We start from the raw sequence: 63,886 nt of genomic DNA, 5'->3' as shown, positions 1-63,886 counted from the left end.
AAAAGAAAAGTAAAGGGAGAAAAACATCACAAATGGCTTTGTGTTGTAAACACAACCTTGTCTGGAAAGGGATGTAATGGGAGCCATTAGACATTCTTAGTTTTAGTTTGTTATTCAGCCATTAGCTGCAACAAGGAAGACAAAGGAAGTTGTGCAGCAAGAGATAAAAAACATAATGACTGAGATGCAGTGCTGCCTTTCAGTTTTTGTGACACCACTTGAATGTTTTTACCTTGATAAAATAATAATAATTGTTCAGCAAGATTGGAACAAATAGTAACTCCGGCCTAGTGATGAATGGTGTAAACTATACCTCAAGGCACTAGTGGACTCTCCATTCACCTGAGCATGGAGACCCTTGCTGCTGCCTCAGGAAGGAGATTTAGGTTGGAGACAGAAGAGTGCCATCATGTGGCATGTAACCAGCCCCAGTCAGGCTGGATCTTGACCGTTAAACTGCAGCATAAAGCTTTTCCCAGTGGCTGGTGGTTGTGGCAACTATTTATTGTTGCATTGTCTCTAGTCCTCAGCAAAATTTCTGCAACCATAAAAAAAAAAAAAAAAAAAAAAAGACTGGAATCTTAAAACTGAAAGCCAGAGCTTCATGTTAAAGAACATTGCTGCTCGGTTTAATGCTGTACTCTCAGCCTAAAGAGAGCTGATGATTTTTTTGTTTCTCAGCTTTGTTTGCCTGTTGCATCATTCATGCTAATGAAATGCTTCAAGAGGATCCAACCTGTTAAAAGTGGTATCTCTGCCTCAGTCGAGTGAGACAAAATGAAATTGTCTGAGCTAAACTCACCGCAGGAAGTCATCCCCTCACCCTCATAATCTAAGGGAAGAGAAAAGAGATGGAGAACATGGTAACAGTCTTCCAATATACCACAAAGGGAATCAGCAGTTCTCCTTATCCAAGCTAGATAAAATGAGAATTAATGGGGATATAGTCTGGTAGCAGAGATTTAGATTAGACATGAGTACAAAGTAATACAGAGAGTGAAGCAATGAAATAGATTCCCTAAAAAAGTCACAGAATCTCCATCACAGGAATCTCCATTGATTGAGAATGATTTAAACCACTTCTTCCAGCCTCAGAAAAATGAAAAAGACAAGAAGACATTGTGATGTCCCTTCCAGGCTATCTTTTGTGTCAAACAATGCTACGATAATTGGTGAGTTTTCACTGTTAATTTCATTCTTCATTATAGTACCACCATTTTGTACCAAATAGGTTTTCACATTTTACATTTCATTACCAAGCAAAAAACTTGTTGTTATATGCCTAATTTCTATTGTTTTCCTTTGGATTCCAACCTTCATGCCAAATTATGTTTAACAACAGAAAATATTTTTGACTAGTTATGAAAACACTTCACAAAATAATTTAAGGAAGATGTCTGACATTCCATCTCTGGTATTCCAGATTGCCATTTTAAATGTTCTAGTTGGGGTAAAAGGGATCCTTGTTTAACATGTTGTCCACAGCATTTTTAAGCCAAGACTTTCTTTTTGCCTACTTGAGCAACAGTATTCCAAAAGTATTGTTCTCCCAAGAGCTAGAAGATGTTCAGGACCAACAGTACAATTTCCTCACAGAGGTGAAACCAGAGATAAAGAAACAGACTAAATTCTAAGCATACTTTGTGTTGCAGTCTCAATCTAGCATCAATGTTTGGCTCCCAAAAAGGAAACCTATATCAATAATTTATTTTGGCCAAGAGACCTACTCAGACAATAATTTCCACTACTCCTTTCACTAAAATCTCTCCCTGTTCAAAAACTTTCACAGCCTCAAACCACCAACTGAACTTTGATCTTACAAGACAGACCATTTGCATGCACTCATAAAAAAAATCCTCACCCCACCCAAAAACCCACACGTGCCATAACAAGACGAATACATGTTGTCCAAATATGCATCATTTTGCTGAACCTTGCACACCTACAAGGGATCATGGATCTGTTCACAGACTACCCCAGCTGGTACCAGAATTCTGGCAGAGGAGAACATGATGAGATTACCAGAAAAAAGAAAGCTTTTTCCCAGAGGCATATCTGAAATAGAGTGCTTTATTGTGTCTGGCAGTAGTCGCTAAGATGAAGTCAGAAATCTCATGGCATTTATGGGTGCTTTGAACAGTATGGAGTGAACTGCATTTGTCAGAATTGTATCTGTGAAACCTGCATTCATGGAATTTCAGATAGTGCATAGCTGAGCAAAGATCCAAAACACAAGGACAAGATAAAGTTCCAAGATTCACTTTGCAAGATTCAGATTCTGATCTTTTATCTCTTTGTCAAGCAAAACACTTAGAAAAACTTAGTCTTTCATAACTGCTTTTTTTTCAGAGTCTGTTAATCTTACTCTATAAATGTCCCTCTTTTTGGTAAGTACATAAAGAAAATTGCTTTTGCAAAGTATTACCCACTTTTTTGGCAGTTTTACTTATCTTCAGGAAAAATATAGTTTAAGGATAATATTGTCATCTCCTAATCTTTCCTGAATTGTTGTAGAATGCCACAATCCTGCTTGTTTTCAGTTGCACATGGTTTATTGCACATTCACTATGACAGTTGTTGTTAGACTACTGGCAACAATACAAGCAAACTCTGAAAAGCCTTTATTTTAACAACTGCAGGAACACCTGCTTTACAGTAATTGCCTTTTCTGGAAGCTATATAAAAGTGCATTTATCTGATTTCAGACAAACTGGTTAGACCCCTTTAAGCTATAAAATCCTGACCCAATGACAATGTGTTGGCAGTATTTGTTGGAAAGTACCAATTAGCATCTAATAAAATACTTAGGAGAGATGTTTGAATACTCTAATGATACTAAAGGAAACAATCATTATATGACAATGACACTGTTATATCTCTCTAGTAAACACAGTTCTAATATCTAATCTCCCAACCATATCTCAGATGTCTGCATAAGCAAGCCTGTTATAGCAAGGAATTTACTTGCACCTACACTGGAAAAATTGCTGAGGTAATTAAGTCATGTATCTTCCAGACAAACAGTTATTCGAAAGTTAAGTTGCAAATTACCTTTGAGTCAGGAATGCTGCTGGTCCACACCTTTGTAAGCCAAGTGAAATCTGAACATCAATCTGAAACTCATGCCATAGTTTGGAGCTAGAGTTCAATGAAGTGCAATGCCAAAAAAAAAAAAAAAAAAAAAAAAAAAAAAAAAAAAAAAAAAAAAAAGACCCCAGAAGACCTATAACCAGCCTGTCTTTTTTTTCTGTATTTATTGTCATGAAGAAAAAAACGAAGAAGAAAAAAGAAAGAAATGTAGGTCAGGGTAATCTGAGAAAGCCCTATGGCCTGTGCAGCAGCATTACCATTCAGATGCTGCTTTTCTCTACAGACCTCCACAGTACAATCACTGGCATTCTTAACCTTTTTACTGGAAGCAAGTGCACGTAATGCTGGAATTCTTCACTGCTGGAAGAACATCTATTTCATATGGACATATTCAAATGTCATCAAAACAAGATTCTGGAAAAAGACTTTGCTTTCAGAAAGTTACCAGAATGATGATTTAAGACTGACTGCTTCAAATGATCATGAAATAAACATGTTTGTTTATTCCACTGTTTGCAGAGACCACAAATGCTCCAGGAACTTGGTGCAATGTTAAGTAAACATCTGGTATTGTAAAATCATACTACTCAATAAAATMCACACAAATAATTAAAATACTATGTGCAGGGATAATGAGAAATGTTCCATTTGTACTTTTCAGAAAAAAATGGCAAAGGTAAAAGACAGGAGTTTAAAAACTTTATAAACACAATGTTAAGACCAGTTGGAAAACTGAAGAAATATAGCTCAAAGATACCCAGAGGGGAATGGGTGGAAAGGAGCAACCCGGGAGGAAAGAGAGGGGAGGTTATATCACTGCTTTTTAATACTTCAGTTGCTGTTTCTCATTCATCTGAATTTCAGGAATGTATATAGAAGCATTATAAGTTTAGGAAATTATCATAYTGAATAGAAGAAAACCCCCAGAAAAATATTTTTTTGTTTAGAGCAAATTTCTCTTCCTTAATGGGACAGCCATAAAGCCATTGCTGTAGGATTTCTGCGCTTCAGAATAACAACAAGAACAAATATTCGATGCTTCTGGAGTGTTAACCATCGCAGCCTTATTTGGATATCTATCTGGCTTTGTAATTCTGGCATGTCTGTGCATAAGCGCTTCTGAAAGCTTAAGCACTGTTTAACAGCAATATCTGTATAATTACCATGAAATTTGCAGCTGTCTAGTAACCTCTAAATAGGCTGACTAGAATCATGTTTATCTCAGGAAGGCTATAACCTTTTCTGATGCAAAAAAATGATCTAATATTAGGATCTTATGTGTTCCTACTGTCAGGAATAAATGCCTGTCATTACACTGTCATGTCAGTATATGCCTGAGGTCCACTCTGATGCAAATGTCCTGCTTATCTTTTGCTGATTTCAGGTGCACAGTGGGGATTCGGTCTTTGTTCAAATTTAATTTGCCAAGAAAACTTATGAAAAGCAGTGTTAACTATCCTTTTTAAAACTAAACGAATTCAACCATTCTCTGATGCAGACATGCCATTACAGATTATCTTCAGACGTCAGAGACAGACTTGCTCCTTCCATACATACTTGCTTCCCTTGCTCATTCTTGCTTATCTCTAGTTTCTCAGTAGTCCATCACTTAGAAGAAATTATATATCATTCAATAAATCTTGATTTAGCTTTATTCAGTGTATGGTAGGTAATGCAGATACCTGAGGAACAAGTGACAAATGCAAGTGTTGTGTTTTAACATGTACTCTTCCTGCTAGCAATAATAAGCTGGAAAAGATGAAGATATTTCAAAAGGCAACCATACGAAATCTAGCTCTTAAGGAACTCCTCCAGAGAACAGCTTAACAGTTTGCTATTTTCCTATCCATTTAGTTTTTTGAAGAAATTATGAAAGAAAAAAGACATTTACAGTCAGCTTTTTGTCAGGATGGTTCATTTGACAGTTCCATTTAAAATCTAAAATGCTGTCAACCAAACCCAACTGCATATCTTAAGGAAGGTTAACTTGCCCCAACCAGGTTGTTAGTGGTGTCTAAAAATTACTTTACTCTGATCCAGAAAGTTATATGATGAATTTTTAGTGAATGTTTGTATTTGTTTGGGGTCATAGAAAGGTTATGTACAAGATCTCTTGGCCACATAGTTTACAAGTTATTGGTAAACAAGTTTGTCTCAGACCACCCATTTAGACTTCTGAGGAAGGACAAAGCTTCGGAACATATCTTGCTTTTATATTTTCAGGGTGTAATTTACCACTGTGGACTGCATTTAGGTACCCTCTTAGTTACTCTTATCTTCTAAATCGAAGCCTAATTTGCAGGGAAAGTATCTGAAAAGTAATGATAGCTGACACATTTTGAAGATCCCAAGCCCTTTGTGCTAAGGCACTTCTTTGTTAGTTACCACTTAAAACTTGCTTAGTGTCAATAATATTCTTGACAGCATTCAGTGATAACCAGTTCACTCACAATGATGTCTTGTGACACATGGTTAGTGCCATTAAACAAACAGCTAGGCAGGATTTTCTGTTCTTTGAATCTGAAATCATATTTTTAATCAAATCTTCTTAGAAAAAGGACCAGAGCTTATTTTGAACTGCTCTTCATTGGCCAAGAGTGAGGAGGAAAGTGAGCAATTCCTTAATATGAAGTAATTCACGGTCAGAAGTCTTTGCCTATATTCCTCTGACTTGGCAATCCACCATCCTCTGTTTTAAAAGCATATATAAACAAAGAAGCTATTATGAAATAAGGAAAACTTTGGGATTTAGCTCCATGTTCTTCTTGGTATTCTTAGAGAGCAATGTCTAACAGGACTCTGTAAATGCAGATTTGCTTTTCCATAGAAAAGATACAGGACTATTTCTCTATGTAGACAGGGCATAGTTTCTTGTTACATATTTTCTCCTCATCCCTCAAAGAGCCATTTCTTCTGGTTTAGCTTCCCAGTGAGGATCTAAGCCATTGACTACTATGAGTCATAGTACAGGAGACCCAAACGTAGCTCTTTCCATGACTTGCCTCTCTCTAACACGAGGAATTCTTATACAATAATGCTGAGACCTGTCAGGAGATCTCCTGATAAAGAGGCCTACTTATACAGGAAAGACACCTGGACCTCCTTCCATGAAGTACCTGGTCTCTTACCCCAACCACCAGTCCCAAAAATGAGTCAGTCTTGTCATCAGATAATCAGGTTTAACATGAAATGAACCTTAAACACTTGTGGCCAATCCCGGCAATGCCACTGCCTATGTACTTCATTCAGTCTGCACTTTGCTTATGAATAAAAGCCTATTTGTTAACAAATATTATTGTTTAGCTTCCTCACTGTGTATTGCAAGATAAATATTAATGGAATGTGTTTGAAGGATGCAAGGAAAATATTACTGTACTCTTTTTTACAAACTAGTTTAATGTTTTGATGTACAGCTGAGATGTCTCTTTTTAGAAGTGTTATGTGGATAGCAGAGATAAGTAAGCCATTAGTAATACCCTGTGAACTTCAGAGAAAGACTACCATACAATTTATTAGTAAATAAATACCAAATCCTTGCCAAGTTTGTATGAAAAATATTTGGACTAACCTTTATACCAAAGCTACAAGGCAGTATGTCTATTCATCTTCCTCCTTTACAGTAAATCCAACTTTCCCCCTTCTTTTGGAGGTGATTTCTCAGTCCCTGTCGTTTGATCTTATACATTGTGTATTGCCTAGATACTTAAAAGGTGGCAAAAAGGCAGAATCTGTTTTTTTGTTTTTTGTTTTTTTGTTTTTTTTTCCCATCTACTCTGGAAGTATACAAGCTGTAAGACAAACAGGCTCTTCAACTGTTCAACTACCACAGGATAATAGCTGTGTAGTCTTTTGTCACTAAAGAAATAATGGCACTGATGAATAGTGATCAACAGTATGTTGTATTCAAAATGATAGAAAGGCAGAGGCTCAGCTCTCATGATAATCATACACTAGTCACTCAATCAGCTGTCACATGAAATTTAGTATATTCCATTGTCTTCAGCTTCTTGCATCTCATCTCCATCTCTGGCTGGCTCTGATCTCAGCAGATATAAATTGGTGTGACCTGTAAGGCAGCTTCTCTGCAATGAAAACTTCTGAGGATATCTAGTAACAACCACATGCTCTGTCCTGTTTCTGGGCTCTTTTTAGCTAGGCTGCCTTGCCTGGGCCTCTGTGTGTGTTCCAACTAAAATTCATGTCTCCTTTTCTTATACGGAGCTAAGCTAGGATTTTGGCAAAGAAAACAGGGACAGCAGCATGGGTCCTGGGCAAGCTATAGAAGAAATTTATGACAGAAACACTTTACTGGAAAGAACTGTCCTCAGGGAGTTTTTAAGACTTCAAACAGTCTCACGTTCCACACGAGGCCATAGCCGTCTGTCAAATGGGTAGAGCAGTCTGATAGAAAGACAGCAACACAGGTAATAGGCTGGTTATTAAGACACTCACTAAACTGGTGCAAAATCCATCATCAAGCTTGTGCCTGCAGGCTGCTCTGAACTTCAAATTCTGTCAGCTCATACAGCCAATAACAAGTCTGTTATGAGCCAAGACTCTGTGAGTTCAAGTTTTCTGTCAGCTCATGAGGAGCCTGAAAAAAAGGCATAGGAATGATACGCTGGAATCTAAGCTTGCTCTGAAAATTGTTTGGCTGACAAGGTTGTGTTGGGACGCCACTGAAAGCAAAATCAGACTCTGCAAAATGATGTAATTTCAATGACCTGACTAACTCTGCCAAAAAAAGAACTCACATTTTTTTTTCTTTTTTTCTGATCAACTCTATCCATGCCCTTTTCCCCTAACTAGTCAAAGGCACTTTGTACAGACATTTTCTCTGGCTCGGCATAACATCTCCTCTGTCACCTTTCGGAGAAGTTCTCTCTCTCTCCTTGCAGATACTCTGCAAAACAGTCAACAGAATCAACATGGGAAGGATATATTGATGAGTCGAACTCCACCCTTGGAATAACAACCAACCCTTTGCCTGCAGTCATCCGTACACATACTTCCCAACCTCACAAATACAGCTGGAAACAAATTAAGTAGGGAACAGTTTTTCTATCCAAGTATTCAGGAAGATGATTCACAAGTAATGGAACCGGAGTGTGAGCTGAGATGGCCATAATGGCAGCACAAGAAGCACGCCTGGCAACACAGATGCATTTCTTTTAAATTGCAATAAACCCACTAAAGTTTCTCAAGAAAGACCTTGAAGTCTTTCTGTATTCTCTCTCTTAAATATCCTTGAATATTATCTGGCAATCAAATAGGTCTTGCATTACCTTTCTGCTGTAAAAATGTCTTTTCATTCATTTTTTTTTTTCATTATTCATTGAGGCAATGGATACAGGTCGAACTGCCTAACTAGGGTAAATCTCTGTTTTCATGGGTAACTGTCATTCAAACCAATTCATAAGTTGACCAAGGTCTTTGCTGAAAGTATTTTCTGTTTTCCCAAGTAACTCCCATTGAGTAGCTGTTCCAGAAGCTTCCTGGCAAGAATCTATCTTCTAATTTCCAGATCAAATCTATTCCTAACAAATTTGTACACAATTATCTGGTGCCAACATTGTCCTGTAGTATAGGACAGGACTTCTATCTCTAGTGTTTATCACTACTACCACTCCTAGCAATACAGTTAGAAAGAGTAGTTTATTTCTTTCAGCTTATGGTTTGCTCTGCTAACAACACAAATTTTTTTATCTCTTATTATATGAGAAGAGATTAAAATAGATAAGAATACAGAGTCTTCATTTTCCATATCATAGCAGGATCCTTCCTTTGTTCTCACTTCAAATTGAAATGATCTCTTCAGTAACTGGAAATTATTTTGGTGTGACGTTCCCTTTACTTACTAAACACCGATCATTACTGTGCATTACCAGCCTTACATCCACTCTGTTTAGTCACCTACAGCACCTACCTCGAGAGGACCATATGGACAACTATTTACCAAGCTGCTGTGCTATTGACTACTAGCAATCCAAGATGGAGAGGTGCCACCAGTGACAGCAGACCCTTTTTCACTTTGAAGTGATCTTTTGGTTAGGTGTGAGACTGCTGCAGATMTGAGTGAACTCTGTACAGACTTCAGGATGATGAAAACTATTTTCCTAGAAGTTTCCCAGCCACTGATGATCATCCCACGCCTACAACACCATCCTTTTGCCAGCCTGTCTGAGCAGGCCAAACTTGCAAGTAGCTATATGTAAACCAGTTCAGATATACTATCTAAAGAAGTAACTATATAATTCTTCCTTTCTTCTCCTCTGGTCCAGTCACTATGGCATCATTGCAGTTGTCTCTCAGTCCAGCCAAGCACACGTGGCTATATAAACATAACACCAATATAYACAGAACAGCTTGTTTGTATTAAAAATAATATTTAGAAGTCGACAGCAGTTCACAAATGAAACTAGGTAGTTAAAAAGCAGGCGAATTTTCAGGGGCCATGAGGAAATCATTGTTTTTTCAGTTTAACCTCAAACCTCAGTAAACAATCCACAATGTCACACAGGAAAATCTCTGAGCATACACAGCCTACTGGTGTGTCATGTCCCGTTTGTTATTATCCCCTGCTATAGCTGTCCAGGATGCTGCATAGTTTTGTTAGACAAGAAGTAGCCTATGGATTCAGTGATTCATAAAGGCAGAAGCTTTAGCTAGAGCACACAAAGTATGTTAGTGTTCTTTTTCTCTGCTGTTGTTTTACATTACTTACACAAAATGTATGTATAAAAAATCTTTTGAAGAAATGGTAATCTTTATTACAGAAGGTTACAGAAAGTTCCTGAGATATTACATAAATCCAATAGAGAACTTCCCTTTGAACATTATTTTATTCATTAGTGGTGTTCTGCCAAAATGAGTTTCTTACAGCAGTAAAATTGCAACTTTACCAAGCAATATTACGGCAATCTACGCATGGGTGTGTCAGGTTGTTCAGGACTGGAAAAGAGGAAGCTTTCTCTAGCTACACTATCATCAGTTAAAAATTCCTGCTATTTTGAACTATATACTTCTTGTCTTTGTGCAACACAAGTTTCTTTTTTCTTTTACTATATTTTTATTTCTATTTCCTGAAAATGTTCCTTTTTATTATTATTTTTAAAGGAAGATTTCTGGAACCCATATAGTTTTACAATGTTTCTCACACCATTATATTCACTTGTAAGAAATCATCCACAARTCATTCAGGTCAACAGAAATTTTCCATCTGAGAGTCTTTATTACCAATATGCTAGATAAATTATAGAGAACAATTACAGAGGTACACCTATTATGATAAAATTCCAAAGTTTTTTGCCAGTGAAAATGATTTATTTCTGGACTTCCCAAAGCTCATCCTATTTCTTTAGCCATTGATTTTAGCACTGAATCTGTCACTTCTACATTAAGCATTTTGAAAGCCACGAGCAGCATGATTTCTGGTCTGAGAAAGGTAGCAGTGATCACAATGATCAGCAATGATTACACAAAAATAGAGCAAGGAGCCCATTCGTATGCTAGTTTTATTCCAAATTACTTATTTCAAGAATGTGACCGGCACAAGAACAGCTGGGCCAAACTATTATGGCAAAGTTGGAGAAAGGGATGGGAACTCATTTAACTGCAAGTTAAATGAGAAACCAAAGATTACACTGAATGAAAGGTGTGGGGAAGAAGCATGGTCAGTGCTGGGAGAAGGAAAAGATACATATTGAAGTCAGAGACATATTGCTGCCTAACAGAGGGAACCAGGGAAAAAACAAAGATGCTGGACAAGAGATAAAGCCAGTGACATGCTGTACAAACAAAAGCAATTGTTGCTTCTTATGCYTAATGTTGTGGGTGAACTAAAAATGTGAGTTTATTGGTCAATTCTTATGTCTTCCACAACACAGTCCCCTAGGGAAATGCTACCTTTTTGAAACATACCTCTGCCATTTCCTTCTCCTTTTTCATTTCATTCCTTTCTCATCAGACAGCTGCCTCTTTGCTGTTACTCCATGTGACTATGCCTTTAGGTGAGCATTTCAGCCCACCTTGCAGTAGGCACCCCTCTTGCTAGAGTCAGCCTGCAAAAGCAAGGGCAAAAGGGGACACTCACTGGGCTTCTCTGCTCCAGCTGTGCTGAAAGCAGGCAGTTTTCCTCCAGCTGCCTCTCCTCCTGGAGACACAATTGGTGGTGYGCAGGGAATCCCRGCTGCAGAGTACATCAGGTTATCACCGTCAGGCAGTGGCAAGGGGARGAGACCATAACTTCCACACCAGGCCCCCTTCTTCTGCACTCTGCAGGATTTCCAAGGCAAAAAGCTGCTGCACACATCCCCGAAGTGACACAGGCAGCTCAGTGAACCCGAAAACTAAAATTTGACTTATACTAGATTCTTAACATGCCTAATGTTGTGGGTGAMCTAAAAATGTGAGTTTATTGGTCAATTCATATGTCCTCCACAACACAGTCCCCTAGGGAAATGCTACCTTTTTGAAACATACCTCTGTCATTTCCTTCTCCTTTTTCATTTCATTCCTTTCTCATCAGACAGCTGCCTCTTTGCTGTTACTCCATGTGACTATGCCTTTAGGATCCACAATTATGGAAACTAATCACTACCAAACTGTTAGAAGCATGTTTAAAACTTTAGTCAGAGCCTGAAAGTTGTTGACAATGTTTTATTTCATAAATAAAACATATTAAAACAAATGCTAGAAGTTGCACAAACATGCTATGTGCAATTCCTAAGCCTATACAGCTAAATTGTTTTAAAAACTATGTACTGCTCATAAGATTAGATTACATACCACATAGACTATGATCCAGTTCATAATCAAGGAAAGGAAATGAGGCAAGATTTCTCGTACTGTGGAAAGAATTTGAGTAAGCAACAGTTTAAACTCACCTTTCCCATGGGTCTGCAGTTAAGCTTTTAAAAATTCCAAGGTAAAAAGCTTGAATAATTTTTTTTCCCTGCATTCACACAGTGATTTCTTCACWCACTGCCCTTCTCCCCTATAACAAAATGGATCTGAGTGTGTAATGGTGCTAAGGAGATAGTGACCATCTGTAATCTGGACACAAGGCTTAGAAGAATATAAAATGGTCACATGAAAAGAAGTAGATAATGCCTTTAGGRAAGACTGGAAAGCAAGGTTGCAAACTAATCTCCTTGGAATCCACTGCTGCATAAAAATGTGCTCCCAGACACAGAAGAGGCATCTTTTTGCCTAAAATGGAGGAGAAATTTATGTGGAGAAATTAAAACCAACTATCATTCCTGAAGCACATTTTGCATTCTTGGCTGATAGGAATATCCTTCAAATGTTCTTGAGATGATAGAAATGGTATTTACAGCTGTAGTTTTGGTATTTAGACACAAATCTGCCAGCTTTTTTCCTGAAAACAAATAGCAATGGGAAAAAAAGAACAGCTGAAGAGATGGAAATTACATTCATCGGCTTGAGGGACTAGTTCTGTGAAGCTAAAGGAGCATTCCTTTACAAAATGTTTTTTTTTCTCAGCCATTCCCTATCCATTGTATCCATTTCTTTCTCCGGGGAGCTGAATGTTACTGCTGTGATTCAACAGATATTTCTGGGGCACGTCCTACATATGATAATACTGAAGTGAAGGATTAAGAGGTACTTAGTTTGTGTAGTTTCGATGAAAAGCTTTTTGGCTGACCAAACTGAATACTTTATTCATAGCTGATTGATACAGCTCCCACCTATGTAGCTGAAYGTTACATCGCTCATAGAAAAGTGCCTGGCATATCTGAAATGCATGGTTTAAGTAAGAAAGCTCTTTCATCCTGTGTTCAGTATATGAACGGGGTTATGTTTGCCCACTAGAAAATTTCATAACAATAAATAAAAACCATTGGTGCCAAAAGGAGTCCTGAAAAGGCATGATTCGCCTTGCAAATTTTGAGGCATTTTCACTGTTGGGCAGTCRCTTGTCAGGTAGCCCAGGAGTCAATACTGGAGAGAGTACTGTTTAACATCATCGTTGATAACCTGGATAATGGGATAGAGTGCACCTCAACATTTTTTGCAGCCGATAYAGAACTGGGAGGAGTAGCTGATCCATTAGAGGGCTGTGCTGCCATTCAGAGGGACCTTGACAGGCTGGAGAAATAGGCAGAGAGGAACCTCATGAAGTTCAACAAAGGGAAATACAAAGTCCTGCACCTGGAGATGAATAGCCCCAATCACTAGTAGAAGCTGGGGACTGACTGGCTGGAGAACAGCTTTGCAGAAAAAGACCKGGGGATCTTGGTGGACGACAAGTTGATCATAAGCCAGCAATGTGTCCTTGTGGCAAAGAAGGCCACTTGTATCCTGGGTTACATTAGCACTGGTGAGACAACATCTGGAGTAGTGTGTCCAGTTCTGGGCCCCTCAATACAAGAAAGTCAGGGACATACTGGACTGAGTCCAGCAAACAGCCATGATGATGATAAAGGAAATGGAGCATCTCTCATACAAGGAGAGGCTGAGCAAGTTGGGACTGTTCAGCCTGGAGAAGAGAAAGCTCAGAGGGGATCTTATCAGTGTGTATAAATACTTTAAGGGCTAGATTAAAGAAGACAAAGCCAGTCTGTTGCCAGTGGTGCCCACTGAAATGAGAAAAGGCAATAGGCACTAAAACATAGGAAATTTCACTTAAATATTGGACTTTTATTTTTTTTTTATTTTTTTTTTACAGTAGGGATGGAACAGGTTGTCCAGAGAGGTTGTGGAGTCTCCATCCTTGGAAATACTCTACTCAAAACTCAACTGTATATGGCCCTAAGAAAATTCCTTGCTTTGAACAGAGGAGTTGGACTTCATGATTTCCAATGGCCCTTTCCAATCTCAATGACTTTGTGATTCTCTGATTTTCCAGTGTTAAGAGTCCCCAGTATTAGAGTCCACGATGTTTACAATGACCTAGTGTATGCATTAAGACTAATAATTAAGACACCAGGTTATAGGTAATTTCTGATTTTTCTTCCATCTTCCTCTGTAAGTAGACCTTGCACACATTCAGAGAGCCACCCGAATAACATGGTATCCTGCTTGAAACATGCTGAGAAGAACACAGGTTGCTGAAGGGCAGAATWAGGACAAGTGCTGTAAAGTTTTGCCTTTATGAAAATGAAAGGTCTCATTAACTTAGCGTGCTCCCGTCAAATTGAGAAGCCTRATCAACAACTTACTTCTCTTCCAGCCATATGACACTACAGTCATGTAAATGATTAAAGGGACCTCAGCTGTCTTTTTGGTATGCCTTGCAAGCACAACTGGAGTTGCTATAGTTGGTATGATTGTTTGCAAGCTGTTGATCTGGCTGAAGTCACAATATAGTCAAAATCCACTTGTCTGGCCGTGGATCTCTTCAGAGATCATCTTCTAAATTATCTGCTGCTGTTATTGTRACTGTAACAAAATCTGCCATAGAAATGGCAGTTGTTCCCTCTGTTAGGCAGCAATATGACTCAGCAATAAAAAGCAAGCCAGACAGCAAACAAAACCCAGCAAGTCTGCTTTTCCTCAGGGAGGGTCTGGGAAACAGGAGTCCTCTTCTCCCCAGCCACACTTCTCTCACGTAAAGTAAGACCTGGAGATCTGCCCCTCTTTGCAGTCAGCCTCGGGAAGCACTTGCTCTCCCTCCAAATTTCCAACTATTATAGACACTGCRGGCTGTGACTCACCTTTGTTCCTTAATGCTTCCCGGACACTGGGCAGTTTGGTTTATATGTTGCATCATCAAATCCATTTAATATACAGATGAAAGTAATTTCAGTCCTTAGCAAAAACTCCAGCCTTCTCCCCCTTCATGTCTGGCTGATTCCAAATCCAAAGTTGTCTCAAACTCTAACCCTGAGTGATACCACATCAAGTTCTACCCACAGCTTTCGATCATCTGAGGATACATATGTTCTTCAGTTTCTGCCTCCCAGGACTGGGAAGGATTAAACTTTCCTACTGTTTCCAAACTATGGGAAGGAAAATCATTCCAGACAGTATCCACTTCCCCCTTCTCTGGGAAAATGAGATGGTCCAGGGAAAAGCTGCCCCACTGAGAGGAGGCAGGCAGTTCTGAACCACTACTTTTCCCAAGACAGCAGCATCGGCTCCAGAAGCATGACAGATTTGCCTGCCAAGAGGCAAATCAACAGCATTTCCCTCCCTTGGCAGGAACTGTCCCACACTTCACTGAGCCTGTACAGTTAGGGTGGAAAAGTCCGTATTTATAAACACAATTGCACATTTTGCATATGAAAAAAACCTCATCTTCGTATGTACGAATATTGCAGGACCAGTGTGGGAGGTCATTGGAAAAAACAGTCTTTTTTCTATCTATTAATACTATTTTCTTGAGGGATGAATGTCCAAGAAATGAATCAAGGATTTTTTGTGCCATTTAAGTGTCTACACTCAACTTTGGAGCCTTCAGTGAGGTACTGACAAAAAAACCAGCAATCTCTGTAAAAAAAAAAAAAAAAAAAAAAAAAAAGTTTATGTTTTATACTCATGCTGGTCTCTGAGAGCCAGGGCACGGTGCTAGGGAAACATGGTAGCACTTGGTAAAAAAAAATTTAACAGGTTTTGCCTTCTTCTGGCTGCAGGATTTTCTGGAGCAAGGTAGACTGTATTTCCTTTATCYGTTTTCTTCAGTTATTACCTTGCTTTGTCACAGAGACAAGACTAGCCATAGGTAATGCCAAATTTCTATATTTACTTGCACATTTGCTTCTAATACTCCAAAACCCTGAAAAATCAGGATAAAAGAGGAAAACAGCCAAATCTTCCTGAGTTCAGATTTTCAGTGACTATAGGAGGATTCAGTTTCCCAGCTTCCACTGTGGTCAAGTTAAAAACTACATTTTACAAAATTTATGATTTTAATTCTAACACATAAAGTAGTCATGAGACCTGGAAGTCAACAATATCTGTTTACAGTCAGCAAACGAGCTTACATTTATTCTACTCCAGCTTGAAACTTAGGTCTTTCAAAATTCACTGAAAAATACAGAAAAAAAGAAAAGCTTATCAGTTGTGGAAAGTTACACTCATATTCTGTAGGAAATAGGGGAAGTCTGAGACCTTCAGAAACAGCATTATTTCTGTGCCGTAGTTTGTAGCTTTATTGGCATATGATTTCTGTTTGATGCAGCTACTTATTTCTGTCACCATGCAAACTGTAGAAGTTATCCATTTCAAAAAGTTCTCTAAAAATGTCTTAGGGAAGTGCAAAAATTTCAGGCTATACCTCTACTGGTAATGCAACCATATGTGCACAGTATTGCAAACCGAGTGTTCTCTTATGAATTGGCAAAAGTTTTTTTTTTAATTACTAGCAATGGATAAGGCATCATGCTTGCTCTCAAATTAAAACAAACATGCCTATGAAATCCTATGAATGTCTTAAAAATCTTACTTAAGACAAAACATAAACAACAATGTATTTCTCTTGCATAAACTTTGAGAGGTCCTTAATCCTTTCCTCCCATGTACAGCTGTAATTCTGCAATACAAAAGTATGGGCCAAATCTGTCTCATAGTCATCATTCTGTCAGCCTAATCCTTTGAAGTCATTAAGAGTCACTGAATCCAAGTTTCTTACAATAATTATTGTTGCACAGTAATCTATAAGTGATCTAGAAACAAATCCTGTTGATGACAACTGTGCCTATTTAGTCAAAGAATTTCAGATATGGTCATTGCCAAGTACCTAGCCAGGATTATAGATTTGAGTAATTCTTTGCACTAGTGTGGATGCTTAGCATTTCAACATGCTATTTGGCTTACGTACTCTATTTAGAATCATGAGGCACAGAAATAAATGGAAGTATTYTTAAAATCATATGTTTGCTGCAAGATTTATCTAGCTATATTGTAGAGTTCAGTAACTGTTCTCCCAATCTCCAGTACAGGCACTAGCTTACATAGCTAAGTGAGGGAATCAAATTGGTCAGAAATCCAGACACGTTTTAAATCAGCCAATGACTAGACTTACTTGCTGAGCTTAGTAGTGAGGGGAAAAAATCTTCCCATGGTTGTTCCTGTAAATAACAGAAAATGTTGCAGTTTTAAGGAGGCCTGTGAGAGCACAAGATCAGCTAACAGAGGGACATAAAAATCTTGGGAAGAAGGGGACAGAACACATTATTTCCCATTTTATAGCACAGTTTAAGTCATGGGATGTGACAGAAGCTCTATGATGCTGCACAGATAATTAGCATTGGAAAAGCTGGAGATTCTTCAACACAAAGAGAGTAGCAAGAAGTCAGTGCTAAGAGACAAATACAGGGCTAAGAACCAAGCATTTACATACATTTTTAGCTATTCCTATGCAGTCTCCAGACTTTCATCTGTAAATGACCTGCTATGCTTTTAAAAAGTAGATATTAATGACAGTTGAATGAATAGGGGAAATAAACATGACTATGGCAAGAACATTTGCATCCTTACTTTCTCAGAATAACTACAACTTCTGACTCTATTAGCAGAAAAGTTTATGTAAAGAGGAATGTTTTTTAAAGTCAGCTTCCCAAGAAGTTAATTTGGAACAACATGCCTAATTTTAATGCTCATAATTATTTATATTACCATAGCATCCAGGATCCTAACAAACCAAAGATTCAAATCTTGACACAAGTTACCTTCATCCCAAATCCTAATGTAAGTTAAATATTACTAAGCTACAGTTGGAATGTATGCATGTACACTGCTCATCTAAGACTTGGAAAAAAAATCCGGTTTCTGTCCATAGACTTCTAAAGCTTCTCCTTTAAAATAGATATGCTTCCTTCAGTCCACAAGTGGCRGAAGTTTAAAGTCTTTGACATGTTTCTTTAAAATACCTCCAATGTGCCTATAAATCAGACACATGGTCATTTGTCTGCTGCTATTCTAACCTGTACTGAGCAGCACTTTCAGTGGAGAAAACYAGCTCAACATTTAGTTATCACATGACATTTCTGCAGTAGTAGAATTTGGGAATTTCCACTGCCTTGTCCTACTTACTTGCCTTCAGCAATAATTTGTGTAAAACACAGTTTCAGTTAGAAGTTCTTTTTGTATACAGTCATTACGGAAAGGATCACTGACCATTTTTCACATGGCACCACTAATTTTGTGCTCCCATCTCAGGTTTGACTATTTAAAAATAAACAGAAGTATTTTTGACACTGCCAGGCATTTGGAAATGTTTGCAAATACAGATAAATATCTGGATAACATCCCTGTGGCCAGAGGGATTTTTTTACCTCTTCTTATTCAGAACACTTGAAGATTTTTGAGCAGTACAGAACATAGCTCATTTATTCCAATTTCACTTCAGATGTTATTAGTTTAATGAATTTACCCAAGTGGAAAACACAGTGGATGATCACAGAAGACAATTCCACTATATACAGACTTTTTGAGGGTCTGAATGTTCGTTAAATATATAGCAGTTTTCATGTGAATTAACAGTAGAAAGAGAAATTCAGAACATTCCAGGATACATCAGTGTTAGATAACCGTAACTTCATAGACATATGCAAAAGAAAAAACACACATACGCATCTGAAACTAGTTCACTTTGCAGCACAATTACAGAAATATTTTCTTTACAAATTACAGTTTCAGGGTCTTTCTACCACAAAACAAGATAGGCCATTTTTGCAGGGTTTTTTTCAAACCATTAATATTAAAATGTTCTCTGTTTTGAAAATGTGGATGAGGATTTAATTTACTTTTGGAAATTTTTATTCATTTGGCACAAAACAGAATGCTTAACCAAAGAAGGAGAATTTGAAAGAACAAATAGGAGCTGTGTGTTTTCTTACAGAAGAGCTGTCGTAATTTTTTTAAAAAAAAAAAAAAAAAAAAAAAAAAAAAAAACTATTTTTTTCATATTGTTTTCTTCCAAATATTGATTGACACATTTTACAGATACTCAGTTAATGTCAGTCTCAAATGTTGGCAAAAATGTCTTTAGCTGTAAGATCTCAGAGATGGGTTGCTGTCTTTCCTGGTAAAAGTCAAGCCCAGTTAGAAGTTCCACATCTCGAACACGTGCAGCATGAGCCTGAACTCTTTCTTCAACCCATTCGGAAGGCTGCTTATTTTCCTGCCAACAAAAACAGGAGCAATGCTCAAACACTGATTATCACCTAACACCACCACCAAACAACAGAGTGCCTTTTGTAGCATTAAAAGCCTTTAGTTTGTAAAAATTCTTTCATTTTTTTGATTGACATCTTTGAAGTCTTGCAGTTGGGAATCTCATTCGAATAGCCAAACGAATGTCCCCTCTCCCTATCTACCCCCCCATAGACTCAGCCTCCTGTCAGACCYGCTTCCTATCAGCTACATTTTATACCGTCTTGAGAGACTAGTGGAATCTGAACATGAAAGTTGTAGTATAAACCTAACACGAAACTCAATTTCCAAGTAAAAGAAAAAATGTATTTGAAGAAAGGACTGTAAGCAATCTGAGGTAATCAAGAAGCAAAATACTGCTGAAATGATAGGTATGAATTTTTAACTGCAAAGTACAGTTGAGTCATATTTTAAACACACAAGTCAAGGTAGTTATAGTTACTGTATAAATTAGTTGCTGTTCTTAGGCTAGCCAAACAACAGGCACATGTCAACCTGAACAAAGTCCTTAGGGCAGCTCAGTCTTACTGTTGGACAGCAAAAATAGTAGCTAGATAGACGCAGACTTAACACACATACACCCCCCAGAAGAAAATAAAAGAAAAAAAAATCTGTAAATATCAGCACTGATAAATCAAAATGCTACATTTTATTATCTTACTACAAAAAATTTTTGCATGTAGATGGTAATTTGCTTTTCTGTTATCAATACCTGCTTCAGATGCAATACAAGTATTTCACTAAATTTAACTTTCCACAGGACACAGTTAACAATATGAAGCATAAAGATATTTGAGGCTTGTTGTTAAGCTTTAGAGATAGCAGATATTAATTGCTAAAATATCAAGATTAATTCCTGATTATTTCTAATTATTTCTTTCGTACATTCAGTCAGCTCTCAGCTACCTACAAGTTCATTGAGCAGTTGCAGATTATCAATGCCACAAATGCAGATCCAGATCTCTTCTAAGTAGAGCCGGCTTGAACTTGTCTGTAGTCATGAGTTCAAATAAAGTCACAACAAACTCAACACAACTGTTACTGCTGTGAGGGCCAGTTCAAGTCTGTATAGCTACATCTGTGTATGGGAAACTTTGTAACAAAAGGAACCTTCTGCACCTGGAGCTTGGTGCAGAGACACCCACCTGGCTCGACAATACATGCTAGACTCAACTAATTTATTTCCTTTGTGTTCTGTAAAAGGTGAGATTTACACTGTTAGTGAAAAGTATACCTTTTACTTAATTAAAATATGTATTTCTGGTTGTAAATTGTGAATTTCAACTGCAGAACCATCCATCTAAATGCATACTGTCTTACTTCTGACACGGGTGGAATAAAGCATTAATTCCTCTAGCTAAAGGGAGTAAGATTCCAAGTTCTCTGATACTCCTAGAGCAATTTTATCCTACAGCCTTCTACACAGCTATCTCAACTTGTTATCTGTGCTGCTGTTTTCAGACCTTCTTACTCACCTCTTAGGTGACTACATTGCCAAGTCCTCTTATCAAAACTTCATTTCTTCTTCTCTCTTGCTTCCAATCAGCTCATTTGTTGTGCTGCCTCTGCTACACTTTCTGGCTCTCCTAGTCATGCCTTTAGCTCACAGCTGTTATGATTCATACGACACCATACACAAGTTCCTCATATATGCTTACTCTTAAYTTACTGTGAGTAAATTAAATAAATACCTAGAGACCTAAAGATTCTACCACTAGGAACCACAGTTCACAAAGCCCACTTGCTCACAGGATCATGAAATTATACTTACAGCACAGCTTTCAGTGTTGTCAGGTCGATGAGGAAGGATAAAAGACAAAGCATCCAAAGAGCCTGAACAGTTCAGTGGAGTAAAAGATGTGTTCTTGCAGCTCGTCAGAATCACAAAGTAATGGGTTGGGATTGGGATTTGTGTATTATTTACATGCCTGTAAAACAAAAATTAGGGRATTTATTTAGTAATAATGTATAATAACACTCATGCCAAAGGTATTTCATAGAACACACCTTTCACTGTTATATGACTTCTATTTACTTTATAAATGAAATAAATATCTGATGGAATGGACAATCTCACTATCTGTTTCATGAACAACCAAACATGCATGGATTAGTCCTTTTGCTACAGGCAGTCCCACTGAAATCAACAGGATGGCTTATGTGCTTAGTACTCTATTTTACCAAAGCTAAAGATCTCTATATCTAGAAGAGGCAGGATAGAGCACTGTAAGCATCCTCATTACATTAGGAACTTCAACTGTATGAAACTGAATTGAAGAAGAATGAAGAGAAAATTAGCTTCTGGTTCCTGGTCAACAAGAAACGCCAGAATGATAACTTGTGGCTATATGCTATAGAAATCAGTTTAGGATATGTGATTCAAAATGTCTTTGCCTCCATTTTATGGCCATTTCACTAGAATGCTCACTTTTGTGTTTAAAGTTATGAAGAGCTGAATGCCTCCCAAATTTGCTGTATTCTTCAATATTTAACCAAATATCATCAGTAAAACCATTATATGATTTAGTATGACTAACCGTGCTGAATAAAACATGCTTGTTCAAAACTGTACACAACATTATGTGGTTGAGTGGGTATTACAGCATTCTGCTTGGAAGGAAGCTCTAGTCTCTCATCCCTTCCACCCTCCTACTTCATGGCAGAGCTGATTTTATCATTCTCAAATCATCTTTGACAGATGTGGTATTAAGTCTAGCCTTGAATACAAAATCTCCAGTGACAGCATTTAGCTGTGCAGATTTCCCAGCACTTGTTCTTCTGCATAAGTGTTCTTAMTGTTATAAAGCATTTTCCTTATATTTGGAAGAGTCTAACTTGCTGTTTGCTCTTATTCTGTTTTGTTCCTCCTCCTGTCCTCATTGACTAATCTAAATACTTGGTCCCTATCTTTTATACTTCTGCTTTACATAATTTTCATTTATTTATGTCCTCCTTTAGTCCTGTTTCTACAGATAGGTAAATTTTTAAATATGTTTTGCTAGGCTACGAGAGCTCACTAAAATGTATGYAGAACTTTTTAGGCTTCCAAGCAACCTGTACCATAACTATGCAAAGGTTGCACTCAGACATATTACATGTTACATGCCTAGTTACATGATTCAGTGAATACATTAAACATAGAATTCTGGCCTTTGACAAAACAAATCAGTTTGAGACAACAGGAGGAACAGGAGGAATAACAAATAGGTGAGTGGGCACAACATGGAAGTGAGAAAATTATGACTACACATATCTTCTGCCTATTTAGATGCATCATATATTCTCCCAGTATTTTTATAGTGGAGGCCCAAAAGACTGGGCATAAACCTGGGGAGTAAACTACTAATACGATGTCACAGTATATGTCTGTATGTGTGCATGTGTGGACAGATACACATGTAACTGCAGGCTTTTTTCTGTTTACTGGAACTTCTAAACTACAATTTCTAAAGCGCTGTATCTACTTACAAGAGCATTCGCTTTTGCGTAAGCAAGTATTGCTATGAGTATTGCTTTTTTAATGAATGGCTATTGGATTATAAAGGGAAGAGTCAACTCTCCTTGATACTTTGTTTTTGTTGTTTTTGAATAAAAGTTTGTCTGTGTGGAAACATAGTGCAAATAACCCAGAGTTTGACTCCTGCCATTTCCTTGTACTCACAGCGTAATTTCATGAAGGGTATCAAAATGACCATCATAATTGTAATCAAACACCGGTCCGCTGATAACATTTATTCCATTCCTTTCTGTAGCATACTTCTGAAGCAGGATATTATGGAAATAGTCCCATATGTCTGTCATTAAAAGAAAATGTAAGCATAATTAACATAATTTTGAAGCTATTTCACCACTAAAGGCAAAGAACATATTCCCTTTTTTATTGTAGATAAATAATAAAAATTTCCAAGCTAAACTGTCTGTAAAATCAACTCTTYGTTACATACCATTTAGCTTTCTTTAGAAGGGATGTCCTCTTACTCACCACTGAAAGAGGTATGGTAAATGCTACTATATTTTTGTAAGCCTCTCTTACGTGACTGGAGATGTACATTCAATCTGAAACTAAAGCTTACAACTCTAAATCTGAAAAGTCATTAATTTCTGCCCTATCTGCTAGCACTGACAGCTGTGCCAACTAGTGTAAACTGAGACAGTGGCTCTGTGAAAGGAATATCTACTACCTGAGACTTAGTCCAAGCTGAAGAAAAAATTCCAAAGTGATCAGGTACATCTAAGAAAAGTTCAGACAGAACTATATACAGAAAAATATGACTTACAAGAGTGTGTTTTAAAATTTCACACATCCAATTCTGAAAAAACTTTTAAAGATTTTGTGCAAGATCTGGATACACTACAGGTCATGTATTAATGTTTTGAGATCATTGTTACACCTATATCAAATGTAGAACCATTTCAACAATTACAGAATATATTAATCAAAATCTTGGAACCTACCTCTGAATGCTGTATACATGGGAACTATATTGCTGGTGAGTAAAGCATCATATTGTTCGAGAGCAGATGAATTGAAGTCTATATGCACACACATAAAAGGACAAAGTATACTTTAATGAAATACTACACAAATTGGATTTATATGTCACTATAAATTGCAGGTATATCTGATTCAGCTTCACAGTTCTTAACATTTAAATTTCCTGCTAGTCTGTGGAAGAGAGAATATAAATATACATGAATCCATTTACAAAGAAACATTCATGTCTACAGTATATTGTGCTGGATGGAAGGCTTCTTTCATAATACTGGCAGATACAAACAGGGATAAACAACAAATTTTCTCATGTGTAATATCTCAGAGACAAATTTTATTTTGTTTATGGGCTAGGCTAGAAAGGAACCATCAGATCATTAGGTCATTGTATTTATCACTTATTATCATTTCAAGGCTATTCAGCTTTATTGAGATGTGCTTTCTTTTGATTCCTTTTGTGCGGGAACTATCTACTCCTATCCATTTGTAATTTAACTTGATATTCGAGCATGGGCATATGATCCTACAGCAAACCTAACATTTCCAAATCTGTGTGTACAACCTGTTCAATACAATACTATCAAATTTGACAAAAGGAAATAAGCACTCTTTATAGAGGAAGAGAGACAGCTCTTATCACTAACTTTTTACATCTTTCCAATCAGTTTTCCTTAAATTCAAGTTGTTCCATTTTTTAAAGAGAAACCTAAATGTTCTACACTGAAAATATTCAAACACAAGTAGCAACAGTCCTGCTTTTGGTCAGTCTATAAACACTGGAAACTTTTTTCTGCCCAACTTGCTGATCCCAAGAAGTTTGTTTTGGTGTTTGGGTATATGTTTAAACATAAACCCACATCCAGCTGATTAAGACTTTCTAAGCTCTGGCTATAAAAAGAACCATACTCACTGGGAGGATAGAGGAAACCGCGAGTGAAGTTCAGCCTTTCTGAGTAGTTGGAACAATTTTGGCTCTGAGCAACAGGGATTCTAACATCAGYCCGCAGACAGTCTGAAACAGTGGGAGGAAGCGATGTGTTTTCCTGTGAAAGAAGGAAAAAAAAGTATTACGCCCACAGTTGTGGCTAACTTAATGCCCTGTATGTTTTTAACTTTCTAGAATGGCCTTAATTGAATCTTTTCCTATTTTCATAATGAATCAGGTCAATGCAAGTAATGGACACTGATGTTTTCTGCCTAGTGTTTTTCCTTTATGTCTGTTTTTAGGTAATTCAGAGAAATCCCTATGTAGCATGTGAAACTGCCATTGCAAAAGTAAGGCCTTAGGCCAAAAACAGGTGACAAATTTGGCTCATTCATCACTTTCACATTTCTAGAAACAGAAACTTGATTTCACATCATCTTGACAATAAAGCATCTGAGAATGCTCTCTCAATACTCACTCAACAAGGAGTCTGTGTCTCTGAAGAGTTAAAGTTAAATAAATTCATAGCAAATTCTGTATGTTTTACTAACTATCTTCATTAACTTCAGTAGAGCTATGTTAACGTGCATGCTAACKAAGATCTGGCCAAAAGGGATTCTGATTGTTTCTACCAATCTCATATTTTATGATTGCATTAACTAGAATATCAGAATGTGCTCAAGTTATATATTAATGGAATTAATATTAGTGTTTTCAAAAATACTCCCACACATTTAGGTCGCTCATAGCTGTTTCCACTGGACATCCCAGAATAAGAATTGAGAATTGAGAATTCATAATAAACYCATGAAATCATATAATTTTGAGGAAGTAATCACTCAAAACAGTTCAGCTTGCTTTTTCTAGAATCTACAAGCTAGTCAAAAGTATCAAAAGCTGCTAATAGTGGAGTGTAGCAATTTCTATTTTCACCTTTTAATACAACAAGATCGACAGTTAATGCAATCCAAGAATGCAAGCCATATTGCTAATGGTCCATATACCACTCTCTCTCTGGTATGACCTACTCATTTCTTTTCCTCAAAAGAAAGGAATAAGTTATTTTTAAACAGTCTATCAAAAATGATAGAAGAAAGATTCTCAAAGAAGCTGTAGAAAATGGTGATTTATTAAGAAATGAGTCCTTGACACTGATAATCAGCATGTCTCACGACTTTAGAATCAGAAAACAAATTTAATMACCAGTTTGACTTCTTTAGCCCTTTGGTTCCCTGTCTTTCAGGTTACAGATGGCTTCTGAAGAATACATTTAACAACTGTAAAAAATGGTTTTGCCTCCCACATCATGCATTACATTTTCTGATGCAGATTTTTTTTTTTGAATAGCTAGTAATTAACGTCAAGAAATATGAGTTATTTACATTACATGACAGTCCTGAAGCAGCTGCTGTGGTCTGTCATGTCAGCTTCAGCCACTTCCAGGAATCTTTTTTGGGTAATCAAGAAGAAAAATACTGAACCACAAAAAACAAAATTCCCACAACCTCAATGCACCGAGCTTTAGTTCCAAAAATCTCAGTGATTTAGACAAGTCTCATTGCTGGTTTTGTCCCATTGCAGTACAGATTAGACTACTTATGAATGAGTTTCAAAAGCTAATTTAATTTACATTCTTATACTAAAGATAAAAAATCTTACATGTAATTTTCTTAAATGATAAAAATGCTCCAAATCCATATACAGAAGAATTGTTGAAAGCTTAGAAAGGCAAATGAAGCTGCAGTTCTAGTGCACAAAGTGAATTCACAAACTACTGTACATAGCAAAGCAGTTTTAAATTCCACAAATGTCTGCAGGCAGGTGTACCGGTTAGCTTTCAGCAAGAAAATCTGCCTTCCTTCCTTGCAGATGAGGAAAAAAAATCTCCTTCAATCTTAGATTTTCCTTTGAATCAGGATACTAAGTAACTGAAACTCTATGTGACATCATTTCATTAAGGCCTGAAACTATATCCAATCAAAAATGATAGGTTATTCATAATATCTCTAATTATGATATCACATGGAGATGCAATAATCTTGCACTGACTTCATCAGCCAGCCCAGTTTTAAAATGCTTGCAAACCACACAAAGCTAGCAAAACTCATGCCTGCATCACTTGTTCTATTGTCTGAGGTCTTCTCTATAGTGGGTAGATACCCACTTATCAAGAAATATCTCACCTTAGAAGCTATGCAGTCATTGCACAGGCTTTATTCACAACAGAAACAACCTAGGATGCATTAACAATTTTGCAGAAATTGCAGGCTTCTGTCATTCCCATGTATTGTACACAAAGCTTACAAAGACAGTGGCTGTAGCCCTCTGTCATTCCATCTTTGCCACAACTTATAAAGCTTTCTCTCTTGAATACTATAGATTGTAATTGGAAAAAAAAGCCACATGATTTCAGTTTACTGTATAAGAACACAAGCTAGTGAGTGATCTGACTCTTATAATCCTTCATTGTTGTGTCTCTAAGAGTATTACAGAGGAAATACATTTTCATATCTTTTCTATAGGAAACATACATCCACGTAGCACAGTCCGCTATGAACTGTACAACATTTCACCGTCTTAATCATTCACTGCTTACTTATACTGTGGCATTAACCACTATGAGAAACTCACATAGTTCACACATAATTTCTCCGTATTTCCATTGTTATAATAAGAAATCATACGGACATGAACAACACACTTCTCTTTAGATAGAAAAACCAGTTTAGAAGGCATTTCCCTAGGGAAAATTAAGAAAGAAGGTCAAATTRTAGGAGGAAGCAAGTTTGTAAATGTCCACTAGTTTACTGACCCTGGGAATCAATACAATTTATTCTGGAGATTCACATACCCTTGAACTCTCTGAGCTTCTTCTAGCTATAATTATATCATTCTGAAATTATATATAATACAATACAGAGAAAATAAACAGAATGTACGGAAATATGTATTAGTACAAACTGTCTTGAAGGACTGTACGTATTTGGAAGGTTTGTTAATGTGAAAATAATAATGATATTTACAGGAAAACTTACAAACTTCTGTATTTGGAATCATAGCCTGATTTTCCTCAGGAATTTACAGGTAAGTTTGAGCACTACCTTGACAGCTTACCAACTTACAAAACAGCCTTAACAGAACCAGCTTAATAGCAGCTCTTTTCTTTTGTATCGTTTGTATCCCTAACAGATGGCCTTTTCCTCTTTTTAAAAGCTATTTTAAAATATTTGAATTTTAAAAGATAGCAAAGATACTTTTTTCAGAAAAAAAGACCCAAGTCACATGACACCCACTAATCCATAACCAGAATTYCCAATGAATGAACCACATGTTCAATCCATTATATTACATGTTTAAGAATGGTACGGATAGCTGATAACCTACAGGCTTATTCACAGTGTATGAAGTCCACAGTGGCATCCAGATGTTGTAACTGTATCCACTCACATACTGATGATGGGAGAGAAGGCAGTAGGTGTTTTCCTGCTGAAGAACTCTTGGTCTTCCATATGGCAAATTATAGGAATTTGTCGTCGTTACTAGATTTTAAACAATAATTATTGAACCTCCCTTCTCCAATATTTTGATGGCACAAATGTTTAAACAAGGAGAGGAAAAAGATCAAATCAAATGTAGATAAAAGCATTAATAAATACAAATAGAACGGATACTAAACATGAGCACATGTCTGTTTAAGGTTTTTGCTTCTGCGTGAAATAAAAATGTAAAAGAAAACTTCCATGTTATTTTTAATGTGAGAAATCAATATACTATGACATCAGACATGAAAATTCCCATTTCTTTACAATTTAATTCTAATATAATTCTTTTGAACTTATCTTTTCAGTGGATTGAGAATCAAGTCTTAGTTGGCTAGGAAGTATTCTAATGCTTCCTAAAACTACCAAAAATGCYGCAAAAAACACACAGAAATATCCATCAACATTTATGACTAGAGAAAGCAAATTTACACTTGCCAGGTGGGGAACAACAGGTATGGCACAGCCCAGAAGTTCTCAAGCTGGATCCAAAGTCCACTGAAACCTGTACATTTCTTTTCAAGATTTCAGTGAGATTTAGATCTGGTTCCTGTGCAGAAATTTTGCTATGAAAGTATCCATTAGCATCTTTTAAAGAGACGCAAAGAAACAAGATAAAAATAATGCTTGTCATCCAACTCTGCTACTTCACTTCAAATTGTAATTCCCATTGAAACCAATAACATAGAACCTAAAACAGTCATAGATTGAAAACTATTGCTGCCTCCTTCACTTCTTAATACTTACTTTCATCTGTGGTTAGATTTAACCTCTTGTTTATTTCTGAAATGTCTGGTATCTGTAAAATATTAGAGAACCATTCATAAGAAATCTCCAGTTTGGAAAAATAAACGAAAAAACACTTGACAAAGTTGGTTAAAAGAAATGAGAAAACCCTACTTACTCCATTGCATGTGCATCCTAATTCATCTGAAGGAGTCAGACTGACAACTGGACATAAAGAAGGAGATGACTTTTCTTTGGCATGTAAAGGATGGTAAAAAGGTTTTTTCAAGAGGTGGTTTAAGCTGCCATGTGTTCCATTGTTYGGTGCTGGTGTAATATGCAGCAGATCTATTGAAACATTTGAAATTTTTTAGAACAGTTTGTAAAGCTACTTTAAGASTAAAATGGCATTGGTAAGAGGCATTATCTTTCCATTTCTATGTAGTTTCTATACATTTATTCTAAACAGAAAAAATAGTTTACTCAATTATCTATACTATTATGGTAGCTAGCAACAGCGCACAATTTTCGAGGTATGAAGGTTCACTAGTATTTTTCACTGCATCAAGATTTGTTAATCTATGCATTTGAGTAATGTTAATTCAGCTTTATCCAGTGCTGTAACATAAAGAAGAGTAAGTGATTTTATGCATAATACAGTTGTGCTTGCAGGAGATGAATGTATCAAATTATGARGCATATAGCATATTGCCTTTTTGTGCAGTGCTTTAACTCATTTCCTGAGGCACATATTTCCAAGTTGCTCAGTGCTAGGACTGCAATGGTACAGCTCAAATTCTGAGCAACTGTTTTAACTCTCTACAAGGCTCTTGTCCTAAAATGATCCCACAGGCATCATTTCAACAGCAAGCCCATGTGGGAGGAGCACTTTCCTTTGTGAATCTTCAGCAGACTCCTGCAATCAGGAACAACCTTGAAAGCAGAGTAATTCCTGGTAGTTAATCTCTGAAGACCAAAAAGAAAGCTACACTGCAGCATGATTTCAGAAGAGGCACCTGGTGTGAGAAGCTTAGCTTCTGAATGAATTTACTAAAGTTGTAGTTACTCTTCTAGCTCTCACAACATTAGCATTTGAAAACACTGTTGCTTTATCAAGTACTGGATTGTCTCTACTCACCACACATAAGGTTGTAAATCTCTATGTTTTCAAAGGGGTCCACCTCTGTATTCTCTTTAAAGCCTGGGCCATATCCTAAGAATATAGCCTAGATTGTAATAATAATAAAAAAGTTGTTATCTAAAGGAAGTCAAATTCAAAAATAAATGAGTGGGATTTTAAGGAGCCAGGGACCAAAATTTAGCTTTTCACAGTCATCAAAGTTAAAATACAGGATTGCTCTGGTAAAGAAGRCAAATTTTGCTTATAATTTTTGCATATAATCTGAAGAAGAGTACAAAACATAAATTCATTTCTCAGGTTACTTTCAACTATATAATGAATCTGGGCTGTTTTCTGTAGTATTTTTGTGCATGCTTATGGAAATTATTGCTTGTTATATTTCAGATTCATACCTTTTATGTTTTCATTGCAATGGCTGGTAACAGCAATACTATTTCAACAAATACCAAATTATGACACTCACAGAACCTATTTAAAGGCTAATATTGACCCAGAAATATATATATATGTATATATTTAATGTGTAAGTTACATTTTCAAAAGTCTTTAGGTAGCATAGGAGCCTATAGCCATGGCTACTGCTGCCATGGCTACCGCAGGGAGTAAAGTGCTGGGAAGATATCCCAAGTTTAGCAGASATCTGAGTCGGTACCACCAATGGTACAAAGTAGTGCTGGGTAGCCCTTGATTGTGTCTGAAAGCAGTACAGCAGAACACTGACTACTTACAGGCTCAATCTAGTTTCTACTATTTTATAAGCCTCCTGACCTGCCTGCTACAAATATACAGAAAACATGACTAACCAGGAAAATGATCTGTTCTAACATAATATTGTTATGTCTTCATAATAGGAAAGAATTTTTAATATATTTAAAAAAACATCATTAAGACATATTACTCTTTTATAAAGAATTAATCTTCCTTAGCCATTGTGTCATCAGGATATGGTTAGCTGTGATTAATATTTCCATGATTTAACATGATTTTTTTCTTTTTTTGCCATATAAACAYTCAGGAATGTTCTGATCAGTATATTGGCATATGGTTATAATATAGATGTGAAGACCCAGCCAAAATTGGTTCTTGTAAGTAAAATAAGCCAGGTACAGAATATAGGGCTATTAGTGGCATGCTTGAGCTCATTTAAAAGTTCACATAACAGAATGTAGACAAAATACCATCTTAAAAACTCAAGACCTCAAAACATTTTCACTGCAACCAGCGAAAATGAGAGGAAACTGCAATACAGGTTATTCTAACAACTTTTTTATCCCGATGACAAGACCAAGGCTGGTAAGTTAAGCAGAGAAAATGAGCTTTAGACAAGCATCTTTAGATAAGGCCTTCAGATGCTCAGTTGAACTTCCAGAGCCTATGGAGATTTTTCAGTCATTACCTTAGTAGAATGAAAGAATGAAAGCAAGTAATATTCCATATCTAAACACAATATGCTTGATTTACTGTAATCCATCTGGCTCCATCTGACTTAAGGTGAGCCAAGACAAGTTTCAGTACTGCATTCCACAGAAGCAAGACATGTATACATTGAGGAAAAGCAATTTGAATATGAGGACTTAGTATGTAGTCATGGTTAGATGCCTGAATGACACACAAGAAAAAAGTACATTGCAAAAAATTATCATGTATTCTATATTCTAGTGGTTCATCCAGATATAATGATTTTCTACATAAGACACAAGAGTTGAGTAGAAACATCTTACCTGCATACTTTTAAATTCATTGTCATAGCCATGGTTACCCCCATTACAACCTGTGTATCCTTTGTTTCTAAGAAGAAAGTATCATATGTTGTAATTAAATTGGCACAATTAGAACCAGTTAATAACTGTCATTTTGAATCACTGGACTCTGGATCATGTCTTAAAAACAGAATAACATAATATTGTACTAGTTTTTGCTCATTCAGTATTGATTTTTATGAAGATCTCTCTCTCTCTTCCTTAAGTAACAGAAGTTGTTATGGACAGAAATAAAATATATCCCAGGTAGCTACTGGGTGAATCAATGTTTTGGAAATTAATTGAAGAAATGGCTATTTTTCTTATCTTTGCATGGCACAACCATAGTTTTTATACAGATAGCAGTAACAGTTATTCTGTGCAGAATGAGATRTTTGTAACTCCAATGTAATGATGCAGTGTGCAGAAATACAAGGGCAGATGCCTTGAAAAGTGGGGATGCAGGACACAGTGCAGAGGAGTACAGGCATAGGATGACAAAGGATTGGGCACAAGCTRGACCTGGAGACCCCAAGACTTAAATAACTCACTTATGGTCAATTAAAGAAATGCAGACCTGAAACTGAGCAAAATCAGATTTAGGAATAACAAAGAGAAGAAAGAACAAGTATCTAACATACGTAAAATGTAACATATATAATAAATTCAGATGTATTTTGTTTATTTTCTTTTTCCCTCCTTTTCTGGAAAAAATGATTCTTTCATTAGACTGTTAATATTTGATTCATATTAATCTTGGCCTTATGTATAAGGTGAGTTTCCTTTTTATTCATAATAAGACTTAGAGATTATCACTCAAGTCTTAAGCAAAAATAAAATGAGACACTTGTGATGAAAATGAAAAAGATAGAGAAAGGATAGAAAAATAAGAAAACAGTCCCAAAGATGATGTTACCTCACAGCAAGCCACTGTCGATCCACCAAAAGATGTACTTTGTCAATACGAATGTTGTTAGCATAATGGAACCGTTTTGGCAAGTTAGGTGTCAGGTAAGGTTTGAAGTGCTGGGGTGATCTTTTGCACTATGCAATAGGAAAGAGCCCAGTCATGAGTTTTGTTCGGCATTAAAAATAAACCCATCATAATCCCACCACTCAATACTAACACAAACATCTTAGTGATAGGAATGTAAGCATAAAATACATTAATCACGGATAGTTCCTCCTCCAACTAGTTGATCTCATTTTTGGCCCAAGAGGCACTGGAAGAAAAAGTAGCTTTGTTGAAACTGTTTGAAAATACGCTGCTATAACACACATAGAAGTGCACTAACATTTTGGTAAAAGTCTTGCACAGGCTGGAAGACATTTAGTAGTACAGTTAATATTAATATCACTGGCTTCTGATATATCAGCTTACACTCTACAAGAGAAAGTTCCTTGAAAGTTTATGATTTTCTGTGACTTTCTATTACTTTACCACTCAATAAATAAAGCAAAAAATATCTATTTCTATGATTATCAAGAGTCATTTTGAAACCCCTTTAAAGTTATAAGCAGCTAAATTTCTAACCTGGAAGCAGTAAATGTTCAGTCACTGGAATGCTTTCTAGTAAATTCATAGAAGTATAAGAAAGATCACTAGCTATGGTGATCTCACTTCACAAATGACTCTCTGGTAATTTATTTTTCAGATTGTCAGAAGTTCATTAAAAAACAGCAATTACTTCAAATGCATCATAGAAATAAATGGTAGTGCAATTGTAAACACCTGAAGATCTCTCAATAGTTCTTACTGGAAGATGCTGCATATAAAGAATCAAGAAAATTTGGATTTCTGGAACATAAGCAGATATAAGCTTACTGACAGCTGACGCAACAATTTACTGCAACAATGAACAATGGTGCCATTATTTGTAAGTGTGGGAAGGATAACAAAATAGAGGGAGAAAATGAGGGCGAGTCAAAGATGATACACTTATTTAAGGGACCTCAGGACAGTTCTAATTTGCTCCCAGGAATTTATTCCTCAGCAGTGCCCCAGCCATGTTCTTTTTTTTGAAGCTACATTCCCTCTCCTAGGTTGAGGAGGAACATTCCCTCTCCTAGGTTGAGGAGGAACCAAGGTTACACCAGGTCCCATGCCAAAGTTCTGTCTCACTAAGGTCCTTTGCAACAGTGAAAATTTTGTAGTAAAGCCTGTACACATCCATACAATCAGTTTCATGTTCTAGAGCTTGCATTGGCCTCCTAAAACCGCCTTGTACTCCTGTATCAAGTGCTCCAGAAAACACTTAAAAAGAAAACAAAGTATCTATCAGTAGAAGCGGGGGTCAACCAACTGGTGAGCAGCTGGGCAGAAAAGGGCCATGAAGTCCTGGTAAAAAATAAGATGAACATGAGCCAGCAATAAGCCCTCATGGCAAAGAAGGCCAACAGTATATTGGACTGCATTAGGCAGAGAGTGCTACCAGGTCAAGTGATCCTTCCCTTCTATGCAGCACTAGTGAGGCCACATCTGGAGTGCTGGGTCCAATTCTGGACTTCTCAGTACAAGAAAGACATATATTTACTGGAGTGATTCCAGTGAAGGGCCATGAAGATGATTAAGGAACTGGAACATCTGTCATATGAGGAGAGGCTGAGAGAGCTGAGACTGTTTAGCCTGGAGAAAAAAGGCTCAGCGGGATCTTATCTATATTTATAAATATCCAATGCGGGGAGAATAAAGAGGATGGAGCAACACTGTTCTCAGCGGTGCCCAGTGGCAGGACAAGTGACAATGGGCACAAACTGGAACACAAGAAATTCTACTTGAACAAGTTGCTCCAAGAGGTTGTAGAGTCTCCATCCTTGGAGATACTCGAAAGCTGTCTGGATACAATCCTGGGAAATCTGCTCTAGTTGACCCTGTCTGAGCAGAGGATTGGACCAGATGATCTCCAGAAGTCCAACCCAAACTATTCTGTGATTCTACCCATAATAGTACAGTCTAGGATTTTAGTTGCAAGAATGAACATGTATACTCCTGCACTATAAATGTCCAATGTCCAGCTACTAGCTAAAGGCCTTAGCTTATACTAACATATCGAAAGCGGATGCAAAACTGCTATATTAGCAGGTATGCCATGAATGAGATTGACACTGAGAGCCTAACCACATCTGCCGATGGCGATCGGGACAACAAGACAGCAAGCATCATGGCAATGTTTCAGAGGTGTTGCTGCTGTTCAGGAATCCAGCAGTGCGAAATTTTACGACATCTTAAAAAAATAGGAAAGAGCTTCTAGGAAGCTGATTAAACCTGAAGAATGGACCTCTTTTACTACACAAGCAGTACAGAAGACTACAGCATGGTTGGCATCTGATCTGACATCTTCACTTCTGAGTGCTAGAGTTGTATACTCTGTACATTAATATATGAAATGAGAATAAGTGTTCTTGGCACAAGAGAACCCAGGAACAAGAAAAATAGGATCTAGCAGGTTTCCTAGCTCAGGAGATGAGGTCATCCCTCCCAYGAAGGAGAGTCTAATTAAAGGAAAAAATAGATGACATCATCCTGTAATATGAATGTATGTCTTTTGAGTCTAGCAATTAATATACAGCACACAACTCCCTTCACTGTCCAAAGCCCTCCTTCTAACAACCTGAAGGATGGAAAATACACAAGCTCCAACTGTTCGTGAACAGAAAAGAAAAGTCTCCAGATACCAAGCTATTCCTATACAGCAGAGCTGTCATATCGCTTCTCTAACTATTTGCAGTTGCAGTTCCACTGAAACCAAAGAGATGCAAAATGTGCTATTTCTCTCATGCTAATGCTCTTTGGTATGACATGTTCCAGTGCATACAATGAGATAGAAAATGTAACACTGAAAAATCTCTTTCCTCTGTTCCCTATTGTTGATATCCTGCATCTCWGTCTACTTTGGATTATATGATTGTGGTGAATAAATGATCTGTTCTTAAATATTCATAATCAAGAACAATTTAAACAAGAATGCACTGCTCTTTAGATTTTACATGACTGAAAGCTACACTACATGTAGTATTGCACAACGGAGTTGTTCAAGACCTCTAGTGGTGTTTTATTAGAAATACACTCAGCTAAAACAGTTTAGAATTCCTCCAAGTTGTGAATATTCATTCTAAAAATATTAGAACATCTGTCTACCACTTGGACTAGGACTAGTCACAGAATGGAAAATGAACTGGCAATAAATGAAAGAAGGGGAAACTATGACAACACATGGAGACCAATCTATTTAAACTTTTAACTCACTGTAAATTATAAATGTAAAGAAATAAAAACAGTCAAGCTTTCTATGTTGGTTTGACCACCATATTTAGCCCATATATATTAAGCAGATATTAAATGCTATAAAGGTTGTGAATTATCTATCTGAAAATGTATAAAGAAAAATAGCACTGATGGACTGTGTGTGTCTTTTACCACTTTTCAGTAAAAAAGTAGGCTTGGTCTCCCTTTGCTTTGCACCTACTGCAAAGCTCAGCTGTGACAGAGTGTACCCACAAAGCACAGTGGTGTACACTGGAGAAACAGCCAAGCTTGGACCTGCTCTGAGGTAGTTCATTCACATTGTACGGTCATGGCCCAAGCAKAACTATCAGTATGGGCCTAGAAGTAGTACAGGTGTATTAATACCTGAAAGTACTGCAAGTACCCAAGCCCCATCTAATAAAAGACCCTGAAAGCAGCCATACTGCACCATGCCAAAGGTCAATCTTGCCCAGCACTCTGTTTCCCAAAGTAGCCAGGATTGGATACTTGGGGAAAGTGTAAAAGAACAAGTCAAGCACCAAATGAGCCTTCATTTCTGTACTCACTCAGTTTCATGTAGGCTTCAGGGATGCCCTAAATCAGAGGTTTCATGTGGATCATGTTTAATAGCCCTTACAGACCTGTCCTTCAGTAATTTGTCTATCACTCTCCATTCTTATTTATGCTTCCAGCCTCCGTGACACCCTGCAGCAAGGTGCTTGACATGTCATGTCATTATCTGTGTGTGGAAAAGCTGCTTTTCACCAGCTTGGGTACAGTCCTTGTGATACAGAGCTAACAGGGTCTCTATTATCTAAAGCATCTCTGGGTCACACTCTGATGTATGTTGAAGATACGCCCTCCTTTCTCCATCTGAAGACAGCYGCTTCTTCCCTTTCAATGTGAAGTACAGAGAACTCCTCTGCTCTGAACAGAGATTCGGCATGTCAAACCTATGTGAACAGCTTTGAGAAACTTTCAGAACTGCCTCCTACCGTACACTACAATCAATGTACCCTGAAAACTGGCACMGTAGTTTCAGTTTTTCACAAAATGTTTTTGATCTTGATCTTTTTTTTCAGATCTTTTAATGGTCTTTTTGATCTTTTTTGATCACTTTTTGATCATATGACTATTAAGAGAAACTATGAAGAAGAATGATTAAAATATTTACTCACTGTGAGGTTTTTAACAATTCCTTCTGAATCAACTGTAAAAAAAAAAAAAAAGGAAAAAGTAGCGTACATGCAAACAATTGAAGAGTCAAAGCCTCATGAGAGATGTTTCAACATGTTTTCTTCTGTAGAACTAAGTACTTCTTTATCAGACTGTGAAGATTATGGTCACCAGGTAGCAACATTATGTTTCTAAGGGAATTTCCCACAAGTGTGGTACCCTGTGGGGGTACCTGGTAGCTTACAATGTCTTTAGCTTTGCACACCTCAAGACAGACTGTAGAAAATTACCATGGTGATGACTGCCTATGTCTAAAGCTGACAAATCAATAATATGAAATTTTCTTCTTCCATCTAACCTCTCTTTGAAATACATCTTTTTTATACTGAACCAGATCTGGTCCACTTGTCTTGTATTCCATTTACAGCAGAAGTCACAGAGAAAATCCAATCTGCCTTCTTGCTTTTACCTTCCACATGTTAAAAGAGTGACTTTAACCTTTTGACATTAGCTTTCTAAAAAACAAATCTGGGCAATTTACAGAAGGAAAATTCCTTTAGAGAGAGTAAGACTGTCAGAGGAAATGAGTCAACAATTATACTGTTATTAAAACACAGGCCAAACATCATTATTCTCTCCTCTGGACTGCTCAGAATATCTTGTGGCTCTGTTCCTGTCTGATTTAGACTGTCTGCTCTGTAAAGCAAGGAAAGTCTGTTTAATGTTGTATAAATGTTGTGCTTGCAAATAAAAATATATTTGAAAAGATAATTAAAAAAATCTAAAATAAATAAAAATACAATAAGATCCTACTTGTGATCCTCAATAACTATGCCTTTTAGAATTAATTCTATGAATTCCCTGAAAAGGTCACTTTCACAGTTTTACTTCAATCCATTCTTTTCCCTGATACAGAAACCTGATACAAAAAGGTTTTTGTTTTCTTTGTTTTTTTTTCAGTCTGTTACCATTATTTCTATTCTGACTCAGTCAGTTCACATGCTTTTAATTTTGTGTTCTTTTATGATACTAGCTAGAGGGCTCAACCAAGGCTCAGATCCTGCTGAGCTGGAATTCAGATTCTATAACTGTATACACAAGTTAGACACAGTTAGAAACAGTAACTGCTACAAAAAGACTGAGCACCTCTCCCAGCGTTGCACAAGAAGTCTGTGAAGAGCAGTGCTCTTATGAAAGATCTGAGGTTCCAGTTTAAAACTACAAAATTATCTCTATTTCATCTTTCTGCATGACAAGAAAATGCAAATCAAAGTCAACAACTATCTTTTCAATCTTTCAGTTTGATCTAAAAGGATCATTCTTGCAAAAAAATGTTTCCATGAATGTTTAAGCCTGGTTAGGTGAAACAGACAGCTGTTCACTCTGCTGATTAGTATTGATTATCCATTTACCCTATTTATTTACTTTCTGTTATGTTGATTGTGCAGTCTCAGGATTGGTCCACACTTACAAGTAAAATAGTCCTTTGGAACGTTGTATGCTCGAATGCGAGCTGCAGGCCCGGCATATATGTAGAAATTACTCTGCTTTAAGTAATCAGTCATATATTCTAATTGGCTGCAGTAGGTCCTCTCCATCCCTAAACATACAAACAGTTATTTTATTATRCACCATGACATGGAAGATGATAAAGTGGATTATAAAATGGATTAAAAACAGTAAGCACATGTACTACACAAGGAAGAAAATGACTCACTGAAACTTGTAATGAAAAACTGAACTATATACATTACCGTGATCAGCTAAAAGAATGAGATTTACACARTGGTGCAGATTTCTCTGTTTAAGCCCCTCCATTAGCATGCCCAGTGTTTGATCTGCCAGCTGCAGGGCTTTGATTACCTGTGAGATTAACAAGATATCATTTAAATGCAAACACCAAAGTCAGAAAAGAGCAAGTTTTTTCTATCAGCTTTCAGGTTACTAATATTGCTGCTGCTKCTTCTTCTTCTTTTTTATTTTTTTTTCTGCAATGCAATTGACCGTTGTCCCTACAGTGTACATGTGCAGAATCCCATTACTTTACAACAGCGTATGCTATACTAATTTAAAAAAAGAATCACACTAAATTTTTCTATTACTTGAGAAAATTTGAGCTTTAAAATATATTTTATTAAAAAAGAGAGATCAAATGTGTTCCTTACCCCCAAATTTCTGTAAAATATCAGATTTACAATACATGATAAAATTTTTGATATAGTATGAACACATCATTTCATTAACAATAAGCAGTGTTTCAAGAATTTTTACATGCACTCATATTATCTACAAGGCCAGTTTAGCATCTGGGACAGCATCGAGTCCTTCTCCCACATATAGAGCCCCTTTAAACATCCTGCAGAAAAACACTGATTATCGCTATTGTAATATGGGAAAAATCCAGTATAACCCATCCTGTAGCGTTCATGAGAATGATTCCCCCCTATGCGGAGTAGCTGACCTACAGTCTTCCTGAAAGTGAGAAGAGCAAAGACGATACCCAACTGAGTCTACTAGGACTCTACAGCTGAGCAATTGCACCCTTGCTCCTCTAACTCTGCTATGCTCTCTTGAACAAATGGCATGTGTGGACAATTCACATATATATAATGTTTATGCATTCAGTGAACAGTTTTTAAGCCCTCTGTGTTCCTAGAAATKGAGTTCTCCTTTCAATTCTGATTCTACAGAGATCAGTTTTTCTGTCCTTAYCCACCACAAAAAGGCTTTCTACGGAAGAACATTTTCAAAGGCATTAAACAAGATCACTCCAGGAAAAAGCTGATATGTAAGTCCTAACCTCCTTAAATATTTAATTTTTAGCCTGCATGAAAGTAAAAATGTAATATTTTTTCAATTAAAAATTAACAAACATTGAAGTACAGTGTATGGAATGCATAAAAATCTAAGAATGTTCCAGGCCGAATGCTTCCAGATAACACCTGCAAACAACACTAAAGCTCATTCTAAATCAAGTAAATTTGAAACGTAATAATATTTGTAAATAGTATGATCTGAAATGATTTCCTGCCAACTTATTTGGATTACAGCTCTTCTGGTTCACACACAGTGTCAGAATCATAACAATAAGCTCAACCACAAGCAAGAGTCTAACTTAATGATAACTCATAACAACAGTCCTGATATTTTTTGATCTGCTATCCTTTTGATGTTTATAAAATGGAAAAATTCATAGCACATCACAATTTTTGGTGCAATTTAGTTTAAGAAAAAACCTGAAAATTACTTACACCACTACTAACTGGTCCAAATGAATGTCCAGAAGAATCTGGTTCTTCAATATACAAAGTGTAAAAATCAGGCCTACCGTTAAAAATAAGTAAGAAAGGAATATTATGAGAATTGGAGGCAGCATTGCAAAAGAACACTTTCATTTAAGAAAAAATGCAATATGAACAGATTCCAGAACCCTTAATAAAAATCCCTACAGTGAATATAATCATCCAGTTTCTCTGAGTTTTGTAATGAACATGGATTATTTGGAGCTACAATTTCAGAAAAAATATACAGGATTGGTGTCCAGAAATCATTCTGAAAAACAGCAAGATCCCAAATAGCAAATAAAGATGTTCTTTGTTGAGATACAAGTGGAATTATCACCAGAATGACCTCTTCCTGCTTTAGTGGTGAGACTCTAGAAAGCATCTCCTCACTGCAAATATACAAGGAATTTGCTAACAAACCATCATACAAAAGATTTCACTTATTTACTTGTCACAGAGATYAGCCTGGTAATCTCTCATTCCATTTAAATATGAAAAATATTACTTCTTTGGTTATTATTATTTCATTTAAATAGTTGCAACAGATAGGAATCAATTGGCCAACTGCCAAATTACATTCCAAGCTTGTTATATGGTTCATTTCTTGTCACATAGAAAACTTAAAAGTTTTCTACTTGTTTGCTGTTCTCAGGCACATGCAAATGAAGTGATTCTCTAAACCGTTACAGCCCGTACTAACATCTGCTCTTCATCCTGAATTATTGCCTGCAATTACTTATTTAACTTTTATTGTGAAAAATCTTTCATATATCTTTCATCCATACGCTTACAGCAGAATCTGAATGTTAAATGTTTCCTCTAGGCCACACACTAACACAACAACAAAAGACAATAAAAAAAGTTATACAACAGCACATCCTAATCAAACATATGGACACCTCTTTGTAATTTGTATTTATTCTGAAAATTATTAGCTATACTTGTAAAACAGACTTAAGTTCAGCAAACTACCATTTGAGACAATAAGGAAGATTCTTCCATGTTTCACAAATACAAACAGAAGCTTGAGTTACTAAACATTAAAATCACTCTAAGCTATATTCTCACAAACCAGCTGGGTATTATTAATCATTACCTCTCAGATTTGGGGTTATCAAGCCATTTCAATATCCTTGAAATTCTCTGCTCATATTTAACTGAACTGAAAAAAGAAAAAAAAAGATATGTTGTCAACAAGCCTTTTCTGATCAGCTTTCTAATTTCCTGGAATCCAAATACACAAAGAGAGAGTCCACTCTCTAGTGGACTAGAGAGGTCCCTTCCAACCTTACTGATTCTATGATTCTTTCTATGATTCTATGATTAGAGGTTTGGATTTCAAAAATAATGCATTGCAATAAGATACCAGCAATCAGTTTTATTATTCTCATTTTTTGATTGAATGCAACACATTTCTAAGGGCAAATTAGTCAGATCTTGATCCTGCAAACCAAAACAACTTCAAGTTGCAGACCTAAACCTGAAGTACAAGTAAGAGTAATTTTTATTCTTTTCCAGTATATATAAACCTTGGACTTCTATGTTTTAAAAACAAGTAACATCCCCAGCAAAATCTTTGAGGTCATGCTCTGTCTCCTGTAAAGAAATTTACTCATTAATAGCTTTACTTCCCCCAAAGTCATGCACAAGCTTCGTGTTAACTAGGTACAATAATCAGGTGCTTTCTGAGTACTAATCCAACACATCACTGGAAAACTTTTGTTCTCTAAACAGACTTACAAATATATACTTGCATGTTGTTAGCTTTGTAAATGTAAAGATTCATAAGAAAGATTTACTGAGATTACTGTGAAAATTAAGGGATAGTATGCTAATAACAGGGCTTTCCATACGGAAAAGCATAATTATGAAGGTAATTGTTATCTTTTCACATGTGAAYTAACTGGACAAATCATGCAAGTGATACCAGAGGGAATTCATCTCAGAGCCCATTTCCTTCAGTAGCTTCCCCATCCAGCATCCTCTATTCCATTAGTTTCTGACTTCTAGTCCCTCTTCAAGGTTTGTGTTAGTTATCTCAGGGTACARGTTATCTGGAAACTTATTTTCAAGTATAGGCATTTTTAAATGCCATATATTATCTGTAGATTATATGTGTGAAAATATGACAATCTTTTGTATAGCTTAGAGGTGGTTACTAATCAATGATAGGATGCCTTCTGAGTTGGAAATTAGTGGTTTGCAGTTGGATGAAACAGTTTCAGTGCAGTTTCAAAACTGTCTAGAATAGGAGAATATATACTGCCCTTTGACTTTCTCATTGTGAATCCCCTACATGGCTTTGAAAATTTCAACTGTTAATGGTAGTTCCATGGCAAAACCAAGGCAGTTAGAGGCATTTATCTCTCCAACTGTTGTTGAAAAATGTGGTCACTAGTTTGCTTCAGCTATCATATGGCAATTTGGATTTTTTTGCAGTAACTTACAGGAATTTACTACAAGCACTATAAAAACTTACTTGTTGTATCTACTGTACAAGGTGGGGTATGTACCATTGATAGGAACATCAGAGCCCGGCCAAAAGAAGGTGCCAGCTTTCAAATCTTGGTACATTGCTGTCAGCCAGATCTACAGGTAAAGATACAATGAATGATTTTACAGCATTTACCTCACCAGAGGACCTCAGATCACTAGAGTTGAACTACATAACTGGATCAGAAATATGGGCTCTAGGCATGTATTTCATTTTCTTTTTTTCACATGCCATGCAGTTGCTTAACAGCTGTATGTGATTTGAAGTTTGTTTTCTACTTACTAACTGCCACATAAAGAGAATATTTTCAGTCTCAGCATTAACATTTAAAGAGTTATATTGCTTTCAGAAAAAGTAAACGGTTTCTTGGGCAGTCTATAATACAAAACAAACAGGATATTTGGCATATTTTGCAGAACAKACCACACAACTTGTCATTTTGCTCCTTTTTTGGTTGTTTTGTTTTATGACACATGAGCACATACAGGAATACTATAAAGAGAAAGACACTTACTGGCTGCCCCTTCCACCAGTAAGGTTGGAATTTTTCATTCCCTGAAAGTGAGAAACTCTTGTTGAAGTTTACATCATACATGTTGTTATCGATAATACCATGAGATTCTGGATACAGTCCCTGCAAAATGAAAATAAACAACATAAATATGATTCTTGAAATTAAATGAAAGTTAAACTATATTGCAGTGCATACTGTTGCAATGATTTTTAMAGCTGTTAGATTTCCTAACTCACAYAGATCATCAGATTCCTGCCAATGAATTCATCATTCRTGTCGACTTCCCTTTAGCTTCCTTATTTTCTCTCCAGTTCAATTAAAAATTAATGTACTCTGCTTTAAGTATCATATATGCCATGTGGCTATGTATCAGCAGCCAAACCCATCCTAATCCATACTCCTATCATGTGCCCTTATCCACACTTATCCTTACCCAGTTAGACTGATAAAGGCCAGAAATAGGGGGTTCACAGGTCAGAATCAAACAACATACATATGTAAGCACATAGATCATGCTCTTCTCCCTCTATACTACCGAATGCACGGCTTCAGCATCTCTCTCTCCTTTAGTTTCATAATTTGAGCTCCCATGTCCCACAAAAAGATCAGATTGACAATTCCTTGGCATGACAATATCCTTTCTATGTTGCCTATATAATGAAAAGCAAAAATAGTAAATTTACACTTACTGTGACAATAGTATAGTGATTTGGAAAGGTTTTTGTGGGGTAAACAGCTCTCATGTATTTCGAATGTGTGCCACATTTTTCTGCAACAGATCAYGGAATGAATACAAATTTGCTTACAAATTCTTTTTTTGTTTGTTTTTAATTAAAAACTAACAGCTGGTCTTAAACACAAAAGAATTCAACATAGTCAGTTACTGTGGTATTAGGCGGGAAATTTGTGTCCAAATTAAGACACCTGTCTTCTGACATTTCCTTGTGAGCTAGATCTCTATACTCCCATTGCAGTCAACACCTAATTAAGATGTCTAAACCTAGGCGCTTAGGGCCATTTGAGATATTCTTGATGATCTTGCCTGGTCTCCAGATGCTGCTCCTACATCCTGTATGCCATGGATGAAGTGGATATCTCGGATACTTCAGGCCATTACAAATGTCACTGGACATTTGTGTTTATGCAACCAGACTGAAGCCTCCAGGTAATCCAGGCAAGATGCACTACAGAGCTGTCTGGCGACCACAGCTGCATGAGAAGGACTCCACTACCTAAACACAATAGTCTAGGGCCATTTGATACACCCTCAGGTATCTAAGACATCTGCAGGAAGTTGGCAGTTTTGATGCAAGATCGACAGGAGATCTGTGCCTTCTGACAGAGCAACGGAAGGCCACCCAACAGTATGCCACAGCACTTCAAAGTGTACTAGACACCCAGGTTTGGGCAACTGAATTTGTTCTGTGGCATTCTCTGTAGGCTTGAGCTGACTTGCTCTCTAGGTTCTGCACTGTATTGTACGGACTGTACTGACTGTTAAAACTACAAAAAGCATAGAGCCATTTAATGTGAAGATACCTCCAAGAAGACACCTAAATATAGATGTCCTACTCTGGAGTGAATCCCAGCAAAGATGTCCTCCCCATTATCTCCAATATACTTCCCTTACTTTTCAGCAATCTAAGGTACTTCTGAGGCCTGAACACCTGTAGTATCTAAATGCAATGTAGCATTCAATTTATTTAACCACAAAACAAAGATGAAGAGCAGAAGATGTTTTAATGCCATCTTCTCAAGGAAAAATTAAGCATGTGGAGAAACAGTTCCTTATTAAGCTGTAGTCAGTTGATTCTATTTAATTTACACTCAAATACAGTGTATTCTTTGGTGTACAATGTTTCAGTCAAAGAGTATAAAGAAACTGGTTTTAACTAAACAATTGAAAACTTGTAATTACTCAGCAAAACTGTTCCGGTGAAGTACAAAGAAAAAGGCTGGTAAAAGTGTGTAAGGAAGGGCTGAATATGCAAATAAACAAGAAAATCAACAGAATTTGTTTATGCATTGTCCTGAGTGGTAAAAGAGTTCCATCCATAGTGAATATTTTCTGTAACAATTAGCTTGATTAGCTGTACTGAAAATGCTAGGAGTTTTTTGGAAAATTAATTTATGGAGTTAGTAGAGAGGAAATATTTCATGGTACACACCAGCTTTGTATTCTTTATTTTGAAAAGAAAGGAAGCTCCCTTTCCTTTCCATTCTAAATTTTTAAGAAGCATAGGCATGAACATATATACATAATGGCTTAAGTTGACCGCAACATGATGTTGACTTAAAACTGTTCTTGTTTGAAAGGATTTCTTGGAATCATACACTTAGCATAGTCTTCAAGCCATTTGGCATGCCAGATTGGCATTTCCTTTTTCACCTGTTTAAAAAGACTTGAATTGAACACTGACTTCTGCATGCATGATTTCTGCATTGATTCAGGATCCTTCCATTGTCAGAATGGCAGCAAATAATAAAATACTTGCATAGGAAGTCAAACAATTTGCCCACTGCTTCTAGTCCAGGGTTCCACATAGCCCTGACTACCCACAAAGCAGACGGTCAGCTATTTAGCAAAACCTAGTACTTTGTAGCACTCACACCATGTTTTCAAACATGCACATTAGAAGCAGAATACAGGGAACACTGTCAATATGCAGATATTTTGTCCAGGCACAAGGTACCTTGAGAGCTGAACTTTAAAATATTCAGGAATTTTAATGAGAAGTCTACACTAATAGCTCTCATTTTTTTGAGCCTTCTACAGCAGCAGGCTAGAGGTCTTCAACTCACTCCTCCTAGTATTTAGAAGTAGTAGGAAACAGTTACTTCAACCTTACTACAATTACATCATTATATTAAATTATAAAATATATTAAAACTACATTGCACTTCAGTCTAATATAAGAATATTCACTGTTGTATTTTTAAGCATGTAGCTCCTCTTTAATAGGTTTAAATATCTGATTTGAAAATGTGCATGTCTGAATGGCATTTCCCAATAATCTAACCTATTTTCCCTTAATATTATAATTTAATGATGATCTCATTATCGGTTACAATTTTTTATGGAGAACAGAAAATGCATTAATGCTTCTCTAGAACTTTTTTTTTAGCCTTAAACTGTATTTGAATATGCATTTTGCAATATTTGTTTAAAAAAAGGTTGGAGACTACTATTAGGGGCCTTGTTAGGAAGATCATGCTTGTTGCACACTCAAATACAAGAACTAATTCTAATGTATGCAAATGACATGAGGGAGAAGGAGAGAGGGAGATCTGATCTGGGCTTTTCTTATTATTGAGCAAGATGTGCATGGCAGGAGCAAAAAGGAGTAGACAATTCTTTTAAAGAAAATAGTCAACACACTCTTGGTAACTTACGGAATTTCTCAATATTCGGCAATAAAGAACTCCAAGTTTGCAGATATTCTGCTCTAAAACCATCCATTGAGAAAAGAATAAGTGGTGGCAGATCAAACCTGCAAGAAAATATGATCTTGTCATCAGAAAAGAGTTTGCAGAGTTAGTGGCTTTTTGAGAAAACTTGAACATTACAAATAGTACTTTTAAAAGCAGGATCCACACTTTCCATAGGGTGAGATAAAGAAATAGTTCAATTTCAAAAGCAAATATACAATCCACCTGAGAAAACTACTGTGGCTATAAAATATAGAATACTCACAATATTTAGAATCGAGGAAAAGAAAACGTGTTTTGATTATCTTTTAATTGTAAACATAAACTAGCATCCAAATTCAAGCCCAGAAGGTGGAACAGCCAAAGTATTTCTGTACAGAATAACAAGTTGAATACCATCTCTTTGAGTGCAGCTGACAAGGACTTTAAAAGTACAGTGATCACCCAGCAGGCAGTTATGCTCCATTGGCCCCAACACTGACGAATGAAATCTCTTTGCGATGCTAGCTTTGTGCTAATACCTTAACACATCCCTTTGTGAAGATATTACCAAGCAGTCCAAGTTTTGTGTGCATTAAAACTTTCAAGTTTCCCAATTCTCACTGAGCTAGTGAATATTCTCATCTTGAGGGCACTGACAAACTGAACTCATCAAAGTTATGGACAGTGTAGCTGCTAGCATCAAGCTTTCAGTAGGTTTTTATGTAAAGAAGCAAGGCTAGGAGTCTCAGATCTGAGTGCCTGCTGTAAATACACTAGTTATCATAAACTATGCAGAAACTAAAAAAAATCTCTAGAATAGTGTTTAAATTCTTATTACAAAGAATCTAATCATGAGGCACTAGCTCTGAAAATAAACTTCTAAGTTGCTAAGTATACTTCTTAACCAAACCAATAAGACTGCTAAAGAAAAAATACCTTAGCAGACAAAGTGTTGGTGTTATAGCACTTTCCTTCATAAAATCAGGTGTTAAAATCAGGAGTATCAGAAATCAGTAATCAGAAGCAGGTTTCATTATACAAAGCATGTAAATAAAAAAATCTATTTGTAATTTATAGGAAGGGTTTGCTCCATAAACCTGGAAAACTTCAGGGTAGAACAACAATTGGTTAAATTCAGTTACTGAAAACTGACCCCATCCAATTTTTTGGAATAATGCTGGAGTGATTTGGAGTGATTATTACATATGAAAAAACTCTATGTTCACATCAGGCAATAATGAACAGCCCAGTTTGTTTCTCATGCACAGTGGTCTTCCAAAACACTAAAGTAGTACACCAACATCAAGCCCTTTAAAAACAATTTGTATAAAACTGATTCCTGATTTGAATCTGAAACTAAATAGAGCTTTATACAGCCATACTGTTTACACAGAATGGCACTTAAAAAAGCACTCATACACCAGTTTTGAAGCTTTAGACTATGAACCTATGTTAACTCAGCAAGTTATTTGTTAATCTAAGAAACCTATTTTTATGTGTATATTGGTAGTTGCATGAAGGAGCCTGTGAACTTTGGAAAGAGACCAAATTACTAAAGGTACCTTTGTTATAAATGAGGCTAAATTGGCAGTAAATTAGATATCGTAATGGCTAACATCACAGATAACATAGCTGAACCAGAAAGGAATCCAGTATACTTTGAGAACCACTTTTAAATTCTGTTATTGCCTAGCCACTATCTATGATTCTGCAATACYGCATAGACAGTGAAATATCTACAGACAAACATCAGAATTTCAGTATTCCAGATTTTGCACCTATGCGGCTGCTTTCATACCTTCTTCTGTGTCTAGTCCTTTAGAAGCTCTTTTTAATAAACCTTTCTTCCCACATGCTTCTTCAGATTAAAAATCCCTGCTACTTAGATAAAGAATCGCAATCACAAATTCTAATAGTTATTAAAGCTTGCATAAGCTTTTGTGAGGTGATTGACCTGAATTATCAGAGTTACTATACTAATGATATAAAATGAACTATGAATCAATAGTGAATCGATAGACAATTTGTGATACTTGAACTTTGAATTAACTCTAAATATTTTCCCTCGTCTTTGTTAACTGACTTTCAGTCTGGATTTGAACTCCTGTATTCTCCTCTAAACTGTAAATGATAACTGAATGTGCAACAGAACAACACAAGTTTTATAAAGAAAAGGTTATACTAGCCATAATTTGCATGTATATAATATTCCCCAGTGTAGGAAGCTAATTCTCAATAGCTATTGATATTCTCTTGAAGATCTACTTCAGCCCACTACAGTTTTTCTATCACAATATTTTCAGCTTTTAAGAAGATAGAATTCTTCTATCCTACCCATCTGGACACTGAGGAGTTTCAAGTGATACACATGGTTCCTCTACCCAAGGTGTTTCACCTGAAAAGGACAAAAAAAAGTATTGAATCAGCATTAAAAATTTAATATAAACAACAAAAGTTGCCTGATTGATTTTTTTAGAGCTCTTTTTGATACTCATTCAGTTTTAATAAAGAATGATTGAAAAGTAGGGCTAAAATAACTTTGAGAAATTATTTAATGCAACCTATTAGCCCATAAAATACTGAGAGGGCTAACGCTTGCAAAAACTGAAAACAAAACACACATTTAATTTGAAAACAAACAAATCAGGGGAAAACATAACTGTGAAAGCTTAGTGTAGGTTTTATCTGGCTTTAAATGAAATATATTCAAACTGTGTCCTGTCCATACATTTTTTTTGCAGCTACCCCAATGTATTTGGAGATGAAGGCCAGGTCTCCCTTTATCCTTATTTATTTATTTATTTATTTATTTATTTTCTTGGAAACTCCTTCAATCTTTCTTTGTTGACCATGGCTTCTAGATTTTCAGATAATTCTTTCTGTTCTCCTATGAATGTTCTCCACATGCTTCACAGCTACACTTATTTATGATAATGATCTGCCAATCTCTTTAGAAGAAATAAGGGAGGTCAGTAAGAGAAGGAAAGAGGAAGCCATTAAAGAAAAGGAAAAATATACAGAAAAGAGAAGAAGCAGTGACTGTTAAAGTTCTYAGCTTCCCACAGAAAGCTTCTCTCCCAATAAGCAGCTAAAGGCATGTAGGGATGTACCTTAACTACAATGTTATCACTCTGTGCACCTAGTCAAACTGTTCCTTGAGTGTTTTTAATTTTCATTTGCATTTAGACGACAAATGCAATATTGCAGAAGTTGCCTTAAATCTCTGCTACATTACAATATGAAGGAATTCTGGTAACAGAATCTGTAAATCTGATTTTAACAATTCTTTATCTATTAACCAGAGTCTGCAGGAAAAGATCAGCTAAGAATAAAGACATTCAGAAACAAGTAAAAACTCCCACCAATTTCTCACAAATGTACCATGTAATTCCTTACTCACCTTCTCTGTATACTCTCTGAAATTCTAATTAGTTATAATTAAATTCATAGTTCTTAACTGCCTCAGAAAGATGTTTGATTTGAAAAGCCTCAGTATAGATCTGGATTCAGATTTCAAATTTCTTTATTATTTATTTGGGTCAAACAAAAATCCTAGAACTTACTAGCAACAGATACCAATTTGGGATTTTTTAAATTACTCTTTAAATTTCTGTAGCTAGGATATCTTTATAATCTAAAATATCCTTTCAATAGTTCAAAGTTAAAGATGTTCAGTACATTTTTCATTTTTTGAATGGTGCATTCTTAGTAATGAAGATTTAAATGAAGCAATTGCTCTAAACTAGGAATGATGTTACGTATCTATTTATTTAGTCAATACCTTTTCTCAAGAACGAAGCAGTGAGATGTGACATGTAGTGGTAAACCCAGAGGTAGGATACTGTAAATGCAGAAAAGAACTGCTACTGTCAACAAAAGAAAAACACCTTTGGGGCAACTGGTAGAAGCCTATTTTTTCAGAGGTAAAGGATATAGGGATATGGCCTCATGGAGAACTCAGTGTGTACAATATACCAAATGAYGTTTTCTTCATCTCATAGTTTCATCTCTTTACATTATATGCTTAATATACATAAACTTCATATCTAATAATTAAATACATTCTGCAAATGAGTTTATAATAAAATGGATGCGAAAGTTTAAATTAGGGAAGATGATAATATGTACTTGGGATGGCATGGCGCTTGAAGCAAGAATTGCATCTCAAATTTTCTCTGAAAAAAAAAACATTTGGGATACTGCTGCAATATTAGAAACACTATGTCTTTCTTATGAATGTCACACATCCCACATTTTTCTCCAGAAATCCTCTTCTTCCCAGTCAAAAATACCAAAAGCTTTACCTCAAAACATCTTCATCTTCTAAAACTTCATTATACAGATAATAATCTAAATGTAAGAAATGAATCTACCTTCATCTTTGCCATGTTTTCCCATCTATTTATTTCAAAGGAAAAATATATATGTAATGCAATGTAAATATCCATTTAGTATCACACCAACTTTTGATTTACCTCTGCAAACACTTTTGTAGTCTACGCAACAGTCATTTTTCTGCAAACAGTCATCAGAACAAGAACAATAACTTCCAGCTAACCGTGTCTCACCACAACGGAAAATAGTGCATTTCCAAGATCGGGCTGAAAAAACATGAGAAGAAAAAGATTATAATTTCGCAGAACCTTAGGTAAACTCTTTTATGTTGAAATGCCCCAAATAGGTAAAGAAAAAGAAATTGGTTCTGCTAAACTACTGTTTTCATGTCTTACTTGAGTGGCCTTAGCAATTTTTTTCGAAAGGAAAACCCAACATTGCTTTCAACACATAAAGCCTATTTGTGCTTCTATTGAATGGCAATCACAGAATAATTTTGTTTAAAAAGGCATTCTCAGGGTCATCTGACTCAATGTTCTCCACTCTTCTAGGAAGATCTGGAGAAAACTAAATCCATATTCCTTTAACAGAAGAGAAAAAAAAAGAAAAGAGAACCTTTTTCTTGCTCTGATGCACAATTCCCAGCAGAAAACTATCTAAGGGCTGAAGCAGGCAGAAAGCAATATATATGAAGAAAACGCTGAGCAGCTGTCAAGAGAGCATAGAGACTAACTGGAAAAGAATCTGGACATGATGCAGAAACAGCCACGTTTCCTGGAAGAACACTGTGACCTTCTGATGCCAATAGTCTTACTTAGGGAATCATCATGTACTACACGCATTGTGAATATACTTTATGGGAAACACCCATTATTTTCTGAAAATACAAGAAGTGGTGGCACACAGGCATAATTTCAGACTTCTAGTCAAAGAAAACCTAACGTTCCACTCACATGATCCGTAATTTTATCTGGGCCAGCAAAAATGCACTGCAAATGTTCTGTGCACCTTTGAAAGCATTTACTGTGCTATGTTCTGCTGTGTTCTGTTGTTTTGTATTGCACTCTACTGTGATGTGTGAAACCCACAACATTTACTGGAATTAATACTTTTACCTAAAAAGCATATATCTCCATAACAAAAATATGGGGATATCATTTGAGAAAGACATATGAGATTTTGTGTCCTGTCAGATCACTAAGTTTTGGCCTTCTAACTGTCTGGAAATAGTATCAAAACCACGGCCCTCTTCCCTCCCCAAGCTGTTATGTGACATAACAAGTTCTAATTTTTTTTTTTTAATGGCCACAAGGCTTTTTGTACATTTGCATAAACAAGAGAATTCATCCTTTTCCTATTACTACCATGTGGAAAATATCTCTGCTAATGAGTACTGCCTGTCAGGGCACATACTTGGTTCCACACAGGTGTCTTCATAATCCCAGCAGCAGTTTTGACGCTCCTTACATCCACTGTCACACTGGCAACCTGACAGCTCCTTCTTAAATGGCTCATTACATTTGTGTCTGCAGCTGACTGCAAAGAGAATGCAGGAAGAAAAGTTTTGGCACTCAAGCTTAAAGATAATTCTATCCTGACCAGGTAAAAATAACAAACATGGACACAGGTGATAGAGGGAGAAATGTACCGAATTAATTTCCTAAATCAATTTCTGAGTCATTTTTCAATATAGTTACTAACACACAAGACAGATAAAGCAGAATAGAAGTTGTAGAAAGTTCTTTGTACATTTAAAGTCCTTGGTTCTGTTTCCACTCTACCAGACCAGAGCCTTTGGTAGGACTGCTTCTGTTTCTTTTCCCAAGGACCCATGACATAGCGAGGCAATACTTGGATATGCCACTCTTCTAGCCTGTGAGGGGAAAACTAGAGCCTCCACTCCTCATTTCTGGGTCGAGGATGCTAAAAAGGAGAATGACTCCCACTACAGACATTTTCCTTAATGTATTTCTCCCACTTAGTCCTTATAATGTGCAGGTTTGGATCCTTTAATCCAATAAAAGAAAAGGGTCCAAATGAGAGTCTCCTATAGGAAATCAAGACATGCAGTTCCACACCACAGCTCTGACAATTTCATGCAGCAGAGAGGAGAGCTCTGGCTTTGGGACATCTTAAGACAGCTCCAGGACAACCCCAAAACTCTAGGCATCACCTGAAGTTGCACAGGTAGCCACAACAAGCCTTGTGCCTGTATTTTATGTACTAGAGAATTGTTCAAACCACTCAAAGCATTTACATTTCCAGTTTTCTCATTCCAATATGCATACAGTTATGAAGAGGTAGGTGTAACTACTCAGATCTGGTGGCATAATTCTACTGCAGTTGAAAAATGGTTCATATTTTTGCAAAGCATGAACTACCTAAAAAAAACAGTCTTTAACATCCACTATGTATAACTCATGTTGAGCTGAAATTAATATTTTTCAAAACAGCCAACTTGTTTCACATGTAGAAAATTCTCACATTTTATCTTACTCTTTAAGTGCTTAAATCAATAATTATTGTCCAATATAAGAAAGCTTTACAAATAATTAAAATAACAAACAAATATCTATAATGACTGTAGATGGATCTGACAAAAGAAAAATACAAATGGAAAAAACTAATAAGTTAAGTGACTAGGCTCTGTACTGTCAAGGAAGAGCTGCGATTTTTCACGAATGTGCATAAGCATATGCCAGTAGTTTTTCCTTGTTTTCAGACTGAAGATTAAAGTATTTCATTTAATTTTTCCTCCATCCATTGGCGTATGAACAATTCAAAGTCACAATCTGTTCCACTTAATTTGAAAAGATTGAGTATAGCACTGTGAGTCTGTGTCAGAAAAAATATTAACCTTTTCTCTCTGAAATGGAAGTGTTCATACCCCTAGTAATTTACAGTCCCTACCTGGGATTTATTTACACTATTTTTTACAATATTATTTACAAATACAAATAACAGTCACAAAATTTACGATATTTACAAAATATGCACTGTCAGGAATTTAGTATTTTGTAAGCTTTATCTGGAATAATCAGTACAATTATAGGAGCTATCCTGAAATTTACCTTGACTATCTAATTTTGCTGAACAGAATCAAGTGTACTATCACAAAGTGTAGTCTCTAACTGTGCTATTCATAAATGTACAGAATCATAGGCTCCTCCCCGCCCCCGATGCTGCCCTTCTTGCAATACTATTAGCACTCGGAAGGCTTCCCAACTGTAACTCCCTTCACTGCTGATTTCCAGTGCTCTCTCCCATTGCCCTTATAGCAAACAAAACTTGGCACAGGCACCTGCTGCTTACAGTCAAGGCTTCTCATCCAACTCTATAGTGTAATTCTATGTGTTGCTACTTCACTAGCAAAAGTAGATCTGATAGAAAAGCAGTAAATAAAGTTAGTCAGTCCCAGTTTAGGAGCGTTCTGTAACATCTGCAATCAGAGGCACCAGAATGCTAGCGTACAGATTTGGTGCCATCTTATCATAGAATCATAGAATCAGTAAGGCTGGAAGGGACCTCTGGAGATCATCTAGTCCAACCTTCCTGCTCAGCAGGGTCACCTAGAGCATGTTCGACAGGGTTGCATCCAGGTGGGCCTTGAAGATCTCCAGAGAAGGAGACTCCACAACCTCTCTGGGCAACCTGTGCTCTGTCACTCTCACGGGGAAGAAATTCCCCCTCACGGTCAGGTGGAACTTCCTGTGCTTCAATTTCTGCCCATTGCCTCTTGTCCTGTCACACGGGACAACTGAAAAGAGTTTGTCCCCGTCCCCCTGACACCCTCCCTTCAGGTACTTATACACATTGATAAGATCCCCCCTCAGTCTTCTCTTCCCAGGCTGAAGAGGCCCAGATCTCACAGCCGTTCCTCATAGGGCAGATGCTCCAGCCCTCTGATCATCTTTGTAGCCCTACGCTGGACTCTCTCCAATACCTCCATGTCTCTCTTGTACTGGGGAGCCCAGAAMYGGACACAGGACTTSAGATGAGGCCTCCCCAGGGCTGAGTAGAGGGRCAGGATCACCTCCCTCCACCTGCTGGCAACACTCKTCCCAATGCACCCCAGGAGACCATTGGCTTTTTTGGCCACAAGGGCACATTGCTGGTTCATAGTCAACTTGTCATCCACCAGCGCTCCCAGGTCCTTCTCTGCAGAGCTGCTCTCCAGCAGGTCAGCCCCCAGCTTGTATTGGTGCCTAGGGTTATTTCTCCCTAGGTGCAGGGCTCTGCACTTGCCCTTGTTGAACCTCAGGAGGTTCCGCTCTGCCCAAGTCTCCAGCCTGTCCTGGTCTCTCTGAACGGCAGCACAGCCCTCAGCTGTATCAGCCACTCCTCCCAGCTTGGGATCATCAGCAAACTTGCTGAGGAGGCACTCTGTCCACTCATCCAGGTCATCGATGAAGAAGTTGAACAGGATGGGACCCAGTACTGAGCCCTGGGGGTCACCACTAGACACAGGCCTCCAACTAGACTCCGCACCACTGATGATGACCCTCTGAGCTCTGCCTTTCAGCCACTGCTCAATCCACCTCACTGTCCACTCATCTAACCCACACTTCCTGAGCCTGCTTAGGAGGATGTTATGGGAGACAGTGTCAAAAGCCTTGCTGAAGTCAAGGTACACAACATCCACTGCTCTGCCCTCATCTACCCAGCCAGTCATTCCGTCAGAAAAGGTGATCAGGTTGGTTAAGCAGGATTTCCCCTTGGTGAATCCATGCTGGCTACTCCTGATCACCTTCTTCTCCTCCATATGCTTAGGGATGACATCCAGAATGAGCTGTTCCATCACCTTTCCAGGGATGGAGGTGAGGCTGACCGGCCTGTAGTTTCCTGGGTCCTCCCTCCTTGTCCTTCTTGAAGACTGGAGTGACACTGGCTTTCTTCCAGTCCTCAGGCACCTCTCCAGTTCTCCAGGACCTTTCAAATATGATGGAGAGGGGCCTAGCAACAACATCCACCAGCTCCCTCAGTACCCGTGGGTGCATCCCATCTGGGCCCATGGATTTGTGGATGTCAGGCTTGCCCAGAAGGTTTCTAATCCAATCCTCCTCAACCAAAGGAAAGTCTTCCCTTCTCCAGACTCTCTCCCTTATGTCCAGTCTACGGGATTCTTGAGGGATGCCCTTAGCAGTGAAGACTGAAGCAAAGAAGGCATCCAGTAATTCTGCCTTCTATGTATCCATTGTCACCAGGGCCCCTGCCCCATTCAGTAGTGGGCCCACATTTTCCCAAGTCCTCCTCCTGCTGCTGATGTATTTGAAGAAGCCCTTCCTGTTGTCCTTAATATTCCTTGCCAGACTTAATTCCAACTGGGCCTTAGCCTTCCTCACAGCATCTCTACTTACTCTGACTGCATTCCTATAATTCTCCCAAGTAGCCTGTCCCCTCTTTCACATTCTGTGTATTTTCTTCTTCTGTTTGAATTTGGCCAAGAGCTCCTTGCTCACCCATGCAGGTCCTTTTGCTGCACTTCTTACTCAYAGGGATGCACCGCTCTTGAGCTTGGAGGAAGTGATGTTTGAGTATTAGCCAGCTCTCCTGGACCCCCTTCCCTCTAGGGCCTTAATCCATAAGACTCCACCAATTAGCCCTCTGAAGAGCCCAAAGTCCACGCTCCTGAAGTCATTTTCCATTATACTTTCCATTCACTTGCCATAACTATGACTGGGTTCTTTTGATAAAAGTCAGTGAAGACTGAAGCTGCAGATATGTATATTATTACATACAAAGTTATAATCCTTACATATGGGTCATCAAAAAATAATTATAGTTTCATCGTACACTACCTGCTAGCTTCACAGTATTGGAATATCTCAGAAGGAATTAAGAATTGATGAATAGAGTAGGTAAACAAGTTCAGTATGAGTTTGTTGGGAATGAGAAAGAGATTGTGCTTACCTGAACTCCTCCAGTACCAGATTGTTACTGTCCTAATTTAAAAGGAAGTGCTTTTCCTTAATTAATCAAATGATACATTTCTTTGTTCTGATCCTATTTGGATTAGACCGCTGGCATCAACACTCTATTTTTTATTCTCTAATTAAAAAAACTAAAATCCACCAAATAAAAGCATTATCCCCTTTTTACTGTAGCTTTACAGAAATTGAAGTTTTGACAGAAAATTCGTAATGAATTTTAACATTAACCACCAGAACTATAGCAGACACACCTAAAGTGTAAGTCCTGCAGATGGTCCAACGGTATGTCTTCTACAAAATACACTGTTTATATTATTGCAAGGTATTATATATAGTAAAATAACTCCTATCTTGAATTTCCTAATAATGTTATTGCAATAAAATTTCTAAAGCTGTTGTGAAGTAGGTCTAACACTTTTGGAAAGAGAAACAAGGCATTCAATGTTTTAAGATGTATTTTTCATATATAGACTGTAAGTATAGAGATTTTGTGCAATCCTACTTGAAAAACACAAGAACTTTTAGTTTTCATAAATCATCTGATTAAGTTATAAAACAGCCTCCGCTGAAGGCTTTTGCTAGATCTAGCTGAAGTGAAATTTACACTGAAAGTATCATGAACATACCTTGTTCCTGGTCTCCACGGTTAACTCCTAGTCCCAAACCAAGTCCCAGGGATATAACCACCAAAGCAACTAGCAGAACCTGTCATGCAGACACACAAAACRTAAAGTTCATAACTGTGATAAGCTGTTATCTTTATTAGAAATTAATTGTCTGATGATTATTTCTATGAACTTCATAGTCTTTAAAACATTGGAGAGATTCTGACCTTGCTAAAGATAGGAGAGGCCTAAAACTCGCAGTCTTGTGAACTGGCTATAAGGCAACGGCTAAATGTTCTCTTTTTAACCTGTGGCTAGTCCCAGGTAGTTATCAAGGAAGTCTTTGCTGAGGAAAAGAAAGGAGGAAGTAATTATTTATTTACTTGTTGTGCAAATACTTAACCTGCCTAAACAGAAGAAACATGCTACCTTTCTCAAAACCAAACCCTTAAATTTAGCTTTCTTTCACTTTCTAGAACACCAGGCTGTGATCCAAGCCATTTCTGTGATACAGTGTCTTTTCCTGAAATGCCACAGGGATTTCTTAAGAGACTCTGCTGGATCAAGAGAATTTCTTCGTCCAATTTTCACCCACATGCCAGTTTCTCTTAACGATTAAGTTATTGCATTAAGGGAGATTAAAGGAAATGAGAAAGGGACAAACAGCCCAGGAAAGTCCATAAGAGAAAGTAAACCACATGCCATTGTGTGGACTCACTGACACCTGGCCTGTGGACTAGATAACCCGCCCACCAGTGGGGACTCCTCTGATGTCAACTGCCAGGGAGGACATGGATCACCCTGCTGCAGCTTGAGCATGGTGAGAACAATCTGGGGAAAACTATATCACAGGGGTGGTCCATAAGGAAAAGGAATAATTGAGAAATGTTGCTGTACCATGCATCTGTGGTTTATCAACCCAGAGAAAACTACACCAGAGAGGTGGCCCACAGGGAAAAAGGAGCTTACCTTCATACTGTGCACTACTGTAATGGAGCCACTTATCTGACACAACAGTGATAATAAGCAGCTGAGAAAATTTATGTATGGGCAGGATATAAACAAGTGCTCATACGTTGTTCTGTTCCTTTTGCCCATCCTTGCTCACATTAGCACTCTGTGTTCTTATTTACTGCTCGTCTTTTCCCAACACCCTGCTGTACTGTGGCAGCAGGGAGAGCTGCACAGTTCTCAGCTCTATGAGTACAGTTTGGCTATGCTGCAGCTCCAGACTAGGACTTGGTCTAAGTGGAAACTATTTCTTCCCCAAAGCCTGGGTGGATCTAGGCACACAAGTTGAAGGTCAAAGTATGGCACACTCCAGCTAGCCCTCTAACCAGGATAATCAGGAGGTCTAATTTTGGGTCTACTGTGGCACATATCTTTTCTTCAGAGTAGATGCTGTTGGAGGGCCTCCTTTCAGACCCCATGCTCTCTTCTCCTGCTGCAACGCTCTGTGTGAAAGTGACTGAGAATTTCTTGGTTCTCCTTAGCTGCCCGCTCTTTCCAGCTTATGCCAATGAATTTTTCCCAGGCAATATCAAACACCAGCCACCCCAAAGTTACCACTTTTATCATTTCTTTCTACCACCTTCACTTGCTTCCTGGTGCTGCTCACTTCCTAGGTTTAGTCCAGCTATCAGAAAGAAATACTCCAAAAAGAAAGAACAGGGTAAGAGAAAGAGATGGAATAAACCCAAGTTGGAAGGAATTCTGAAAGCAGTAGTAAAGACAGGGTGAAGTCTCCAGACTGCTGGTGTGTATGCAGCTGTTTAACCCTATGTCCAGCCAGCAAGAACTGAGAATTAGTGGTCACACCTGGGCCAGATCGCTTGCCACTCTTTCTGGACAGAAGATTTAAAAGGATAAAGGGAAATACAACAGTCTTTGCTCTGAATGCAAATCCTCCCAATCACCATGGCATGTGGTCTTTGTCTTAAAGTTTACTATGGTTTTATCCTCCATTTTCATTAAAATTTACATTTGTAATTGAAATAAATAAATGGCATATAACATATAGCCATTATGGCAGCCAAGCATTCCTACTGCTGCAAGGCATCAGGGAACTGAGGTAAAAAATAAAAGTCATGTATAACATATATAGATGAGGTACTACACATTATTACAGCATTTCCACAAAAGCCCTTGATTTAGGGACCTTCATCCTGAAGCTGAAACAACACTCATAGGGACTAGTCTAATCACTGGACTTTAGCCAATTAACTTTATGTCTAAATTCAGAATCATAGCTTCTTATTCAGAAAAAAAGTTGTTCCTTAAGCGTATTCTGACTGTCCCCTGGAGGTCCTATTATATGATGTGAATACTCACTAAATCACAATTCTCTGGCTAAACTTTCAGGGAAAATTTGCCCAGGAAATACTTCATGCATGTAGCTTGTCAAAAAAGTGGATGAATGGTATCTATACCACTATATTAATAGTTGAAACATCTAGTACTGATATTTTGTTTTTTGTATGGGCAGGTATTTGAAAACCATTGCAATTGAAAGAATGAATATGTTTCAAGATATTTAAACTTTTTAATCTACTCTTCCAAATCCTTTTTGAAATTTTATTTTCCTTCATAATTCTGATTTTTTCTCACAGTTTCTCATGATTCATTTATTTTTCCTAAAGACTTAAAAATGTCTGTTGTGCTACATGAAATTGTTCTGATGACATAATGCTGAAAAGTTTTTCCTCTCATTTTCACAGGACTGTTTTCAAATTCAGACTTCAGTTTTCCCAAAATCAGTATTTGACATTTTCTCTAAATTCCATTTCACAGATTCAAGAGACTATGCAATATGTGTGTATATGTGCGTATGTGTCTGTGTGTGTACACACATACACACACATATTTATTTTTAAATATTTATTTCTTTTGTAATCACAATAATAAGCTTGAAGATGTGTGTCATTTATTATGAAGGACTTAAACATATAACAAAAAATTACACTATTATTTACAAAGTATGACTTTTATAGCATTGCGAAGGGGGGAAAATCTGACACGATCTCTGAGATGTGAGGCTGACAATACAGTTATTAGTCTTTCCCATAGCTTGCTGCCTGAGTGTTTTTCACCAATGCCTTGTCTACATATTGTGTTTTTACTAATTCCAAGATACAAAAAAATAAGCAAAAAAATGAATTGGGGCTGCTTAGCCACAGAAACAATTGATCTTGTTTTAAACAAATGTATGAAATAAATAATTGAAATACTCTTTTTGCCATGCAAAAGAACTGCCAATTTATCATAGTGAAACAAATATTACAGTTAATTGTCAGAAAAAAAACAACAGTTTTGAGTGTTGAAAGCACTGGATAAATGCAACAAGAACTTCAGAAATCCGTCAGTGAAGATAGTGCACTCCTGCTGTCAAGTTTAAAGCATCAATCCCCAAACAATCCCGACCATCTATCCTAGTAATACAACAAAACTAGTAAAAATGTTAACACAGTGCCTGGAATTCTGACAGGATAAAGGAGAAGACCAGCCCTGACCAGCCGTTACTTACAACACAGATGATCTTGTATTTCTGCAGTTTTTTTTTCTTAACATACTCTCCTGGCTGTAAAGTCACCTCATTCAAATCGCTGTCCTGATGTGTGATGATTTCAAGATCAGACTGCATTTTGCAGAACTCTGTCTCTCAGCTGTGGTTATGCTGTGTTCCTGCACCTCCTCAGCTGGGTTAGCYGTGACTGAGTTTCTGCTCCTGTTCAAAGTGTGTGTACTTTGCTCATGGGCTTCTAGTGAGATCATAGTTTTTAAATGATAGGTCTGCAGGAAGACAAAGTAACCAGGAAAATTCCCTCACAAGGTCAAAGGTTGAAAAGCACTTCAGAGTCTGAGTGCAGGGAAACTGTGTTTAGATTGCTGTTTGCCAAATTCAAGATAACGATGGTATGAGATAAACTCTACCACAGATTAGAAGTAACAGTTGCTAAGCAATAAAATGCAAAAAACACATATGAAACTCAACTCTTTGGTTAATAGCTTGTCATTCAGCATGTTATTCGTAATCTTCAAAGAAAGTGTTAACAAAACCAATAGGTATGTAGACTGTCTCTTAACTGCTGTTCTGTATCAGTGCCACACCAATGTTTTGAGTTCCCATCCTTTTTTCAGTCCCAGAGGATTCTTCCACTTTAGTTTCAATCCATCTTTGTCATGCACTTTTTTCAGCATGATACCTTACTCCAGGAGTGACAGACGGAATACTATGAGGAGTGCTATCATGGAATACCATGAGGAATATACCGCCAAATCACATTCAGTTAAAAAACCACAAGTTTTTGTTTAAGTACAATTTGAAATTTATTTGTCTTTTAATTTGGGTGCTAACAGGAGATTCTTTGCTATGAAAACATGATTTCATAGCTTACAATTACCAGGTTCACAACTCTCAACACGAACTGAGAGCAGATCTATTCACAGGCTGATCTGGTTCTGAAGTTGAGCACCACATGAGTTGCGATTTGTAATAAATTTATAAAACTAGCAAATTTTACCTTTGAGAGCATGAATCATTAGTGTAAGCAGCTAGGGTACATTTCTGCTCTTACTGAACTCAATGAAAATAATTTAGCAAATAGAACATGACTTGATGCGATATATTTAATTTTATTGCTCTTATCTAATTACCACTCTATTCTCAGAAACATTTCTACAGCCAGGACAAATTTCTATGAATATTCCTATTGATAAAGTAAGAATATGAAACCTCGTGAATCTTATAAACATTGACTGAGATTCTAGACTCTTCTCAGTTTAAATATTCCAGGCATCACAAATGTTTAAGAATACTTTTTTTCAGTCACACCAAAAGACAATTCACACCAAAAAACAATCCGTAAGAGAATATTTAAGAGCAAAGAAAACAACACACTTTGAAGAAGGAAAGAATTATAAATCATATATTGTTTCTGTCAGTTACTGAACTGTAAATTTAAGCGACTGCTCTGTGTACAGTCTGGCATATTGTACAAATGGAGGTCTAGGGAACAGTTGAACCTACTGTCCTACAGTCCAAATGGCAGTACTCAATAAATTTGGCACACCTAGAAACAGGAAAACTGTTCTGAAGAACACAGGCAGGACATCCCTGTCATATATATGTTAATCTGCAGTTTGAGGAAACATGGAGAAAGACCTAGAGTAGAATTGTGTTGTAGCCAGTTGCAATTTTCATTATAATTACTGTTTTAAGCTACAAAACATATATTAGAGCAACTGAAATTGTTTAAAGATCATCAAGAACTAGACAGGCCTCACATGCACTTTTCATCTTTCATGAATTCTCTTGAAGACTAAATTATTCTATTTCAGTAAAAAACGTAACTTAAAGACTTCATACATCTTACATTCCACAACGGTGTTTGAAATCTGTGGTATCATAAAACAGCAGATAAAATTGCCATGTTGCATTTCTGGAACATACATCTTAACACTCAGGAAAGTATGGCAATTTTACTAAGAATCTAGCCCACACAGTTTTACCTGTGACTTATCTGCTGCCTTCACTCAATGTTTTAAGTATGTGGAGGATATGGCACAGTCCTAAAAATGGCATGATCTGTACACATATGCTCTAGCAATGTTCAAATGGTTTAGTACCCTGTCTCATAGAAAATACTTACTGAAAACCTCTTTTGCATTGGTTTCAGTCAAAACGAAAACTCAGAAGCTTACATTCAAAATACAGGAATTTTGGAAGGGAGCACAAGACGAATTGATTTCATATCCAAAACCCAACAAATAGTCCTATCTGATGTTCTGAAACATAGTAGTATGCTTTACTGTTGCCTACATATCAATTTTATTAATATAAAAGGTTAGAGTGATGATAAAATCAAGTAATTAAAGTCCACCTAGATGCCAAACATGAGTGTTGGTTGTTGAATAAATGAATGCTAGTTTTGTCTGGAAAAAGAAATGATAAAGTATTCCTTCTTCGTTATCATTCCTTTTTGTAAATRGTTTTACCTTGGACCAGCTCAAAAGTGGCATTAGCCACGGGAATATTTAAATTAAAGACTAATTCAGTAGTTGGAACAGATGAATAACTTGTTATACTTGTATAACAATTGCATAATATCACATGACAGAATG

At 37.0% G+C, this 63,886-nt stretch overlaps 1 protein-coding gene across 1 annotated transcript; it reads right to left on the bottom strand.

Moving 5' to 3' along the window:
- Window positions 1–19,003: 19,003 nt before the first annotated feature.
- Window positions 19,004–61,457, bottom strand: ENPP3 (ectonucleotide pyrophosphatase/phosphodiesterase 3). Its single transcript, XM_085301893.1, has 25 exons — window positions 61,290–61,457; window positions 57,788–57,866; window positions 52,645–52,767; window positions 51,372–51,497; window positions 49,231–49,291; window positions 46,879–46,976; window positions 44,175–44,254; window positions 43,486–43,605; window positions 42,957–43,066; window positions 41,574–41,639; window positions 40,445–40,517; window positions 38,948–39,056; window positions 38,665–38,793; window positions 37,196–37,227; window positions 32,688–32,815; window positions 31,754–31,820; window positions 30,030–30,117; window positions 29,070–29,239; window positions 28,913–28,964; window positions 28,011–28,165; window positions 24,612–24,744; window positions 23,665–23,742; window positions 22,871–23,003; window positions 20,981–21,137; window positions 19,004–19,177 (listed from the first exon to the last, which is right to left on the bottom strand). Exons 1-25 carry the CDS (start codon window positions 61,404–61,406, stop codon window positions 19,004–19,006), a joined length of 2,658 nt encoding a protein of 885 aa, XP_085158019.1. The 5' UTR covers window positions 61,407–61,457.
- Window positions 61,458–63,886: the final 2,429 nt, after the last annotated feature.

The sequence above is a fragment of the Rhea americana genome, unplaced genomic scaffold (genome assembly GCF_003343005.1).
Source record: "Rhea americana isolate MKP2758 unplaced genomic scaffold, rheAme1 scaffold_180, whole genome shotgun sequence".
In the NCBI taxonomy this organism is placed as follows: Eukaryota; Metazoa; Chordata; class Aves; order Rheiformes; family Rheidae; genus Rhea; species Rhea americana.
Note: the sequence above shows the minus strand (reverse complement) of the source record. Positions and strands in the feature narration are given on the sequence as shown.